The following is a 71,461-nucleotide window of genomic DNA, read 5'->3' as shown; positions in this document are numbered from 1 at the left end:
TCAAGACGCCATCGACTTCAATATCTGAAGATTTGGTAAATCTTTTTGGTTAAACGTAGAGTACATGGTAAAATTTCAGTAAATTATACTTTATGTCTTAAGGAATACGGTTTAAGTTTCCTAATAGTTATTGGGATGAATGTATGGAGTTATTCGGTAGCTGAAGATATGTGATTGCGTTATGATAGGATCTGAAGTCATTCAAGCGTTGTCTCTATAGGGAAGCCGAATGCCGCGCTTCAGAAACGACTGTTCTATAAGTGTAGTCATATTTTTGAACCCTCACATAGTTTCATGCGACTTAAAGACGGATAATAGTAATTTACTTCTATATTTTTTCCAATATGGATAAAAATAATAAGACTGAAAAACTACCTACGTCATTTCTTCACTGTCACACGACAAACAAATCCACGAAACTTCGTTATCTTCTGAATCTGTCTATAAGTATTCTTCATAGTGCCCTATGTAACTAAAATATTTAAGGACAAGTAGTTCATAGTCCTAAATAACTATAACTTTGGCTATAATATATGAAACAGTTAAAAAATATGATGAGATAAGACGAGGGTAAATCTATTAACTGTCCATTGGCATGAACCGTTTAATCTGATGGTATATTTTAATTTTGCTGGACAATTTAAAAGCGTTGAACAACCTGTAAAATACGCAAATCTGATAAAAATATCAAAAGTTTTATCGAACTCTACTAACTCAATATGATATCTGTAAGCTCTTTGGAGTCATGATTATTGAGGAGTATAATGAAGTAGAACGGCGTCATCCCCAGCAATAGTGATTACTAGGGATGTAGTCGGTACAGTTGTCCGGAACGATGTACCACAGGTTCAAAATATACCGCGATTGATACTTTCTACTTTTACTTTTATTTGAAAATACATTTATAAATTAGTCAAATAAACAAATAACATAACTAAATTTAACATTTCACTCAGCTCACTACACCTCCTCACCAACAGACTCGGTGCCTACCCTAAGATGATTTGGCCATAGACAAATTTTAACATTTACTACTTTTGATTTGAACTTAAAATGTAAAGTCGAAAGTTTCACTTTTTTATTCATTTTTCGAAACTCAGTAATGGATTTCTGTTTCCTACACCACCATCTAAAGGTTATCTTTTATTTTACTATCAATATTTAATTGACTACAATAGTCGATGTAGCCTAGTGATGTTACAACCTGCGTTTACATGGATTATCTAACTTTGCAAAAGTACCAAGATGTCTATTATTAAAATTAAATAAAACTTAATATCGATTTTCATAATACCAACTTATTAATTTAGCCATTCAAGAATCATATTTCTGTGTAGTGACTTGTTGACCATAGCAGTGTATAATTACGAACGTCAACAATAAATACGAGCTTACGTTTAAATACAATGCCATACGTAATTTAAAGACTGAATTCCCTTGTTCGTGGAAAAACGAATGGGTATTGTAAAATGAAACGTTGTCGGCCACTTTAAACATTGTAAATGTAGAAAAATCACATAACGATAATGTAAAAAATGTATATATTCGAATATGGTTTATCATTCGGATGGTACAAACGTAATTTACAGTTTAATTAAATTTTCCACAAATCCTTCTGCATCTAAGCCGCTCGTAATAACCGTCTTTGACGATCAATCCTTTCCAATTTCTTAAGGAGCCGGCCCCGATTTCCGTTTCGCTCGGCCGCCTTAAGTCCGAGTGGGATTATATTTTTACAATACAACACAAACATGATCGTGACTAATCGGATCTCGTCAAATGGCCGGTCATTTATCTGAACGATCGCCAGTCCGGGAATGTCTCGGCATCTCCTATCTAAAGTATTGAGATAATGTGTGCAGGGCAGGGGCTCGATGCAGGCTCGGCCACCGTCGGCCGGGGGCAGCGGATAATGTAAGTGTCCGGGGCGACATTTGCGCCGAACTGCCCACGACCTCTGCCTCTTACTTATGCGGTTTTTAATATTTTTATTGTAATAGGTTCGGTCGAATCGGCACAGGAGTGGTGTGGAGAAATTTACTATATAATTTTTAGAATTTTCTTAAAGTAGTTAGAAAAAATTAAGAACCGGTGGTTAATCTCATGTGGTAGGTTTTTAGGACTTTAAGTGCTTCAATGAAATGTTTGTTCGTAACTTTCGATTTCTCTGGTGTATGTTAGTGGCGAAGATCTATTAACATTAAGCAAAAGGCAACTCGGTCACTCGAAGAACTCGATTAACTCGAAAATGCTACAACAATGACGTAGCAGTAGTCAACCAATGGTGGTAAAAAGTAAACCAATAAATAAAATTAATGAATGTCTCAGCTTTAGTTCTATTTCTATGTGAGGTTCACAATTCCTACACTTTGAGGTAAAAGCTATAAGAAAGCGTGTAAAAAACAGCTGCGGCGCGGCGGCCGACACCCTCGCGGTCAAGATACGTGTCGCCGGGCAGCAGACGCCATAAAACTCTCCATAAACCACCGGCAACTATACCTTCATACCTATCGCTGGGCATTTATTAAAACCATATTCACCTACTCGCATGTCAATTGTTATCATAGAAGTGCAATGCTTTACAAACTCGAATTAGCGGATTTTTTTATGCTACGGACTACGGTACTTATGTTACGGTACTTTTACAAAAGACCTTTATGGCCGGTTATAATCAGAAAGGCATATTTAATCAAAGTCTAATTGTGTCTAATCACAGAAAACATGTCTATTCTGAACAGAGATACAAGAATAGTGTGTCTGAAATTGGAAAAGAACAAAAACGGAAATGTCATATCGTGAATTTTAATCTCGCAGCATTAATAAAAATCCCACGTGCACGACTGAATGTAATATATGAGCTGAAATAAAATCTGTCAGTGACCATTTACGGGAAGGAGTCCTGTTATTAAAATGTAGCAATACGGGGTCAGGGGGTGGCTGCAAAGAGTGCGGGGGGCGCGGGGGGTGCGGGTCTCAAGGCGACTGAGCGCCGGCTGCGGCCGCGCCGCGAACTGATTTATGTCCCGACCAGCAGTATTTTATTCGACGGGCGCCTCAAGAAAACTATAAGTTTCCGTTCGGCAGGACAGGGGAGTAGCCCAGTAAATATTGTCTCCGCTCGCTGCATCAATACGTATCGACAGATATCTATATTTATTGCGATGCTTTGCGAAGATAATTTGGTAATGGATTGGAGTCATTACAGTCTTGTTCTAGAAATTTATTGATTTCTTTACAACGGATATAATATTAACAATTGAATGAGAAATAAATTTCAGTAAGTTTAATGCAATAGCATAGAAAACGAAGGCAATTTGTCCGTCAACAAAACGCTCTAGGGTTGTCAGATGTCAAATGTTCAACACCCCTGTCAGGAGATAATACCAGTGGTATTATCGTTTGACTATTTAAATCGGACTATTGTTTTAATCGCCTTTTTTGTTTTTTTTCTAAGAACAAATAATGCAGGCAAAAATAAACTTTGCCTACCTATTAAACTTGTAGATACGATTAGTGTTGTGCTACAAACACACTGTACGTAATCATTTGTTTGTCATTAGCTAGGGAAGTAATAATATCCTTTTGCCATTTCAATTCAGTTTTAATTAAGCTCTAATTTGCTTAAAGAATTTTAAACTAACAAAGACAAAAACAAAGAGATCAAGAACAATTAAATAGACTTGTTTAACACGTGCACAAATCGTTCATCTCGTTGTTCCGACGACGCCCCAATATAACAATTTAACACTAATGAGTCGTCACTGTCACCAACCGTCCGCCCCATTGGGCAAAATGATGATCCGGATGAACACCGACCCCGGGTCTCGTACGCTTTCTGATATACATACTGCTTGTTATACTACGAGCTACGAGTAGTTACAATAATAAATAGTCAATAGCTAATTAAAATGTACTTACTAACTGGTAGGTTGAAAAGCTCTTTAATATAGACAAGAAAGAAGGTAGGCCCCAATACAGTGCTCGCTGGACAATGCAGATAATAGTTAAGGATTTCCTGGCTTCAAATCTTAGCCGAGATTCGCAATTGTTTCAAAAGTGATTTTAGTTCACTTGGTAAATTCATACCAAATGCCAAGTATCATAGATTATGTAAATTATTAATACGTCACTTCAATTTAAATAGATTATTTTCCGAAGGTGTTACATAGTAGGATGTCATAATTACACAACGGGCGTGAAAGTAGAAGCCGGCCGAGTTAAGCTTGAAGTCATTACCCGGCCGATGAATAAAGTAAGTCCAATTACGTGATTGGATTAGCTGTCAATGTTGCCTCTACTATGTCACGGAGCTGAAGCGTAAGCGTGGACACGACTCCAACTCAATACGACTTTGGTATAGCATCAAAGTTATATTGACTATACAAGAGAACTATTCTTGCTACAAAAACTAGTGTTCACAATTGAACAAATTCATACAGAAATTTTAAAATATTGTTAGAAAAAAGCTATATTTAATTTTGTTAAACTACTGCGCATTACAAATATTCAATAATACAAATTTGTTAACCTAAATAATATTTATTGAACAGCAAAAATAAATACGTTTTGATGCAAAAGTTGAATGACCGCTAGGACAGATTTACCTACTTAGCAATTTAAAATGTTGCAATGGCGATTAAAATATTTTATTTTTTCATATGATGTTGAGAAATCGTTGCAATAAAAATTTAGCTGACTTAGGAAGTTTCAGTAAAGCGAAAACAATCACGTGCGTCACTGTTCGAGAAAATTTTATAACTCACGAAGGCTATTTTATTTATTAAGTATTGACAGTATATAAATTCATTTTATTTTAAATACTTATTATCTATCTATACTAGTGGTCATCCATTGGTTAAAATCTGACCGGAATTCAATATCGAAGAATTGCTTTTTATTTTTAATTAAAAATAACTTACTTGACTTCCTCTATATTATCTTTAACTATCTCAAATTGGTGCAATTTCTTAAAAGAGCAATGTTTTCGTTGTACAACTTACTATGTAGACTATTTATAATATATTCCATGTAAACGCTACTCTCTGTTGCCATTCAAAATCTTAATAAATAATTAAGCATGTAGTAAATTTTTATCTACTTTCCGATTAAATTACTCACCCCCGTGATATAGTTTGCGGGATGGCATTACCGGCAGGGGCAGCGGGAGGGGGAGGTCATTAGAGGCCGATTGTTTTGCGTCCCGCGCACCTTGCCCTGCGATTACCGACAGCCGACAGCTACTCGCACAAGCAGTCTGACCGCGCGCTAATTCCTCGCTTGTTTCACACTCATTAATCAACCAACAGTTACCAACCTTTGATTGCTTTAAATCACTCTCAATTGGTTTACAACCCATAGATAAAAATATCCTACAATACCTTAACTGTATAAAATGCGTAAATTTCTTAAACTTTTCATGACAATCTGAAAGATTATCTTAAGTGATGAAAATTCATACTCAAAATCTAAATATTGTTAAATTAAAGTTGTGGTTTAGTTACGAATTTTAACAACAGATGACCACTTCGTAAGTACTAAAGGTGGGCTTTGGTAGGTATAATAAGATTCCAATGGCGTCAGTGTTATGAAACGATCACCTTGAGCGGTGCGAGGTGATCGCGTATTCTATTGTTTTTGTTAATACGATCCCACGACGAGCTTCAGCACTGCCGGCCACCGTGCGACCCACATTGTTGCTATCTTATATTGCTACACAATGTTACACCTAACTATCTTACTACAGTACGTACTAATGTATTTAAGCAATCCCTTAGTACAGATTTCGATAACTAAATATATGCAAATGGTCTTCCATAATGATTAACGGCTAAGAAATCTTTCTTTGATTTATGAAAATATTTTAGCATTTTAAATGTACTTAATTTCTATGTAGGACAATGATTCAGTTAACATTAGTGGCTAAACGAGTCTTTTAAAGAATCCTGTGAGTTTTAAGAAAAATATCAACATAGCTCGGATCAAAATTCAGAAAGAAAGGTGTAAAAGCTTGGACAGTGGGTAGGTGATGTTTATTATCTCTTACAACTCAACTATGTTATTCTTTGTTATTACTTCTAAAAGAATTTCTAAGAAGCTTTTGTTGACATAAATCTATTCCCGACCTGCCTCATTATCTAGGTTAAGATATAATCTACATGTGACGTAATAGTTTCTATTGAATTCGTCTCAAATTATATACATATCTAGTCTGATATGTGTTCATAGATTGTTTTTACTCTTTTAAAAATAATATTGTTCTTTTTTAACATAACTCAAAATATCCAATGTTAACAAAAGTATAACTAAATATTGTAGGTTCTACGTTGTTTCACTATTTCTTCAGTAACGGGAACAATTTAATTCTGGAAGAAATGTTTTCTTTCTTTTTTAATGTTAGTCGATTTATATTCATTTACCAATATTTCTTGTACTACGAAGTTCTAGTAGTAGAAGTAGTCGAATGGCGGGATTCGAATCCTAGACAAGGACGGATTTACGAACCCTTAAACAATAGGCTATTGGCGTTTCTGTTTACGTCCTTTTTTCAACTAAGCTTAAAATAATTTTAAATCTATAAAATCGTTTAATAAACACACGACGTTTATGTTACTATAAAAATACCACAAAATCAGCACTTTCTATCGCATTAGGTCAAGTGATGTATGAGACAAACAAAATATCTTATTGTGATTGGATTGCGCAAGCGCCGGCGCCGAGGACGACGTGCCGGAAGACGGGAGACATGATCGTCACGTTAGCACGTCATATAAGTAGGTATATTGTATATAGGATAATATATTCTGGCAGTTTAATCTCTATGCGAACTAACAACCGTTTATTTCATTGAAGTCCTACGAACAGTGGGCAAAGGTCTGCATAGATCTGGGAACGATATATACCATCGTAAAAACACTTTTTACTGACAAAAGACCGCATCCTAAAGTTTTTGTTTCTTCTTACACCAAATATCCAAACTGCTATGGGCTAACTTATTCAGTAAATGTTATTCAGTGGTGAATCAGACTAAACAAAAATAATTAAAGAGAGTATCAAATTGCAGGCGACATCCTGTTACCCACAGCCACATTACCTGGAAGGCGTGACCGGTGGCACATCGATAACACGCCGATAAACACTGAGAACGGAAAGTATGTAACTAATGTTTTGATTGTCGTATTTTAATTTACAATTACATCATACATTGTTATCGTCGATAGCCGAAAGTGAAATTAAACATACTAAACTAGTCAAGCAATGTAAACGATACCGTAACTTTTAAATATCTCTCACAGGACATGTTTCATCAAAGTGACATCTCTCACTGTATGTGCATTGCAAATCTTTGTGGCGGTCTTTGCCGAAGATCTAAGCTTAATAGTCTTTTCACTAGGTAATGATAACATAACAAAGTAAACTAATTTGTTTACTAATGGCCTGTATTAATGTATGGATCTGGAGAAAAACAATTGAAACATCAAGATTTAGGTCTTTCAAAATGAATTATGCTTGGGGTTATCTTTTTTTTTGAAATCAAAATAAATGTGATTGTGATAGACAGAATAAGAGTTATAGCGGGAAAGGGAATATAAATGAGGATGTTTGACGTGAAGCATTGAAGTCAGGTGGCGCGGTAATGGTGTGTGCCGGTTCGTTTGGTGACAATCACGTTTGCGGCGACGTGCGGCGTGCGGTGACGCCCCGCGGCGGCCCCGCAGAGCTCGCCGCTCGCTTGCATACCCAACTACCCGTGAATATGGAGTGCGAATCTATTTTATTGCTAGAAACCTGAATAGAATAGAACTGCATTTTAAAAAACACTAACGTCATAAAATAAAGCCAGACATAAATGTGTTAACACTTCGGATTGATGTTTTTTATAATTTTATACTTACATATATACTTATCTATATCTTATTATTCACTTAAGTACTTAGCTTAAGGGCAAATCTTTAAATTATTTTATTAAACATTGAGCCATAAGAAATGAGAGACAATTTAATAATAATTCGCACGTTGATTCACACGGGTTGTTTTTACTTCGCGTTAAAACGCGTTCAAATAGTACAAATGCATTTCCATGTACGGTAACGCTTTTAAAACGCCATGTCTTTTAACGCGCAGTGATGTATTTTGAGCGCAAAAATTCGTAGAATATAAAATACGATTAAGTAAATATCTAGTTTATTGTCAGCTGCAGCTTTGATGCGGCGCCGTGATGCGTCAGACAACACTTGAGGGTGCAGCGGCGGCGGCGGCGGCAGGGTGCAGCAGCAAACTCACTTCACTCGCGCCTAACTTACCTTCAAAAGACTCACCGCCAGTCAATAAGCCTCACTACATCACACGTATTCTTCCTTTATCAAGTACCAAATAAAGGGGGACATGTTTTTTCCAGGATACATTACGCACAATGCGTAATAGGTTTTGCGGTTAAAGTTTAAAACTTACTTAAAGACTTTAATAACAATTAATTGGATATAATAATTATAACAAATTGTAAAACTGCGTATTGGGTGGTCTTCTTGTACAAGGCGATCTCAGATCAAATTTCTGTGTTGTTATTGACCATTGGAGAGTAGACGAGTACATCACTATAATGCATATACATACATTCAACATGATTTCATATTACAAAACAACTTGCGTCTAGAACGTATTTTAATTAAGTAACAATTTTTAGTTTGGTTAACAAAAGATTAAATTTCTACAACATTTTGGAAAACAACTACTCACTTTAATCACTGAGCCATCGGTCCTTTTAGTCAAACAATACACAGAAACCAATGACAATACATAAAATATAAGTTATTGTCATACGAATCGTAGGGGCACGGGTATTATCCTAAAATCCCGCAAATAAAATTCCAATAATATGGGAAAAGAGCGACTTTCTCGGTTTGCACAAATCCTTAAAACGTCATCCAGATATCCATTACATGTCTATTAAATCTTGCGACATATATTTGCGGGGCTCAGGCGCGGCTCCCCTCGCAAACAGCGCGCCGATTACGGGCCCGGCCGACTGTACTAAACGAATATAAAACACATGCGGGAAGACGAATGCAAAATCCACTCGTCAACATTTTGCATAGGTAAACACTAAGCTCAGCCCTCAGCCCCAACGACGCGATACGTTCGTAATTTGCAAAAGTGGGACATCGAGGACGTTTTTCAAGATATTCTAATTCTGTACAAATACGCGACATCTGGAGAGATTTATCTGCCGATATGGTAATGTTGCTGACGTGTTGATAAGTCTGCTGTTTCAAATAATTACTATAAGCGATTAATTACTTGGTGTTTTATACGCTTATTTTATAAGTTTTTACTAGTTTACTTATAATTATCATAGTAAAACACATTATTTTCATAATATTGTAATTTTAATGGTAATATTAAGTCGTTAGGTAAAGCCTTTTTCATAGCACTTTAGTATGGAGAAGACTTATTAAGTTTACAGACGTGTGTGCTTTATCATTTCTAAGAACAACTTATCTTGGAGTAATACAGAGGTTAGCTTCAATACTATAGATAGCGATGGCATTTCTCATTTTAATTGTAACAAAAACATAGTAAGACTGTTTATTAAAACAATCTATAATGAGAACTAAATACATATGACGTAAGTTGACATATAATATCATGAATATGATTAGGATTAAGTTTTATAAAATGAATATAAACCTAAACGAGACGCAGTTTCTGACTACTGAGATAAGTAAATTTAAAAAATGGAATAACAAGGACGGGAAGCGTAGGTCAACAATGTTCTATACGGACTAATTAGATAGTAACGTAAGTAATAAGTGACCAATTAGCGTTGTTTGTTAAGAAATATATACTTGACAAATTCCTCAGGTGGTCGTAGTGGCGTGGCTCTGAAACATACAACCACGTGGTGCCAATTCTAGTGAAAACCTGACCTACAAAGCTAATTTGAAGGACATCGAGAAAAGGAGAGTAACCTGACGTAGCGTGTAAAGTGATGAGTGGCGCGTGTCCGGTGCGGCGGGAGACGGCGGGCGGTGACGGGCGGCGGCGGGCGGCGGCGGCGGCGAGCGACGCAGCGCTCAAGTAACGACCTATCGATTGGCAATAGTGCCTAGTTAGCAATCTGCGCCCCGCCCGTCGCCCGCCGCCCGCCGTCGCCTGCGACACGCACCCACCACTAGTCAACTCCTTGCCACTTACTCCTCCTTTATACCGTTGTATATTTTATAATTATAATTTCAATTTTAATAAATATTTTTCATTCGTTTATCAACTCCAATTATTAACTAAAGTTGGCTGGATCCCACCAGATGACAAATAGAGAAATGAGCAAATGAACATCTTCATCTCGAAGCAAAATCTAGAACCGGCCATAGAAAGTGAAGAGCAAGTTTTGAATATATCTCGTTAGAATTCCTCGTTTGAGAAATGAAGTTTATGACTTGGAGTTAGGTAACTACTAATTATGTGACAACCGACTAAATACCGCAAATATTTTGGGTACCACCTTACAAATATTGTTTTGTAAAATTAGGGCGAAAAGATGTGTAAGTAAGGTATGACCTCGACGTAACAACTAGTAAGTAACGCATATTGTAGGGACTATCCCTTAGTACTTTTGGACGGTAAACTGATGCCTTGAATTTACAGCATACGACATACTTAGTTTTTGATACTAAATATACGTTGTAAACTTTCGGGATTCATGAAAATTCCAAAACTTTTATCAGCTATATGTGCCTTTTCCTGCAATAGTTTTTTTTAATGCAGGTAAGGTATTAAGGGCGCAGACGCTAATATTCCACTACAAACTGACAGCAGCCGTGTTATTTAATAGTATTACCGCATCAAAGGTGTTAAGTCGCTTTTCTGAAGCCCATTCACTACTAATCGTATCAATTCGCAGAAAGAATTCACGGTATGCTTTATATCTCTATACTGAATATCAATTGTAAACAGTTATTTATTTAAATTGGTTTATTTCGTTTGATCTGTTTATTTTGGTTAAATATCTTACTTATATTATAAATGCTAATGTTTATGGATTGATGGATGTTTGTTTGAAGATTGGTAGAGCCCGCTTTAACATCTTCGCACGAATTGGCCCGGCTCGCCCGGTGTAATACCACGACCACACATAAGACAGGCGTGAAGTGGAAGCAATTCCGCGTTTCGTCTGATGAGTGTGCGTCCAGGAGGCCTAGTTTAGTCGTCCTTCCCTTCCCACCTTTTTTCTTATGATATAAAAAAAAGATATCTTCAAAACGGCTGGACGGATCTCGCTAAAATTTAGCATACATATAGAACATAGCCTAGAAGAATACGTAGGCTACAAATTGTTTTTTTTAATTCGCGAGCAACCGCTTGTAGTAATATAAATTACACCCGTTTCCTATTGTAATGATGAGGATAATATTATGTGAAAAACGTTTTAATTTTTTTATGTAATTTTCATAAATCCATTAATTATCACATCTTCTCGTATATTGTCCAAGAATCGTCCACATTTTAAAAGTATTAAGAAAAATATAAATAAATATCTAGTAACGTACGGAAGTTATAAAGTTTATAGTTTGGTTAAGTTTGACATAAGCAGTTTTCTGCTCTAAAGTTTTCCGCTGACTAGAAAAAGTTTGTTAGACTTACAGAATTGTAAATATTTTGTATTGCCTTTGCCAATTATACCTGTAAAAGTATCTCGTAATACCTTAAGGTATAATGCCATGAATGGTACTTGATATTAAAAAGTAACACTGAACCATAAAAAACTAGAAAATAAGTAATTTTACCAAATAACACCGATTCCATCACTATCCTAAAAATATAACCTGCCCAAAATCTAGATATCTTTCGTCTAAAAATAGTAAAATTTGTATTATTATAATTTTCTTCAAAATAACTAAGGAATTATTAGAAAGCCAACAATTAAGTTACAACATGAAAACAAAAACGAAAAGCCGCCGTCGGTAAAGCTTTGTTGCGACGAAATTAATCAATTTCCTTAGATTTATTCTTCTTATACTAATTTTAAAGCTATAGTTATTCAACAAAAACTGATAATGATTTTAATCAATTAAATTAAAAAAAAAACAATAATAAAAATATTGTAAATAACTTAGGCATTTTTAACCAGGAACAAACGGATCAAAATAGTTTTTTTTTCACAAATTTCATCTTTTTAAGAACTTATTCAAGTTATATATAAAAGTAATTTCAGAATTATCAAAAAATATATTTATTAAGGTAAAAAAATTACTATTCTTACCAAGTACAAAGAAATATGAAGTTAAAATTGGGTTACTTGGAGTACAGTAGGAACAAACTCGGTAGAGAGCGGGTATCGACCCCGCGACCCTGTTAGCCGGCGGGCGGCATATCGCTGGCTCAGCTGTAGTTCGCAGACTACGCCATCAGCCCTTCTTCTACGACCGACTTCACAGGTGTACGAAAAGTCACGAGTAATATTGTTTGATTTCTTAACAAATCTTTAACATTTTCAGCAACAACTAGTTACATGATAGGCATTAAAATAGTTCTCTACTATAAACATATTCCTATGATTAAAAATAGACCACCTTTCGACCAAATCTCCACTAACACCAGGTGGTCAAGCGCTGGCTAATCAAACGTAAAAAAATAAAAACACCAGTATATTTCTTGTTAATTAAAAATAAGTATTGATTGAAATCTAGAACATTCTGCATGTGACTAAAAACTTATTGGAAACTGGAGTTTGAAATTGGATCATAAGAATAGTACTTACGGAGTAGCCTGAAAACAAGAAGAGTAACTATACAACGGTTGTGCACTCTTTATATAAAAATATATGTAGCAAATCGGTACAACCGAACTGACACTACAAGTAATAATCACATTTAATTTATAGTTTTAATGAGTCTTTATTTAAATGATTTTTACGATGCCTTTTGTAACACCTTATTAAAAAATATCAAGTAATGATGACGGTTGTCTGAAAATGGAAAGTAGAGCTATGTGGTGACGTCAGAGCCCGACCTTGCCACTGGAAAAATGTGCCGCGTCCGCCCGCCCGAGCGCCCGACGCCCGAGCAGCGCTGGCTCATCACAACGCGACCGCCGCCCGCCGCCCGACGCCGCACTGCCGACCACAGCATTCCACCACCAACTGTAGCTTATGTTGTCTTATTTCAGACCTCATGTTTACAATCGTTAAAATGTACAAAAAGAATTGGTATTCATTTTGTACCTTAAAATCTTACATACAAACCAAATGTAGATAATACATTTGATTGTTGTCAATATTATAATATAAAGATTTTTCCTTGTTTGTTTAAATTGAATAGTCTCTAAAACTACTAAACTGATTTGACATATAGGCTGTATTAATTACTGGGTTTTTCTTTTTCTGCGCGTACCAAGTCGATGGCCACGGCTAGTTTTAAATAAATTTACAGCCTCTGTTGAACCTATTTTAAAACCTTTTAAGCAATAAAGCACTAACATTTTATTTCTATACCTGAAGCAAAGCTTTGTTTTATCTGTATATTTACACAAAGAACAACATCAAAAACTGTAATATTTAAATTTAATTGTATGAGCTAATGAAAATCCTCGTAAATAACTATTTCAGTAAAATTCATTTTGACCTCGCAGAGTTATATATGTATGTAGATAATATAAATAAATCTAGCATTCATTATAATGATGTACGCCTACAGAATGGGCCATTATGCTGCCGGACCCGCAATAACAATGCCCATAATTCTCGTCGGCTTCATTAACAGGCCACCATTTGCATGACAGGTCTACACATCTACAGCTTACAGCGCCGCGAGAGGAACACGAACGCTGTGCTCTTCATTCACAAACCAATATTCGAAAAGAGAAACGTCTACTAAACGAATATAGACCTTATATGGTTCATGCCAAGGTGCCGGTGGTAGATTTGAAGGGAAAATGTAGCATGTTTCAAGTTTGTCGGTAGGCGGCGCTGCGTTCGTGGGGCGTGGCGTTCTAGGACACGCCCCTCAGCAAACAGCCTTCCGCGATACCGCTCGCTGCACGTTATGAATTCAACATACCATTGTTACTATTACATCTATTCTTTGTCTCTGGAACTATAAATGCTGTGAACATATTGTATTAACATTTTACTCAAATCTTCTTCTATACTATTTAATGTTCGATAGGGATTTTGCTACATATAAGCAGATGTTATTATTGTGTGTTTTGAAATATTTTTTAAATAATGCTGCTACTCTACCTAAAGTAAGAGAAATCTAAAATGATATCAATAGTGAAAAAAAATATGCAGAGAGAAAATATGGTTATGCGAACATAGATCTTCGGATGTTTCCCGTCGGGTCGAGTCGATTAGCATTAGGCCGGTTAATTCGATAGAATCAATCGGCTCTATGATATTTTGTTTCCATTGGGTCAATTCATCGGTCCAAAGGAAAACGAATAAAATTACGTTGTAATATTATATGTCGTAAAGGTGCAAATTGTGATGTAGTAAAGAATGTACTATGCTTAGAATACATCGCCACGAAAAACCAATACAAAAAAGCCTTTTTTTGGTTTTGCGTTTCTTCCGATGGTCTCTGCTAGCCAGCTACTTTACTACACCGTTAAACTCATCAAGGCTAACAATGAATGAAATTTAGTTTAAGGGTAATCGCTAGCGCGTTCGCCATTGTCCATTTTCTTCAGGAAAACCAAGAACTACCACTTATAAAAACTACAGTTATGAAAGGCTTATGTTTCCTTCAAGCAGATAAAAACATTGCAAGCACTTAATTTAGCAATAATCATTAAAAAATTTAAGAATGCAATAGCGTAATAGCTATAAAACATATTGTTTTATGAAGGTACAACTAGCCGTCGCCCACGCCTCCGTAGTTCGGGATTTTAAAAAAAGTTAATTAGTACCCTATGTGTTCCTCCAAACTATGTTCTAAATCTATGCCAAATTTCAGCAAAATCTATGCAGCCATTCTGGAGATAACTTCAAACAAAGATCCATCCATCCTAACATTCGCTTTTATAATATTAGTAAGATTATTGCACTTTAAATCTCCCTTTTGTTAAAATATATTCTCATGTAATTTAATTTAAAAAAAATCCTCAACCAATTTTAGGATTTCTTGATTTTTTACCGATTTGAACAAGTCAAAGGCTCGGGATTCATTCAATGTGCGTTCGTCCCTGGAGCTTAGCTTATTGATTTTTTAAAATAACAATTAACTAAGTAAAGTACAGATTTTAATGTGTATATATCAACCCTAGCACAACCAGGTAGAGGTGATATTTTAATGTACTTATTGGAAAAAGTTTTACACAATAATTGAATGTTGAAAGAAGCCCACTAGACCCAGATGTGTGCAATAAAACCATTTCTTAATCTGCAATAGATAAAGCGTAAAAATATTAACATCTTCTCAAGTAGAAAATTTTAATTTGTTTAAACTTATCAAATTTTATTCAGTACTAGCTGTTACCCGCGGCTCCGTCCACGCGGCATTAAAAAAACATTATTGGTAGCCTATATGTTCATCCCAAATATGTTCTATATGTATGCCAAATTTCATCGAGATCCGTTCAGGCGTTCTGGAAATACCTTCAAAAAAAACAAACAACCAATCATCCATCTAAACATTCGCATTTATAATATTAGTAAGTTTTGGATTATAAATGGATTTAAATAGATGTATATATGACAGTTATTCATCACTATCACGTAACCTAACGGTCAAAGTAATTGTAATAACAATTAAGTGGGTATCAGATTACGATGATTGCTTGAGCGCGCGCCGCCGGGTGACGACTGCGTGCAACAACGTAACGCTTTCCTGTTTACGTACCTAACACACATGCACATTGATACATTATGTACTTTATGGCACTATATATGTATGTAGTACATTACCGACATTACTAGATTGCCTTTAAGGTGTTAGATTTCATAGATTAAATTTCTCATTTTACCTAAATATCATAACTTTTAAATAACCAACGGAATACCTTAATAACATTTTAAAAATGGAATCGTTAAAACACAAAATTAAAATATCATAGTTTTCTATCTATTAATTAGGGGTTCGTGTTGTTGTACCGTGACTGAATACTAGCAAACTCGATGTATAGGTACTGCAATATTTCAATTATTAAATTTTGGCGGTAAAACGGTAATCAAAGTAATCAAATCTTCGAACTTAGTAGTATAATAGTTAAAAAAGATATTCGCAAATCGTTACCCCATACCCAGCTCGACTTTAATATGCTCGCTTTACAAACCTAATATGTGAGAATACTGATAAACTTACTGATTTAAATTCTTAGAAGAAATAATCAATGCATCAATTCCGCTATGACCAAAAGCACAATGACAAAATATTGTGACGGTGGTACTGACCCGTTATTTACGAGTCCATTGCGAGCGATATTGATAATTTAATTATACTAAAAATACGACAAGTAACAAAGCAGGCGACCAAGTTATCAAAGTCGTCGAGCCAGATATCTCAGATAGGGTAGATCATAAATTAATCTTAGACTACAGATAGGGTCCAGAAGCTTGGGGAGCTTTCCTTCCAGATAGAGACCGCAGAGAGTACAAGGATGCAAAGGACCGTCCACAGACCTAAGTCCAGTAGCGGACTGGCGCAAGCTTTTACGTAACATAAATAAATATGAAAATATAACGCAAAAATTTAACATCAACAAGGCACCCTTTTGTTAACAAAACTCTTTCTACCTTCGACCTCGATTCGAAGTAATTGTTGGGCAATTGCCGACACGTTGCAAATTTTGTCGCGTTGCACAATCAATCGAGTCATTGGACTCGATTCGAAGATTCTACATGATACGATTTATGGCATTTGGAAAATTACTAAGAATTTAATATTTTGTAATGAAAACAATCATAAAATTAAGTGATGTTAGGAAGTGGAAAATTTTAAGAAATCATAATAGTATTTTTTACTTTTGCTATTGAAATATTATAAGCACGATAATGTAGGAATGTTTTACTATGTAAACACTATTTGAAAGGATTATTATTATATTAAAGAACTGTATTTTAAGTTGAGTTTAGATGAGATTTTTTAAGCGACCTTTGGAATGCTGGCATTTTTATGATAAATAAAAGAATATTTATTCTTGGGAATATTTTATTAGTAAAACAAAAGTCCTATCTGTATTATTCGTTTATTACATTAACTATATACAATTATTTGAATAATCAGTTGTTTTCGATTCGTTATAACTTATGTGTAATTTTAGTAATACATTTTTGTTTTATAACGAAGCTATGCATATATTACGACACAACCATACATTTAACACGGTGACGCGTCGGCTACCCTCACCGGGAGCCGCGGCGTAATTGTTCCACCAATAATTAGAAAACTATGAAACTGGAACTGATGAATTATAAAATTTGAAACTTAACAAAAGCACGAACAGTTCGATGGGCCTTGCGGGAGCGCCGCGGCGGCTCAGTAGCGCTGCCAGGCGCAGGCGGAGGCAGAGGCGGAGGCACCGGCGCGCGGCGCCGCGCCCTGCCGTCACAGCTCCGAGAAGAACTCCGGCGAGGAGTGCGGCGTGGGCGGCGCATGCTGGGGCACTGTATGCTCGCGGCCCATCAGCGAGAGCCGTTGCTTAAGTACGTCGCGCTCATGCGTCACGCGCGCCACCTGCAGCTGCAGTAGTTGCAGCTCGTCCTGCAGTGACCGGTTAGTCAGTTCCAGCTCCTGGCGTTGCTGCAGCCGCTTGCTGCGGCAGTTCTGTGCGTAACCGCGGTTCTTTAGCGTGCGCCTCTTCTGTTTAAGGCGCGTTACATCCTCGCGGGGAAATCCGTGTAGGCGTTTGTTGAGCTCACGTACACTCAGGGTCATGAGAAGGTCGTCACTTATTAGGTCGTCCCCGCAAGAGGATGTCTGATATCCCTGATGCTGGCCGCCGGTACGGGGAGACAGTGCCGAACAGGAGCTCGCCGGTCGGAGCGCGACTTGCTGCATGTGGTGATCCTGCTCCCTCCACTCCCGTCGATCCCACTCTTCGAAATTGCCACAGGGAACGGTGCGCATGTCCAAAGGTTCTCTCATGTGCGGCAACCACAGAACGTCATCGACGAGCGCCGCGCGGCAGGGGCTCCGGCCGATGGGCACCGGTGGCGTTTCTGGCGGTGTGCTCGGGTCGACAGCGATAGCGACGTGGGGCTGCGGGTATGGTCCAGCGTCGGGCCAGGCACGACAGACGCGGGCGCAGGCGGAGGGCGGCTCAACTAATTCATTCCATCCGGTCCGCAGAGGCTCTCGTTTCACGAGGTTATGATCCTCGAGGTGATCGAGTTCGAAATTTTGAACGTACTCATCGGCGAGTTGGTCGTCGTCCTCGCGATGTGGCTGTGGCGGCAGGGTTTGCATGGCGCTCGCCTGGGAGCAGTCCACGAGTGCGTGTTCCACCATGGAGCGTGCGGGGCGCGCGCCGGCCGGAAGCGAACTGCCGGCGCGGCGCAGGGCGGCCCCATGCTCCGCCCTCCCACCCAATGACGTACCGCGACGCGCGCATATATGTATGTAGAAGCCTTTATTTTCGCAATCATAAGTTCACCAACATAACGATATGAAAACATAAACACTACACAACACATGTACATAAAATGCTTCATGCAAATTTGTACGTTGTACATGGCCTTAAGTGCATTTATATTGTAACACCAAGGCTTTTAATTTAAAGTTGTGACGGTGTACAAGGTATTTAAAGATATAATATTTTTCGTGTCCAGATAATTAGCTTCGGTTACATCTCAAAATGTGACTACTGATTGAGATTTAATTTTCGTATCTTGTAACTGTTAAGGTGACTCAAATGAAACTAAACAATTTTTTAATAAATTATCCCATAAATGTATTAAATTTTTAAAATATTAAAATAAATGTTATAGGTATATAAATCATCAATAATCGTTTTAGATTTTGTGAAACTATTTAAAGTACTTAAATTACAGAGACTTGCCGACACTTTTCTCGTAGCGCCGCCTACGACTGTAGAGTGTAGACGTTATCCTGCTACGAAAATAACTACAATCTTTTACTTTCACACGCGATTTTATTGACATTTTTACTGACTGCCGGTCTGCGTATTATAATAATTAATCAAGATCTTACCGTGTTATGATCCTATTTCAACATACATAATGTAAACATGAACATGCTTTTGTTCCACGCCGAGCGACATGTGATCTACAGCTCCCATATTAGGGGCGGACCACACAGGTCATATCGATAAATAGATGTATTCCATTGTACTTGCCTATTTATTATCGATACATACGTTTATATTACTAGATGGATTCCATTCAAACAATCGTGGTTCATGCGTGCCTCAAGACAGGTTTCGTTTGATATTTCTTCTTTCTACATTTAAACCTGTAATCGATTTGATTTCTGTTGCCCGAAATATTACTCAGATCTTTTTTAGAAACATAGCGGTTTGTTTCTGAGGAGACGGATTACTGCGGAGTAATTCAGATTGCTGTATTCTGAAGATAAGGTGTTGATTAATTTCGTTAATTAATTCGAAATAAATGCAAAGCCTTTTTGTGACAAAAATATCGTAAGTAAGATTTCACATGTACCGATGTTTGTAATCAAATATTGCAAATTTAATTTGATACACTTCCTCGTTACTTATTGAGCTGAAATTTTGCATACATGTGTAAATCGCGTGATAATGCAATATTATGATGACGTGGTGCTGATCTGATCATGCAGCTGGATGAACAAGAACTTCGTAATGAAACGATACAACCTCATCGAGTTTGAGCTCCTTTGAATCGTCTTGTCACGTAGTTTGATTTTTTTATTTGTAGTTCTCCGCTTTTAGTTGTTTGCCTGTCATCAAAACTAGTACCTAAGTAAAAATGGAATTAATAGAATTAAAACCATAAAAGCTTCCTTATTTTATTTTAGTGTACAGTTTCGTCTGTTTTTAATAATCATAATTTCAGTTATTACATTGAATATCCAAATGGCGCGTCGGCTACATGACTAACTGTTGAACAAAGTGATTTCACGCGTCAGAGAGCGCGGAGGGTTCGACACGTCAGCATTATCCCGAGCCACGAGCCCGAGCTATACAATCTACGACCTGCGCCCAAACATTTAACCCTTTCTTATTAACCCTCTTAATTGAAACGATGCGCTTGTTATCGTTAAAATAATGAGCAATAATTGAAGATATGCATGAACTAACATTTCAACTTCGCAAACATAAGTTCTGGAACCATACATTAAACACCAGTTTTGTATGGATATCTTGTAGTTAATAGTTAAACCTTCGTATTATTTTAAAATATTTTGAATTTAACTGCCACCTGTCGCACTGCGAATTAACTTTAATTTTGTAAATTTGAATGATAAATATACTAAAGGACTACTTAATTAATCTTCAAATAATGTTGAGCGTGCAATTAAAACCATATTTTCAGATAAAATAACCAAATAACTATGAAGTCATAATTTGTCTGTAGGAATTTGAAGTGATAGGGTAAGGATAATATTGTACGGAAGCATCGGGGATGCGACGCGATGCGGCACCGGCGTGGAGCGGTTCGGGATCGGGCGTGTGCTGACTCCATCGCCGTTGTTTGCTTACCACGGTCAACATTGTTAGCAAGCCGCTCGCGCCGCAAACGTTATTACATGATTACTCTCCGACAACACCTATACCTATCTGTTCGGTTCATTTCTATTTGCCTTTTGTTAATTGCACAATATTTAGTTAATAATCATCATTATTTTGCATATTTAAACATGAAATTGTTATTGTTAATTAGAAATATACTCACTCATTCATTTTACTATTGCTTATTTTATTTAATTCATTTGTCATTTTTTGTTTGATTTTGTTCAATACGCATGTCCCTTATAAGTTACGAAGTTTTTTGTTGTAAATGAGCTAGAATGGAATTAATCTATTTTGCATCTATTCTTGTTTCTGTCTTTAAAATAGTTATTTCCATAATTTAAACATAGATATCTCAACCTTCATAATTTTATATCAATTTTAACTACTTGAATAATCTCAAATATTATGCGGTTGCTCAATGAACAATAGGTCGGGAGCGCTTCCGGGGCAGAGACAGGTCCCAGGGGCGGACACGTACGCCTCGCTATCGGACGCTCTTCATCAATCGATTTTCTACGATTCCACTTTTCATTCCTGCTTTATGCCTGAGAGTCGATACTTCAAACTTGTCACTTTTTTATGAAAAAAAAAATTGTCTATTGTTGTTAGTTTTTTTTTATCCACACCAGGTTATACTTTTTACCTAATTGTTATGCATATTTATATTGTGTATTTGTCGATGTTTAACATTTTTTAGAAAAAAACTATTTACGTATAGAACTATAGTTTCATCAGATCGAAAAGTCGAGTTAATCAAGAATAGAGAAGTATAGAATTATTATATGAAATAGGTGATTATTGATAATTTTATAATATTCTTGTATGCGTATATAAGCGACCTTCAGGGATATATGATAATCGTTCGTTGATCCAAGCACAATCTGCACATGTCAATTTGTCGAGTCAGAGGTTGCACGATCTTATAATTATCTATTATGTAAATGTGCATTCGTCATCTTTACATATTATAAAACAAAGTTTCCCCGAGGTTTATTAGTTGTAGCATAAAAACTAAACCGCGCAATCAAATTGACATTCTTGAGACATTATACACCTTTTTGAGACTTTTTTTTGACAATGGCTTTCCGAAAATACTTTGGAATTTTATATTTGAGATTTATTGCGTTGTTTTAATTAAATCAAAAAAGGTTATAGCAATAAAATAAAATATGAAAAATCATGATTTATTATCAACCCAAAAAAGTATAAAATTATATAAAAGATAATAATTATTATTGCTCATTATTCACTCAAAATTTTATAGAACATTAGTTTATAAATAAGTAGTAAATATTTAGGTTCTTTTTGGCATAGAAATTCAATTAAAATAAGATATAAAATGATTGCAATTACTAATTACAAATTTCATGACAAGCTATAATAAATAAATCCATTTCAAGAAAATATTTAAATTAAATAACATTTGCACTATGGGAATCATTACTTCTATACCCAAATGGCCCCCGTAATATTAATATGTTAAATTAAGCTATAACATTAAAATATATATTGAATTACATAAAAATAACATATTTTTATTACGAAATATTACATTATTATTGGCATAAGGCATTTGAATATTTTTTGAGTAGTTCTTATTTCATTTTTAATTAAAAAAATCGTACCACATTAAAAATAGAAACCATGCTTATCACGAATTGCGTTAATTCATTATTATTTTTATATGTAAAATTATTTAAAAAATTATAATCGTTTTTTTATAAATGCGAATTATATATTATATAATATAAAAATACAAATGTAAAAATATATCCAACAATTTTTATTCATAAAACAGTTAAAGGGAAAACCCTGATGTATTTTGTACGCTCAGTCTTATCTTTTACTTAAATGCTATACAATAAGAATATTTTTAATAAATATTTTCTGTTAAATGTTTTTATAAAAATGCGTATATAAATTTGTATAATGTGCATATAAACTGTACGTAAAATATATTTTGTTCATTTAATTTATAATTATTTACTATAAATGTTAATACTCTAGCAAAGAAGAACATTTTCTTAGCTATTGACAATGTTACTAATAACTACGAGCAAATAATGTATTAGTTTCTTAGTAGAAAAGAGTATTTTCGAGACATAGATGATAAAAGTTAATTCTAAAGCAACAAATTCAAGTAGACACGAACTATTGCACCATTTGCAAAAACTTTCAACATTTATTTCCAAATACTCCTATGGAACATTAAATTTGGAAAAAATTGAATGTCGTGCTCTTGCAAATAAATTTTAAACTTATATCTAAAAAAAATTACCAACAAAATATAAAATTAAAAACTGTATGCTTGGTTTAATTTCTTAATATCTGAGCTAAGTAATATTTTGTAAGCAGTTAACAGTGGTTGACGCCAATAATAATCTGTTATACGAATGTGTCTGCTCGTCAGGTACAACGACCACACAGAAGCCTAATGGGTGTGCATTCCGGAGAAATAAATTGGTCCTCTTCCCTTCCCTCCCTTTATCCTCCCTCCCTTATATGTATATAAGGAACAGATGTTAAGAAGAATTGGATATGATGGATGGGATGCATAAGAAGGGTAATCTTTCTGTGCGTCTCCTACTAGGTCGATTAAAGGCAACGCATCTGCGATTGTGGATGTCTATGAGCAGCGGTTGTTTCGCCATTTCGACGAATTCAGGTGACAGCTTGCTCCTTTCCAATCTTTTATAGAAAAAGATTATATAACTGTTGGTGTTTTAAGTGTGTGAGTGAGTGCATAGTCGTGGTAGTACATCATGATGGCGAGAGGCTGGCCGATTATGAGCGAGCTCCACACAATGATGTTGCCCCAGCGCGGGCCGAGCCGCACCTCCGCGAACCGAGATATAATGGACAGAGGCGGCTGCGCCATCATGCCCAAGAACGCCCAGATTCTGAACATCTGGAGAGGTACACTCACCTGAAATCAATCAAACGAGGCATACAACAATCAGAAAAGGTTGAACATTTAAAAATGAAATATTGCAATCTGAACAGCGCCATCTTCCGCTAGACATATTTCTTCTAGCCTCAGTTGTGAAAGATGGCGCTATTAACGTTTAGTGTTGTTCTAAGTATGCCTAAGTCATCCAGATGGCGCTGTTATGATAAGGAGTTACCCGCGACTTCATCGTAAAAATTATAGCATACGTCACCCTAGTGGTAGTGATAGATAGTGTACCTTTCCGTTAGAGAAATAATTTTTCAAACCGATTCAGTAGTTTCAGACCCTACTCAATGATAAGCAAACACACAATACTATCTTTCTTCTTTATAATATATCTCAATGAATAATAACTTATTGATGGTAAGTAATCAAATGTCTAACTTACCAAATACTCATGGAAGAATGCTGATAAAAAGAAGACAACAATACTGGCATTGGATTTGCCGTAGCCCCGGTCTGTGATAGGAATGTAGACATGTCGCAACGCCCACAAATGCACAGGTCGGTTCCACGAGCTCCAGAATGTCGCGATGTTATTTGCATTCCACCAGTCATTGTAGAAGTTGCGGTCAGCGAAGTGCAACAGTTCACCCATCAAGTTCAAAAATGAATGGAACGTAAGATAGAAGAAACACAACCATATCAAATGGTTTGGAACCTAAAATAAAGCACGATTTTTTTAACAGACAGCAGCACAGGGTTAGGAAGAAAATCCGACACTGCCGGTGTATCGGCGCAACACTAGACTTATAAAAATATCAACGGTTATGTCCCGTCACTAATCATTCAGACACTGGACTTGGTAACGAAAGCGCGCCATTCGCGCCAAAGGATTCTCACTAATAGTCTAAAAATAGTTATTGTACATTTTTCTGTTTTTAGGGTTCCGTACCTAATAGGAAAAAAACGAAACCTTTATAGGATCACTATATTGTCCGTCCGTCTGTCTGTCAAGACCCTTTTTTTGTTTATACTATTTAATTATACTTCTTTGATTTAACAATCATTTATAAATTATACTTACAGCCAGTTTTAGCAACCGTTCCGCCATTTTAATCATATTCATTTCAGAAAACTGATGTACACTGTTCGTAACAGTGGGTATCATCCATTGTTGGAATAATGCCATTATTAGATTGACACCGAAAACAACCTCAACGATCCTTTTAATAAGAAATCGTTTTCTGATTCTGAAAAATTAGAAAAAAGGTTCACACACTTATCGATTCAGTATATGTTTTCTTATAAAGATATCTTTAGTGGCAACTTTCTAATTTTATTTATAAAATATTGCAAAAAAAGAGGTTATAAATATCTTACCGTGTGGTACGCGGGAAATTCAACTCATAGCATAATGTTGGTGCAAACAAAAAGTATAATAAATCTTTGAGGTTCAGATTATCCGGGTACTGCACGAGGCCCACAGCAGCAAGCTCACTTTTCTCATCGTCTAAGCTTTCTATAAATAATACCAAAAGTAAATTTGCTAGAAATAACATCTTACTGTCCTTATTCTTACCATACAGTCAGACAGAAGAGAGACTTAAAGACAGAGGGATGATTGATAAGTTTGTTAAAACAAAAAAAACACGCGCATATAAAGCATTATTTGACATTTAAAATGCTCTGTACTATTCTTTAAAAGCAAGAAAGCCAAATAATTTTGTTAAATTAAAAAAGAAATACTTTCTTCAACGGATAGGAGTTTGTGTATTAAATTAAGCAATAATTAAATATTTTACAAATTTATATTGGAATATTTAATAATTTTTTCAATGTAATTTGAAATAATCTACTAAATTATTGGATAAACAAAAACGCCTTTAATTGATAATTAATATACATAAGATTGTGCAAAATATTTTTTTGTGATTTGTGTAAAAATCCTGTGTATGTGTAAATTTTATATATATTTAAAGTTGCCAAAAAACACCAAATCCTTATTACCACGAAGAAAAGCTTTAAAAAGCAAACCACACCTATTTATAGGATTTTAATAGCATTTGTGCATCATGTTACAAATTTATTAAGAAAGTTATATTAAGATTTACACACATTTAAAAAATTGCTTCATGAAACTGAAAATGTATCGCTAATATCTATAATTATTATTTATACAATTAATTTTAATAAAACTTTCTTGTTATTAGGTTGGCAACACGATGTCATGTTAGTGCTTTGCAAACACATTTATTTAACTTACGCTCATGTTCCGCGTTCATGAGTTCATCTGCAAATAGTATTTTGTTAAATACATTATCCGTATGACGCAACATACTACAATTAAGTAACTACTAATGAAAAAAACTAAATAAAACATAAATTAGTTTTTAATTTAGTGATTAACCCAAAATATTTGTGAAATTAAAAATTACTGCAATAGTAATAAAATAATAACATTTATTAAGATACATATCTAATACAATTAGCAAGAAAAGAAACTATACTAAAAGTGTATAAAATACTTGCTACAACATGGACTATACACATTTTACTTTAAATATTTTCTTACTAAACTTACTAAAATTTTAAATATAAATGTTTCAATGGATGTATGTATGTATTTTTGTTTGAAGGTATCTACATACTCGATGAACTTTGGCTTACAAATAGGCTACTAATTATGTTTTTCTTTAATTCCACTCAGACGGAATCGCGAGAGCCAACTAGTAGTAATATACATACTTATTATAGCATGTTTCGTTAAATTAACAGGAAGTTCTACCTTGCCATTAATACATGTTTATCAATGTCATATTGATTAATTATGTGTAATTTATGGTTTTTATATGAAGAAAAATAGTTGCATTATTACACATACCCTATTGTGACCTCTTTATAAGAAAATACTAAAAAAAGTCTTAGCCACTATTGACTAAATTAAATACATGTGGTATTTAAAATGTGAGTCATTATTATCTAGAGTTAAAGTACAAATTCCATATAAAGTATAAATATTACTTTAGTCAGATAAAGTTCTAGTATTAAAATTAAACTTGTTTTTAATAAAACTTACTGTAATTTGGTGCTGAAAGACTTTGCCTCCGCAGTTTGGTCTTCTTAGGCTTGGCTCTAAGACTACTCCGACACCAGTAGTTTGTATGGCAGTAGCTCCATAATTTTAAAAACAAAATCAGGTATATCATACAAACAGTTGTTATTCCCACTGTAATAAAAAAAATTGGAAATTATTGACAAGAAAATATGATAATTGTGGTGACTATTTAAATCATGTTTGGACAATTAAAAATTAACTAAAAATAATCTTAATAACTTCCGTCACATACAAAAAAGCCAGTCTACCTACAGATAATTGTTTTCATATAATTTTATTCAAAGATATATGAAATAGTATAACAATTTCTAATTAGAAAGCATTTATCTTTTGTTCTAAAACAAACACCATTAAGTATTTTTTCTTCTTCATAATGATAGTACTGATAAGAAGTCATTGAGCTCAGATAAGATTCTATTTAAAGATCAATATTTGAGCTTAAACTTCATGTTAAAAAAAAATTGATTAAACTACATTTCATTACACGACTGCCACACATAGTTGAGAAATTGTTATGTAAACAGCCCTATTATATCGTTTTCTCATACTACATGTTTGATTATGGATTTTCATTTATTATCTCACTATTTAGTGAAATTAAACTCATAACTTATCTATCATTAATAACGCTTACCAAAACTAAAATCCTGACTCCTAAAATGCAGCACAACAACAGGCAAGCTTATCAGGAATACAATATTTGAAATCTGCAGGCTGATACCTATTTTATCACTAAGTATATCCTATAAAATATACACATACATTAATTATTTTTAAACTATTTTTATACATACCAATTTTCTTAAGATACTTACAACTGAAATAGCTCTCTCGATAATCAAACTAAAAACAACTGGCACCACACTAACTGAAAATTGCATAAAGTAACATTAGTTACACTATAAATATCCATAGTTTTAATGTTATATCTCCAATAAATAAGATTTTACTAGCAAAAATAAATCAAACAGTACAAAAAAATTACTGGCTGCTAATTTTTATTTAAAATTCTACAAATACTCACATATAAGTAAAATGATAGAGGGATACTGCTGTGTGCGTCCTTCATTATAACCAGTTAATACAATGATCCATTCCAGAGGATTAACTAGTATTCCATATCTAAAATGTTATAGTAAGTAAATATTTATAATAAATAGTAATATCTTTAGTTAACAAATTCAAGGTAAATATTATCTGATAAATTAGTGTTTAATAAAAACACTTTAATACATACTTCAAAAAGTTTTCAAGGCACAGTCGTACGCCACCAATAGTTAGCATCAAAAATCCCCAGTTGACAAGACCAGTGAAGTTTGTGAACTCCGAACTCCATGAGAATAGAGAATCTCTTGGTTTGTGGCATCTAGTATGAAAGAAATAACAGATATATAATTAATAATAATTAATTTTCACAAATTAATTTAGAAATTCAAAACTGGAGACTAAAATTAATAATTTGACTATAAATATTTGACTAATTGAATATTTGCATGAAAATCAATCAATTTTTTACAATTTATAGCATTTTTTTAAGATAAGCATATTGGTGTGAGAAATTCCAATCGTATTACTACAAAACCATTTGACGATTATTGAACAGAATGACTACATATTTTTTCTTGGAAGACCTTCCTCTCAAATACATGACAAGGACTTTTATCTTATTAAACTTTTACTTTCATATTATTAAACTAATTAAGATAACATTATATAAAATGCATAATTATGAATTATGTAGTTTTTTATTTATGTGTATACATTTGCTACATACGGTTTATCTACTTGCAGTCTTCTAGCTTTCTTCTCCTTTTCTGTTATTTCTTCAGCCCTAGTTACACTTTGAGCCCTTCTGTAACGAAGAGCTTTCTCTTCAGCTTCTGTAGTCATTTTTCTAAATTCAAACACTACACTGAAACTTCAACTGCAACTTAATGATAAGAAATAATTGTATCGCGTTATCTTCATATGCGGGTGTTATCAAACACAGACAAAAAACGAAATACCTATATTCGTGAAGAAATATACTATCGCTAACCTAATTAGGGTATTTCATAATTCTACAGTTTTTTAATCGAAATGGAATAAAAATAATTCAATGAAAGAAACAAATGACAGCGACAAACTTTGTTTTGCGATTGTTTCATTACGCGATAATAATATGTACGTGACCACCGACTAAGCGAGCAAGCAACTATAGCAAACCCGACGAGAAACGAGAATGAAATTAAAAGAATGATGCTGATGCTGAAAACGAGGAAAATAAACTGACAGATCACATCATCATAATGACAAATTGAAAAACGTTATTTACTTTATTAAAAATTATTATTGCAGCTTAGATAGCGTCCTTCACACATACAAGCGATGATGAATTACGTCATAATTGTATTTTTCAGATTTCACCAACGAATTTCAAGATTTAAACTGTCTTCCTTATACAGTATAGCCCCCGTATAAGAAATACTATTGTTATCTTTGCTTTTTTCAAAGAGGGGGACGGCAATATTGTTGTACACATGTTTCAACAGTAAAAACAGGAATAAACACAATACGATCTTTGCGCAGTGTTTTTGTCACCTAAAATATTAGGAATACTTAAGTATACAACCTGGGCTTGACTTGAAGATTTTGAGTTTACATGGTACCTAGATATTCGGGCTATGGCTGTAATATTGATATCTCCGGATAATCAAGCTTCTACATCTACATCAGTTATATATCTACGCACGGCATGGACTGGGAATGAAGCGAGATGAATGATAATAGTCGACCTTGGAGATTTATGCCAATTTATACACGAGAATTGTGTGACGTTGTAAAGCAAATATTTAAAATTAGTGGTGGGCCACCATTTCAACCGCGTAGAATTAAAAATAAAGAATATGCATCAGCTACTTTCCGCTCAAAGTCCCGTCAAATTTATCCAGCTGTTTCGGAGATTACCTAGACACACACGGCCTGGCGGACAGTCATACAGACAGACAAAAAAACAACTAATTGTTTGGTGAAATTAAGAGGCTCGTTTGTCATCTATTTCTATATAAAAAAAAATTTAAACTCGTTCTTTTCAAAATTCTTTTAGAATTTTATCTCTCATGTCAACTATATGTGTTTTGTCTAAATTATATACCCTATGACAAAAAGGTTAATATGTACCCAATTTGAATTATTGAGCCTAATTGTGGTCTGTCAGTACTGATTCCAACCGCATTACGGAGAGAACAATAACACAAACGAGTCATTGGTACAGAACTAAGAATCAAACTTGGGACCTTGATCACATCACATGTCTTCGTATAAACGTTAACTATGTACATAAAAACATCGTAGCTGGGAAGATGAGACTCCATGAAGAAGAAGAAATGGTTAAGAATTTTGGCAACATAATATCATGATGAAATTTTATTTCGAGTGTTAAAAGACTTTAAAGTACCAGCGCCAACGCGTGTGCACGTGACGTCATGTAGGACAAAGTCCACAGGTCGCACAAAACAGCACAGTCACAGGTGTGTAGTTACAAATAATTAAGTCTGATAAATGAGTTTATTTTACGTTGTTCTTTATCACATTTTTGTGACACATTGAAATTATTTTGCGTAGTATTTGTAGAATATAAAAGAATATACTGAAATACAATTAATTGTCAATTATAATACAAAATACAATTATTAATAATCAAAATGTCCCAAAATGTCCTGAAGAATATTTAAATGTTCTTATGGAACGATAATCTTGAACAATAGAATCTTTATATTTCATAGTTGTATTTTACACAGTAGTCTAGATTAAAAGCGTCATATATTTTTATTCTACAATACAACTACACAGTATGTATGTAAAATCTAGAGGGAATAATTACAAAGTATTATGCCACGAAGGTTTTTCAGTTTATTACATATTTTGATCGTTTAGTTTGATGGCCTCTATTTTAGTTGGTCAATAGCATTCATACTTTAAATTACCTTCAATGCGCCGCCCGTTTCCTCACAATATGGTAGGTATATATTCTTTGCTTTTATGTATTTTATATCTATTGCGAATCTACATACAGATTCAAAAAATCCTATCTTCGACAAAATACAACCGAATACCTACTTAGAATCTTCTCTGATGTCTGTTTTTATTATAAAGTTGTATTGCTAATTTATTCACGTTAAAGTGTGGGTTGATTATTGATATTTCAGCTAACTTAATTAGTAATAATAAGCATATAGAATAATAGCTGTTTTAAAGAAGTTTTATTTTCCTCCTAAACGTATAACAGCTCTATGAACAACAGTTGCTTTTAACCTTTTTACCTTCTTTTTGAAGGTCAAGGTTATATAAACGTAAAAGTTTTCAAGGTTTCCTAGTTAAATAACCATCCTATGTACACACTACGTACCTAACATTTGAAATTTTCTTACGAAAATTTACATAGTTAATCATCTCCTTTCACCTTTTTTAGACATGCTACATATTTACTGATAACTGCTGATAACGACTTTGACGCAAGATAAAGGTTGGTTAATATTTTGACTTCTATTTTTCCATTCAATAATCTGTGCCAAAAATATGAAACAATTGTTGCCAGATTTAATTTTCCCTAGAATAATAGAAAAAAATATTTTGAAACTAGGATACAATTTTTATGATCAAATATTGATTCGCTTTACGCGTTATAGTTCTGTGGTGTCGTAGTACTACATTGATATTTTTTAATAACCAGAAAAAAAATCAGGTCATGTTACACTACCTGAATTTATATATAAGGTCTAGAATATTATGTTGACATTTTTTTACTCAACTCAATAAAGTTAATAGCAAATTCATTTTTTACAAAATCTTGTAAAACTTTGGATTCTTTTAAAAAATACTACGACTCATTTCATTAATAAAAAGCATTAGCAGTAACAGGGAGAGTAAATGGGCGGAGGAGTAGAAAAATGTTATGCGGCTTTTGTTGAATAAAATGTGCGAAAAGATATTTACAAGCTATAGCTATAGCTATATCTTCGTGTGTGCGCATGTGACATATATTTATTGAATGGAGTAATAATTAGATTTTTATAGAACAGATTCTCGATTTTGATTTGCATATTTTAAAATTCTTATTGTTATTTCTTTTTCTTATTTTTATATGATCAGTACCGTCAATAGATTACGCTACATTTTAGTGTTTACAAGACAGCCGTGTATATTTAACTTAATACGCCTATTATTTGTAAAAGTATTATGTATTAAGATTATTAACATTAAACACACCAATTTCAACCAGTTTTAAAGTCGATCGATAATATTACATGGAATTTTTGAAAGATTTACATGGTAACACCATTAATTGCTTGTCTTTGTCTATCCTGTCGCGAGAGGGCCTTTTCCTCTTTAATCAGATGGAGACGAGTTAATGTTGTTGGTTAAACGTAATGTAATTATGAATTTAGAAAACCTCTAACTCCTTAGTTTAAATATAATTCACGTACATTTTACGAATTCTATAAATATGAAGATTTGGACTTCAGAACACACATTCAAGTATGTAGTGACGCAACAAGGAGGTAGTGATAAATACAAGTGGAAATTTTTGTGATAATGACATAAAAATTATTTTAATTCTAGTCACCCTTGGGAAACAGTTGCTCAGGCAGCATGGCGTAAGTATCCCAATCCTATGAACCCTGCAGTCATAGGAACCGATGTGGTTGAGAGAAAAGTGGTCGACGGAGTATTGCATACGCACAGGCTTGTTAGTTCGAAATGGTTTTTTCCTAGATGGGCTCAAGCGGTAAGTCATGCATTATTATAAATTTGTAACTTTTCCTTATTAATATAAAAAAATTACCAGTAAAATACTGAAAGAAATTGGTTACCATTAGCTTGCAGCTAGCAATTAGTGTTTTAATTGTTTTTTAATGTATACTAATTGTATACTAATTGATTAAACTATTTACTTTAAATCTTCATACTATGTCTAAGAAAACAAAATTAAATTCTGTTGATTTTATCTTGTAAGTCCTGTTAGCAGGTACTTATGTTTAAAAAGACAATTTTCTAAATATTCTCCAATATTTTACCTTAGGATGCAAATACCTAGAGTTGTATCTGTCTTATAGCCTCAGAAACATTTAAAAATACTTCATATAGAGTGCTTTTGTTCTTTCTGCAATACAAAAGCAGGAGAAATTACTTTTTTCTCAGTTATTACTTTACTATTTAAACGATAATTGTTACTATTTCAGCTAATTGGAACCGCAAAAATATGCTATGCTAGCGAAAAATCTGAAGTAAATCCAATTGAGAGACAAATGACTCTAAAAACAACAAACTTGACATTCTGCCGATACATAGCTGTCGATGAAACTGTTACTTACACACCAGATCCCAAGGATACTTCCAAAACTTTGCTGAAACAAGAAGCTGTGGTAACTGTTCAAGTAAGTTATTTATTATTATCTTATTTTTGTATGTCATATTAAAGTACCACCTTATACAAAAAAAAAACTCATTGTTTTTAACCAATTTACAAAAGAGTGTTGAAATAACCAAAGGATGATTTGTGAAATAGGATATAAACTATTTTAAAAAAAATTGTTGAAAACAACAAAACTTAGCAAAAATGTCAAAAATAATTTTCATAATGAAAGCATTCGATGTCCATTGGCACCTAATGCCTATCTTTAATTATCTTATCAACAACAATGGATGTTTTTTTTTGTCTTATCTGAAACTGAAGTTCAAGATCAAACTTTAACCTAAATTATAATAAAACAAAGGATGAAACCAGACAATAAAACTAAATATAACTGTAAATAACATGGAATAATAATAAACTAAGTAATAAAACTTCTTGTTAAAATTCCCTATAATATTAATATGATATTATTTTTCAGGGAGTGCCCTTGAGTAGTTACATGGAGGACTTACTTACAAACAAAATATCCCTCAATGCTGGCAAAGGTCGACAAGCAATTGAATGGGTTATAGGAAAATTTGACACTGAAATAAAGGAATTAGCTACTTCCGCATGTAAAAGCACAGATGAGCTACTTTCTCAAACTAAGAAGTCTTTTGATGATATAACATCTAAAGCAAAACGATCATTGGACGATATAGAGAAATTCACGAATGCAAATGCAAACCAAAGGAGCTGAAAAGAGGAGTGATTTCATAATTAATAGTTCAAAATGTCATTTTATTTGCACAACATTAACATTATGCATTTACTACTAGCTACTTCGTTCAGGATAATGTGTGTTTTTATCTAAATGAAATGGCTATTACATGTAGTTTTGTAAATGTTAGATATATATGTGTTAGAATGTTTGTTAATCAATTTTTTCAACCTTAATAAATGTCTAAGTCAGAATACCATACAAGGGGTTTGCCTTAAATGTTGTAATTGTAACTTTTTTACATTATTTATTTTTTGCAAAGATATCAGTGTTTTCTTTAGTTCCAATTATTTAATGGTGAGTAGTAGATAATTTTTTTTAAAGTAAAATCGATTCCATTTCTAGTGGCGTGTATAGAATTTTTATTAGAAAAAAAAGAAAATTTAAAGAAAAACTTTTGTTTTAAGAAAGTGATGTCTTTGTAGTGCTTGTGATAAGTTACCATGACATGGAATTAGTTTTTTGTTTATTCACTTAATATTGACTTCATTCAACTGCTTTTTTAAGAATGGTATGCTATTAAATGACTGTAACTTTTGTAAAAATTTCTTTTATAAACTTTTTGGTTATTCTTCACCTTTACGAAATATAGCAGATTTGTACCTAAAGGTTTTTGTTTTCTATGATCAACAATTATCTTACTAATATGATAAATGCCAGTGTTTAGATGGATGGATGGATGTTTGAAGGTATCTCCAGAACGGCTGAATAGATCCTGGAAGAACACATAGACTTCTATTTTTTTTTTAATTCCGCGCGAACGATGTCGCGGTCGACAACATGTTTACATATTTCTCAAAGGCCTGCAATGCATCTACAGTTCCTCTAGAATTGTCAATATCAATGGGTATTGATGATTTATTTTATTAAGTCCTACTCGCTGGTTGTCCCCCTAAGCAGGTAAATATAAAAGCGACTCTCAAGTGGCAGAGCCTTCTTTATGGGGAAACTATTTTAAACAATCACATCAAATTTTAAAATATTGCTATAGGTGTTTGGTTTTTTTAGTATTAAAGTTTTATGTCAATTTTATTAACATAAACAGTCATTGGCCTGCTGTTTGCTTTTGATAAGAGTACATGCACATGGTTTATCATCATTTATTTGATTAATAAAAGGCTTTAATTATTTTATGTTGTTGAAAGAAAAGAAAGTCAATTGTATTCAGTGTAATTCATTTATTATTTAACTTTAATAAGAGCTTTAGCTGTAGATATTAAAATACATAACCCAAGGAATGGTTACATGGACATGTTATTTTTTAAAATTTGTACAAGTATAATGCAAAGATTAAAAAGCATTTAAGTACTAGTTCCAGAAGAAGTCATACTGCCATTAGGAATTCCTGGTGTTGGACGATTAGCTGCAGCCAAGTGTGATGCTTTCAGTCTATCCAATTCATTGACCCAAGAGCGGACATGTTCAAGTCTGTGCCAAGCCATCTGCAAAACTTTCTGAGATGCATATCCTGACCCTTCATGTGGCTGTCCAGTAGACACTTGGGTTAAATAGTTAATCTGGTCACTCAACTTGGACTCCACTTGACTAAGAGTTCTTAAGAATTGTGATGTATTAGTCTCAGCTTGTTTTTGACTGGATTTTTCTTTGCCTAATTCCAAAAGTGCTTGTGCTGAAATAATAACATGTGATATTCAGAATTATAGTACAAGATGGAAACCGCTTCTAACTAAAGGATGATAAAATATTATAGATAGAAACATTACATCCAAAATAACATAATATATGTAACAGTGAATAAGAAAATATGCTAAGTGATCCTTGATTTAATTTGTGTACCAAAGAATTTAGGATTCTGACTCGAGTTTCACAGAATCTATAAAACCTACATGTAGCAAACGAATTCAATAAAGAAATGCTAAGACAGATTCAATTAATCTTACCAGCACATTGCAGGCAAGTTATAATGTCCTTTTCAATATCGTCCAGAACTTGGATTCTTTCCATTGGTCCTGCCATTTCTTATTGAAGAAATTAGTGCTTTAATTGAACAAAATTTCTAGCTTGATATTTTGGCCGGCTATCAATATAAAAAGTACGATGCAGATTACCACTTTAAAAACCAATTTTAAATTAATAAATAAAAGTTACAAAAGCTTTTCTCTTCTCCGATTCTCTGCAATATTTTGATTTTTGACTTACCGACTTTGACGTTTGAGTTTGACAATGATAGCCTACCCAAAGACAAAGTATGATACGAGATAAAAAAAAAATATTTTTTTATTTCTTAAGATTGAAAAAAAATAATCAATTCAAATAAAGAGCTTAGGAAATATGGTCTTCTCCTCGGTCACAAGGTAAACTAAATCTTGTAAGCCCGGTAATTTTGGCCCCTAAGCAACTTAATCCATACAGAGTAATAAGGTTCGTACATAGGCCCGTGTCGCCGATATTTTGTTGTTTAGTTCCTACGTATGTATACGGCAACGTTGTCGCCAGCTTATTATATGTCCTTTTTTTTCAGAGGGGAATGCTTTATGCATACTCCGCGCCCCGAGAGGGACGCGGTAGTTATGTGGGATTCTCCTCCATAGCGGAGGCGTACCCACTAAACCCCTCTGTTCCTCCAACGCATCGGGACGGAACCACGGGCACGCTTTCGCTCTCGTCCGCAGCCCAGCTTATTATATGACCTCAAACCTTACCGAGGGGTTCAGAGCCTACCCAGTTTAGGGATAACTAGGCCGTAGTCATCCATGCTGTCACAGAAGACAACATATGTGAGCTAAACTTATAGACCAGTTCAGAGCTGATTTATACATGGCTAGACCAAATAGATAATTCATGTCACCGATTCAACGTTGGTTGTGTGTATGAAGTAAAACACGGGCTACGAGATGCTTGTGACGGAATTATACAATATCAATTTAATTTCGAAGATTATGGTTGCATCCTGTACGTAAGGCGTACATCAGCATAATAAATCCTTATAATAATAAGTAATAATTGAATAAAAAAATGTAACATGATGTTTTTTACAAAAATATTTGTATTTATTAAAAAAAAAAAGATGTTAAGTTAAGATCTGGAAATTACACTATCATTTATTTACTCAGATAGCAAATAGTACTTTTTTGCGTGACCCATGGACTACAAATACCTGTACAATATAGTATAATCCAAAAAAAAACAAGCGGCCAAAACCCTAGTGCCTACGGCCAATATTTAAACAGTTCTGGTTGCCGTCAACCTGACAGGACACGACACTACAACTCGGCCATTATTGTTGCGACAGTGAACCGACATGGTTAGTAACTGGGTTTTAAATTGTTAATTTTCTTAATAATCTAAATTTATTTTTGTTATTCAGTAAAAGAATACTAATCGAAATATTATTTTAGTTGTGATTTGTATTATATTTAAATAATTTAGAAACTCAAATGATGATACCACTAGTTTTTAAATACGGTTAGAACCTGAATCTATGTGAAGATTTTTCTAGGGCGGACTGATGATATTGTTGATATCTAACTTAAATTAACGTAGTTTGCTAGGTATTTAAACCATAATTTATCTTTTCAGTCGCATAGAAAATTTTCGGCTCCTCGTCATGGGTCTATGGGATTCTATCCCAAGAAGAGATCCCGCCGCAGCCGCGGTAAGGTGAAGGCTTTCCCTAAAGATGATCCGAATAAACCTGTGCACCTTACCGCTTTTATCGGATATAAGGCTGGTATGACCCACGTGGTTCGTGAACCTGACCGTCCTGGATCAAGTAAGTTATTTTCTATTTAAGACTTCTATTAGTGATGTCGTTGAAAATGAATAATCACTAATATTATTTAAAAATGATTAAAGAGATCAACAAGAAGGAAATTGTGGAGGCAGTTACCATCATCGAGACTCCACCAATGGTGTGTGTCGGCGCGGTCGGTTATATTGAAACACCACATGGCCTCCGCGCATTGCTCACCGTATGGGCAGAACATATGTCCGAGGACTGTAGACGTCGCTTCTATAAGAACTGGTATGTATCTTTGTTAAAGGTGTCGTTTTATTACCTTTTATAATTTTTTTCAAATTTCATTTACTAATAATTGTAAACAGCTCTCCTCTCACTGTGATGAGGGCTTTACCTTTATGTATGCCTTGGGCATATAACAGCTATGTTATCTCCGCTCACTGAAGAGATGGCATAGCTTTTTATTGCAGCAAGTGTTAAATTTTGAATTAAATAGGTATAAATGCAAGAAGAAGGCATTTACCAAAGCCAGCAAGAAATGGCAAGATGAGCTTGGCCAGAAATCCATTGAAAAGGATTTCAAGAAAATGATCCGCTACTGCAGTGTGATCAGAGTTATTGCCCACACTCAAATGAAGTTGTTGAAACAACGCCAGAAGAAAGCTCATATTATGGAGATTCAATTGAATGGTGGAACTATTGAAGACAAAGTAAAATGGGCTCGGGAACACCTTGAAAAACCTATCCCAGTGGATTCAGTCTTTGCTCAGGATGAGATGATTGATTGCATTGGTGTTACAAAGGGCAAAGGATACAAAGGTACATAGCTTGTTAAGTTTATTATTACTATAGGATACATAGTTTTTAAATGTCATAGTCACAATATACATTTCTTTTTACAAATTGGGGCTAAAATAGGATCAAATTATACATAACAGCATAATTTATATATATCAAACTTACAGGTGTTACTTCCCGTTGGCACACTAAGAAGCTCCCACGCAAGACACACAAGGGTCTGCGTAAAGTAGCTTGTATTGGAGCTTGGCATCCTTCAAGAGTTTCATTCACTGTTGCCAGGGCTGGTCAGAAGGGCTACCATCACCGAACAGAAATGAATAAGAAAATCTACAGAATTGGACAAGGTTCGTTCACCAAATTTACTAGTATTCAGATTTTGTCATATTTGTAACTCTTTTTTCAGTAGGTAATCAATTCATTGATTTCTATTTTCAGGAATCCACACCAAGGATGGGAAAGTCATCAAAAACAATGCCTCTACTGAGTATGACCTGTCTGAGAAATCTATTACCCCCATGGGTGGGTTCCCTCACTATGGTGAAGTCAATAATGACTTCGTCATGATCAAGGGCTGTTGCATGGGTCCAAAGAAACGAGTTATTACATTGAGAAAGGTGAGGGATATATGAGTGTTTTTATGTTTTTTTTTTTAATTTATATGAGAGATCAAAGATATAACAAAGAGCCTTTCAAATATTACATTTTGATTTGTAAAAACTCAAATAGTTGATTTACCTTTCCCTTATTATGATGCTAAACACAATTCTTGTTTTCAGTCACTTCGTGTGCACACCAAGAGGGCTGCTCTTGAGAAGATCAACCTTAAGTTCATTGATACTTCATCCAAATTTGGACATGGTCGCTTCCAAACACCTGCTGATAAGGCTGCTTTCATGGGCACTCTCAAGAAGGATCGTATCCGTGAAGAGGCTGCTGCCACCACCACAACGGCTGCGCCGCAATCTTAATTATTCTTTTAAGAATAAATGATATATTAAAAACTATTCTTTATTTTGTATATTCTCCCCTAATAACATAAGAAATCACATTGTACAAGGGTGGTACAAGTGACTGACAAATCTTAATAAGCACCATAGCAATAATAACTAATAAAGTATGCTACTGCTTTCATTTTTTTTTCTTCCATTATAAAAATGCCAGTGCCAAGTGTATTTTTAGCCAAATTCATGCTTTATTATATTTCTGTAGAGCCCACTGCCAGGCCCAGGCTCAGAGTCAAACAGGCTGGCCCAGTAAGGGTTGGTTGACTTCACACATCTTTGAAATTCTTCACAGATGTGAGTCGGTGACTTATCGACTGCTAGTTCTATATAACCCTTAATTTATATAAAAGTTTCAGGAAAACTAATCTTTTCAGATTATTTTAATAGTTTTATGTGTATCAATTACAACAAAAAAAAGCTTTTTACTGCATTTTATACTTTGCCAAATTAAAGGACAAGCAATAAATTAGAGACAGTTAAGTGTCAAAACTTTTTTGTTATCTTCAAATGTATACAATAAAAACGTTATTACAATTATATTTACAATGTTATAATACAATTCAGTCTTTGGTATTATCAAAATAGTTATTTTTTACAGTATGTCTGACACATTGAAGTATTATGTTGCGTTCTTGTTCTATTTCTCTACTTAACAGTTTAACAAGCAAAGTGGAAGGCAACAGATATTTTGGTCTTTTATAATGTTTTATATTTGGTGGACTCCTCGGCCTTTTCTCTAATTTTGGTTTCAAATTATTGCTACTATTTTCTTCAACATTGTGATCAGTCGTAGATTTAGTAATAACTGTTTCTTCAGGGCCACTGTCCTCATCACTTTTACATTTATTATTTACATCTGCAGTTATAGGCAGTTTCTTCTCTATTGTTTCTTTTTTGATTTCTGTTGTGGTCTTGGTCAACTCTACCTGATGTTTTACCAAACCATTGATAGATTTATCTACAGCAGTGCTAACATCTTCATCTGAAGATCCATATTCATTCATAAGACTTGACAAAGCTCCACATACTGAAGGTTCTAATTGTGATTTTTCATTTACATTATTTATTCCCTCTTCAGCATAAACATCATCATCTTCAATCAAGGAGTTTTGAAGTGATTCGTCAATTTCTTCATCATGATTGTCTTCTATAATAATGTGTTGTATTCCAGCAAAAGGATTAAGTTTTTGTGTATTATCAGGTTTTGGTATTGTCCTGCAAACCTTTTTTGCAGCTTGTGGTTTCTTATGAAATGAGGCAGTTTCATTTTTAAATTTGTTATTTTTATGTCTTCCTTGGAATTTTTCCCTCCCTTTCGTCATGGCATGATTGTGTTGATTTCTTGAATATAATTCTGAAAGCAGACATTTAAGATGAAAACATTGTAAAGTGTAAATTTTTTGAAAGTCATTTCAGGTTTATACATATATTACCTGGTTTCCTATGTTTATGGTGCTTCTGATAATTCATGCCCATTTTTTCACCTCTTTCTATTTTTTCTTTTAATTCCGCTGCTTTCTTTTCTATGTTTTTCTTTGTTGGATACTTCAATTTTCTTTCCTCCCTCCATTTTCGGATTTCCTCAGGATTATTTAACTTTGATATTTTTTTATATAATCCTGTAGAATGTTGCATTTGGATGTGCTTTGTTATGATTTTAGGGTGGGCCACAAATTGACATCCATCTATGTTACATTTCTAAAAAAATTATATTTAATATAATGTAATGATAATATTATTATTATTATAGAAGTCGTCAAATACGTACTTGATGTTGTGATTTATGATTCTCTAAAATGTTTAGAGTCTGAAATCCTTTGTCACAAGTTTCACACCAGAATTCATAGTTATTTTGTACTTGTGGTCCTGTATATCTAAAGTGATTTGGTGTATAATTACGTCGTAAAAACTGTCCCCGTGGTCTAAACTGAGGAGACCAATGTCTAAATCGAGGATTATTCTGATACATTTTTCACTTATTTAATTATAAGCAAATGTCGTTACAGGATAAGTTCTGGCGCAAGACAAAACTTGATTTCTTTTCTCTTAAACAAAATAAAAGATATACAGTAATATGATGAAAGCATCGGCAAAACAATTTATAATTTTTGTTAACTATATATATTGTAGGCACAATTTTAGGTTAGGTTAATTGTCCATAAACAAAACCATACATGTCATTTGTAAACGAAATGTTGCCAGTGCCAATTACGTAAGAACCTAAAAATCTTTAGGTTTCGCTTAAAGGTATCAATTTATTGAAATTAATTTTATATAAAAGAACGTGTACTTATTTTATACCTATGTGAATGCTCTTAAGTGTTAAACTGAAAATATCTAATTTTGAATTAAAAAAGCTTATCAACCTTTTGAATTTTATTTTACCAACAATTGGTTTGTGGATTACGGTTTGACAGACAAGTTGAAAACAAAAACATGTCAACATTTTTACAGTGTTATAACATCAATATTTAATAACATATCGTTAGAATACAAATCTAATGGATAATTCTGCAGCAAAGGTAGTCCGTGTGTACTTTAATTACATTTTGAACTTATTTACGTTATCAATACCTTTTTAATACTAAAGCTTGTTTAACTGAAAACAACGGTTCAATTTTTATCACTACGGACTCTTTGGCTTTCTCATGTCAATAAGTGGCTACAAATTATCGAATTCTTTATTTAAGCAGAATCTCTTATAGGTTGGCCAAATATTTACGGAAGCAGGTGCTGCGTTTAATAAGTTAGCAGAAATGACTATGTTACTGCATCCATTGGCAGAATCATCGCCCGGGTGAGCTTTTAACTCGTTAGTTTGTTACTGTTATTATGAGTATCATATTATTCAAAACACATAATAAGATAGAAACTACATGTATTCTAATTTGCTGTTTCTTTATAGTCTATGTGCTCAAACAAAAACACCAGTGAAGAGAAAAGCTACAGAAGAAAGAGTTCCAGCCAGCAATGCATCTGGGCAGGTAAATATTGTTAGTCTGTTCCATTTAACTATTTTTCCTCACATTTAGTCACATGTGTAGCTGTTGTTGTTAAGTTTATTATCTTATGTTTTCTATATAATTACTCATTGTATAACGTTACAGGTACTAAATATGCTGAAAGCACAAGATTCAGAAGACTCTAAAGTTTTAAATAGGGATATTAAAGTGGAATGTGAATTAAATGCTGAGGAAGGGGTACCGTAAAATGTTAACTATTATTCATCTAATAAAATAATTGTAACAAGTCTTAATATTTATTTATTTAATTGAGTGAAAACTTTGTATTTTTCGATTCCATTTTGATGGAGGAGATTCATATGTTTTTATAAAACCGTTCTTTGTTAAAGTATCTACAATAAATAACTCAACATTGCTTCTTATTTTCAATGATTCGTAAAGAGGGAAATTACTATCAGATTTCTTCATTCGTCTTTGAGCATTCCTATAACATTTCCATGGTTGTGGTTCTATTATTAATGAGTTTGTATAATTCTTAAAGGATTTTAAAAAATTTGAAAATTCTTCATCACCACTGTTTATATGTAGCCACATTGTAACAGAAAAACAAAACACTATGTCAAACTTTTTTTTATTATATGAATTTAAGTATTGTGCAATTATCTTTTGATCCTCTTCATTCATTATGTTTGATTTTATAAATGTAATATCACTTATGTTTGTGAGGTCTTTAGCTCTTTGTATCAGAATTGGGTCAATGTCTACACCAAGAATATGAATTGAAGATGTTGGGTAAATTTTAATTTTTAGATATTCATAAACTTCTTTTGTGAGTTCTCCTGTATTACATCCAATATCCAAACATATAATATCTTCATTAGTGTCAATATTTGGAAACATTGAAGCATGAAGACCTTCTATTCTTTGATTTGAATTGTGAAAGGAGTAATAGTTTATGAAATTCCCATACTGTACAGCTCCTGGATCTTCGCCTTGGTAAGCAAGGTTAACGTCAAGTACCATAGTAGTATTTCGAATTTTAATTAATTTAAAAGTTTATCTTATTAATTAATTATAAAAATTGAAAAATTTACCACTCTGCATAAACAAAGCACCACTTGGCGATGACGTTTGACGTTGACGTTTATTAATCTCTCAAGTTCGTTTCAACATAATTTTTCAAATTAAAATTTGCTGTTTATACACCCTGAATAATTTTAATAATTTTCATATGTCTCATGCATAACAATACTTGTAATAAACGTAATTTAATTTATATTAGAGTTATCGGCAAATTATGAGATAACCTCGACATTAGTTCCGTTTTGTACATTGCCATCTGTACTTATTTCCAACAAATCTTAGGACTCCACACGTTTAGATTTTAAGTAATGCGTTAGTTCGCCGTCAGATGGCAATTTACTGTATTAACGCAATCGGCAACGCTCGCTTAAAATCTTGCCAATATTATATTCGAATGTTTGGATATAGAGATGCACAGAATGGCGAAATAGATCTCGATGAATTTAATATGTAGACCCACAGTCTGTAAAAACACGTAGGCTATCCATGATCTCGAAAACATCTATTGTATATATTTATATTATACGTAGGATAAGTTTAGTTAACAAATTTTCTCGATAACTCTGCAACAGTTCGACATATCTTATTGAAATTTGATACAGGTATTGAACATTATAAAGGGAATAAGTTCATAGGATAGTATAGGGTGAATAGCCATTCTGAACAAAAGTGTAGAAAACATTTATTTTTTATTTTTAGTTGTTAGGTCTGCCATCTTCCTAAGCGACCTCATTACACCATATCAAAGTTCCATTAGAAATCGACCAATGGCATCCAAACGCATAGAAAACAGAGATTTTTATTTATACCAAAAAGAAATCACATATTCAGTACATTGTTAAAACATTAGTGTTATTAATTGTTGCGTGCTTACGAATGCACTTCGTTGCAACTCTTACTTTCTTTATGTGGTTGATGCAGCTATATAATTCCTCGTGTTAGCCACCGGACATCCGCTACGGCAGCTTCTACTTGCAGTTGATCGAGGCATCGGATCGAGGTGTAAGCAGTCCTCGAACTCCACGATCACGTCGTTAAAGTTTGAAATAATATTGCTACAATCCCTCCGTATGGATCGCAAGTCCGCAACCGGTCGTCCGCGAGTGAAACGTAAGCCCGAACAGTCCGCACCACACGCAAACTCATCCGTAATTTCATTTTATCACACACACATATACAAGTGCAATTGGTAATGCATACGACTTAGTTTTTGTCGGGCATTTTATCGGTGAAATTGGCTTGGAAAATGATTCTCAATCATTTTCAAGTTCAGTTACATAAGTGCGCGTGCAGGAGAATCGGTGCGGAATGGCGGATGTTCGGTGGTGCTTGGCGGTGAGGTGCGTGCCCGTTATAAACTCGCTGCCGCCACTTCACCGGTCAGTTGTCGCTGGGCTACCCTCATAAACGTATTTTTTCATATTTTTAGTGTTGTGCGCGTTAAAAATAAAAATGAGTTCCACATTTCGGATAGCTCTTGTTTCGCTTATCTGTGCGGTGGTGGTCGCCGGACGCGTCCATGGGCCGAGAAGGTCACGCAGAATGGACGCGGAGGACTACCAGAACGAAGTGGACAGCGGCAGAGCCGACGAAAGCTCGTGGTGGCAATCACCGGAGTTCTCCATGTTACAAAAAGTGTACGACGATTGCAGTGCGCATAAACATTTAACGACATGTTTGAAGGGTAAAGCTTTAACGGCACTCACAAGAGCAGTGGAACAGGTGATGGTGGTGCAGTGTTTTCGTATTGATATGTGTTTGGTGGTTGTGTATTATAATATTTTAATATGTCGCACAGGAGAACGTACAACTGGCCGATGGATTGACATTGGTGAAACAGTCCGATGCACCTCCTGCGATGGCGGAGCCTCGATTCTTCCCTGGAATGTCAGCTGAAGAAAAACTCGACACCATGTTACGCAGAAAATTCGAACAATTATTGAACACTCATTCTGTGTCACTCGATTTGTCGACGGAAGGTAGAGGAAGAGGTGCGCGCATTTTTACCAATGTCTTTCAACTTCTTATATTATTTATAAAATATTATTTGATACTTATAGATTCATTTATTGTACAGGAAAGAAGGTCCTGCCATATATGATGCTCGGTGTGCTCACCACTGTTAGCATAGTGGGCGGTATGGCTCTGAAGACCTTAGCTGTCATTGCCGGTAAGGCGCTCATTGCCAGCAAGGTCGCTTTGACAATTGCCGGTATCATTGCCCTCAGGAAACTATTCAGCCAAGAAGGACCAGCTGCTGAAACAACGTTCCAAGTCCACGCCGATGGACATCATAGGTGAAATGTTTTTATATTCGTTTAATAAACTATAAACGATATAATAATTATATAGCTTAATTGGAATGTTTTTTGCTTGTATATAATAAGTACTAAATCTTTATTTTAGTCTTTAATTCGAAGGCGGAACCTGTACGTGGTGCGGCCGGTTAAAGAGAGCGCGCTGGACCCTTACCTATACAAGGGGGAACAGCCAGCGCCAAGCGCCTAAAAGCAAGCCTTCGAACACTTTCTGAACCTCACCATTTGTTGTTCTCATGGACCCATACGTATGAAAGCCTCAAGCCAAAGCATTGACACTATAGTGACAAACTTAGAACATTCGAATATATGTCAGTGAATAATTTATTATAATTTATTGTATTGTGACAATATGACAATTGTATTTAGGTATGAAAATGTAAAATAATTTATTGAAATTATGTAAGATACAATAAAAGCTAATTTATTAAACATTCATTTTACTTCCCAGAAATTATTAATAGATTTAAATGAAACCAAAATAAAATTGCCGATTCTACAAATACACCAGTAATCCTACCTTCTTATATCAGTACCCAAACTAATTGTAAAAATAATATACCAATTTCATTTCTTATAGAATATAAGTCGCCTATGAATGATTCTAAGTTAAAGGAAAAATACGACAATGTGGTGTTTTTGTTTTTTTACAAAGCTTTAGCTATGGATCTATATTTATCTTAAGGTAACTATGGATTTCCGAGACAAAAATTCCCTTTTAAAACATATTATTATCCTTGTTTTGTCAAATATAATGACAAGGACGACGATATCGTCTAATATCTTCGTTTAAATCAGGTTTCAGAAACCAACGGTAAAAGTAGAAAGAAAAATCCATTCATAAACAATCTTTAAATCTCTTCTATTATTATGGATTGTGAAACACAAGTTTAAAATAAAACTATCTAATTTTACTGTTATTACAATATTTTTATTCTACGAATGCTTTCTTTTTTCGCTCTAGTGGATATAAGTTGAACAAATATGTCGAGATTTTCCGTTAAGAAGGCGCGGCGCGGCCAGCGCAGTTTGAAAGTGGAAAGTTGCAGTCGATTCACTGCACATGCATGCAATCAAACACTTTACATGAATAACTCATTAATCATTACATTACCCGCTTCATAAGATATCAGGGTTAAGTATTTCATTGTCAATGTTCATACCTTGCTACTGCGTGGATCATGCTACATTCCAAAGGTGGACAATGTCAAGAGTAAAGGTCTTCGTAGCCGTATCGGCTGTATGTATCGACCAGCTTGACATAAATATCGTGACATCATCCAGTCGTTTCGTCTATATTGTCTGAGATTTTACGCGCACCATTTCTGATAAGTTACTTTTACCTAACCTTTATTCATTTCTCCTGACTGGTAAATAGGATTTTATTTGTAAGTACGACATTGTCGATTTATAAACCGTAAAAAGAAGAAAAGCGCACTTTTCTCTTTGAGTTTGTGGATGCGAATTTTGTATTCTATTTTTGTATTGACCTGTAAACAAACGTATGCAAATAAGTACAATGTAAAATGGATTCGTCATCGTGTGATCAGTGCAAACGTGTCGCATCCGAGTTCCGATTTGCTAATTAGCAGCTGCACTAACGAAGTACATAATCGTGTATTTTACATGGACGGTGGTCGTGAGGCGGGCGCGGCGTTTGTTCGGCTGCGGAAGGTCAGCTCGTTGATTAGCCGGCGCCGTGTACCGAGCACCGGCCGCCGGTAAAGGCCGACCACATTGCGCGTTTGTGCTCCCGGACGCTGTTTATAATGCAGATATGTGTTTGCCCAATCGGTGCACGCTACGTTGGCTATATGGCATAGTTAATGCGGCCGGAGTCTCTTTGCATACGCAAATATAGGGCGGGCGGTCCGGCCCTGATTAAGCGGTGCAGCGGCGGCGCAGCGGCGACACACCGGGGATGACATCGGCTTCATTTCTGCTTTAGAAACCCCGGTGTAGCCTCACTTGATTACTTCTCCGGAATTTTTACATGGTTCATTTCATGTACAAATACGGCAAATTTTATGTTGGATTTTCTATTTTACAAATATTCATTCAAGATAAAAAATAAATCAATAAAAAATACGAACACAGCATACAATATTTTCACAAGTACTTTTTCTTTGTACTTATTTAAACTAAAACGATATGTAGAAATACCAAGAGGATACAATTTAATGCTGCTTTAAAATTTAATCACTCTTACATAAGTGCATCTTAACTTAGACATAACATGAATAATAATCTTCGTGGTCGGTGACAAGAGCGGCGAGGTCCTGAGGGAGTGACGTGTGTCCGGTGCATTAGCTAATATTATCACCTTACGGCAGCACTAAGCCCAGATGTCTGACTGACTGTCGAGTAAGCGAGGTCTTCAATACTTGATGTACTTACACCTAGAAATAGGACAAGCGCGATATGCTTGCTTTTAGTACACGTACATTGATAAATAAATCTTACTAATATTATAAATGCAAATATTTGAGTGGATGTTTGTTTAAAGGTATCATCAGAAAGGCTCCATAAATCTCTCTGGAATGTGGCATAGATGAAGAACATAATCTGGAATAACAAAGGATACTAGTTAAATTTATCCTGATTGCGCGCTGATGGTGTCGCGGCGACAGCTACCCTATAATAAATTACTATTTTTTTTTACTTGTAAGCGTTTGTTCTATTAATATTATTTTAGTTTAGAAGTTCTGTAATTAAATGCTGACAAAAAGTGTCTTGGTTTTAGTTTTCTTTACTGTTTTATATTAAATATTTTCTTTAGGTTCACCATTACAAATATACAAGTAAATATAAAAGTTATACGTACATATAAGACAATTTAAGTATATAGATATCCGTAAGAGATGAATATAATATAACGACCCTGGGAGCGTCACTTCTACAGCGAAGTTACTTTACGGACGAATGGTCAAAGTATCCGACATAAACCTATTTTGTTCTCTTCTTATATTGGATGTACGTTCCCTTCTTCGCAGCGTCGCTGTCCGCTGTCCTTTCTAACAGGGTTGCCTGTTAAATAATAAATACTTTTCTAAAATTGAAAACAAAAAGGACTCGACTAATATTTCACGCGGTAAAAAGGGAACAATTTTTTTACCTTTTTTCAACGTACGTCTAGGAGAGAGGAAAATAAATGATGTGTTGTCTGTGTAAACAATTTTGTAATGCTTACTTAACATTTATCATTTTTACCGTACTATAACTTATTGCGTATGTAATAGTAATATAAAGACGTAATAACATTCGGAAAACAGAACAAAAGCCTAGAAAAAGTTACCTGGACCAAATATTTTCTCAATAATTCGAATAATAGAATAGCTATATATTTTATCAATAGCCTTATATGCTTAATATTTTACATAATGTTTAATTAGAAAGATAATATTTAATTAAAAAATCAACGCGTAAGATGTTTCAACCCTGGTTTTGGGCGGTGCGCTGCGAGGAAGTTTTGTTGGGAATTATGTTGGTACGTGCCAAAGCCATTATTGCTGCGAGAAAAGTTCATCAATTTCATTTCTAGCTTCGCACACGTCCGTTGTTCTTATTCTGCGCTTTGTGCCGTGCTGAATACTGGATCTTTATTACACTGCATCTATTTTTAGACAGATATATGAACTGCTTACTACATGTATTGTATATCCAGTTTATATTGTGTTTAATTTATCAATATTATGTAACTGTGTCTTCATAACAGTTTAATAAAAAAAAGTAAGCGATTTCTTTAAAACGCAATATACGTTAAAGAAAATTTTTCCTTGCATGGAAAAAGAAATAGGAGAAAGTGGTTGTCGTGCACGCGGCTTCTAATGGAATTACTGTAACAGAATTGCGTTTCAATTGGAATAATAAGTAGTGCATTACTTTCCAATTTTCACTTAGTGTTTATAACAAGGAATATTTCGTTCATAGAACGCTATTGCAATAGTAAATTAATAAATTTGTATACATAGTTTTTATTGCTAATCGATGTTTTGAAACTTTACATAAAATATCGTTAGTAATAGTTATAAACTAATATAGTTAACATAAATTCATTTTAACATCACAGCAGTCTCAATTAGGAGTGGCCGGGGTGGTCAGGTGGCCGTCTGCGATCACGACTGCCTCATGCAAGACTGTTTTGGGAGGATAACCAACAGAGCTTGACTGATGTTTTCACCCGCATTCACCTTAGTACCTAAAAATAAAGTTCAAAATTGCCTGTTACAATGGTAAAGTTTATGTTGGTTAGTGTTACTCCCCCTGGACGTTAGCCCGGCCGTCATTATGTGTCATTAGTTTTGCGACACTGACCAAATGACTGGTCTGTGATATCGGATGACTCATTTCGTTCGTGAATTGGTCTCGTCGATTTTCTAAATGCAAGGACTTAATTTATTTTATTTATATATTTACAAGTTTCCTTGAAGCGTAGTTAAATCAGATATTTAAAAAATACGCAGGTTGTCATCGACTATGACAAGATAATTTCATGGTTGGGGTTTTGACGTTTTACTAATAATATAAATGCGAATATTTAGATGGTTGAATGGAAGTTTGTTAAAGGTATACCTCTAGAACTGCATGAATCTAATAGAAATTTGACATAAGTGTAGAACATATTGTCTGGAAAAACGCATAAGCTACTAGTTAAGTTTTTTTTAATTCCGCGCCGACGGAGTCGCGGGCGTCAGTTACAATTTTTATGAACTTGATCTGTTGCTATAACAGATGACAAACTTTTGGTAATTACAGATTCGTTAAATATAACGTCAGTTCGTAATCAATATTAATTACAATCAGTATGTTAGGATGTAGCGAGGGTAAGTTTGAAAAGTATAATGTTATTGACTCTAGCGAATTTACGAGTTGTCCGTGTGCTCATCGAACGTTATCCGCCTTAATTATACCATAAATTTTAGTTAGCGACATTACTGTATGTTCTTTGAAATTCCTTATTACTCTCGCTCTATCCTAATCAAAGTAGTGAAGACAATACTTCGATTAGTTTGATGGTGGACAATATATTTGTCAGCAAAAAAGTTTAGCGCTTTAATTTAATTGCAATAATAAATTATTTTGGAAGTAACAATTATGTTAATTAGCTGACGTATTTGGGTTGACTTTGGCAAATAATATGCTGATTTTAAGTGTTAAACAGACATTTCTATACAGTTGCCTCAAGAGTAAAGACAGTAATTGTACTCGTTTGCGGTAAATTGCTGCTTCACTATTACTAGTGTAATAATTATTAATAATCAATCCATATCACGCAAACCATGACTATGTAACTATTTGAAATCAAAAGTGCCATTGGAAAACATGTATTAATGTAAAATTATTATGACTTGTTGCCTTCCTATCGTACTAAGTTTTCTAGCCTAGAAAGACGTTAATAACATGCCAACAAGATGGTAGAATTTCCTTGACTATATACTTTTATTAATTATCAGTTTTATTCTTGTACAATATTTAATATACATGATAAGCTGAACATCTAACGATCACGATATTTGGAATAAACAAAGTACCTACTCTTCCTAGTCTCATAACGTACACGTAAAGGTAAACGTACTGAAAACAAATTAAACTTATGCAGTTTCAATTCGTGTGTAATGATGTCTTTTCGACGAACAATGTAAAGTGTATCCGAAGGAAAACGCTTCATTCCCGCCGGAATATAATCGTCCGGTCGTAATTTATATTGTCTGCTGCAGAGGCGAGTCCCGCTGCACATTCATTTATTTTATGTGCCATTTACAATTGTCGGTCGATGGTCAAGGGAGCGGGTGAGGGTTGAGCGGGGCGGCGGAGCGGCGGGGAGGAGCGGGGACGCCGGACGACGCTGCCTTCGCATTATAAAACCGTGCGGTCATCTGCGAACTACGTAATGGTATTTGTAATAGAAGCGCACCGCATGAATTGTGATGACCACCACCGACCGCCGACCGGCGAGCTTCTTTATTTATAAGGGATACCCTCGATCGTTTTATAAATGGTTTTCCTTTATTATCACTGAAAAATGTTGGAAACATCAATAGAATTCTAGTATGAAACTGTTTTTTGAAAATGTATACGAAGATAAAGATGTAACCTAAAATGAGTTATGTATTTACTGCATTTGAAGTTTGTTAGTTTGAAAACATACGGTTAGCCATTTTATGTATTCTGTAATTTCATAATCTTAAACGTTATTTAGTCTATGCTATAAGTCAATAACACTTTTGTTTATTTAAAATAACAACATTAATTATTAGTATTACGATCCAATAGATTATTTAAACATTCTCCAATTTAAAATAGAAGTATTCAACTCATCATGTTAATAATCTGATAGTATTTCATTATCATAAATTAAAAGTATTCTAATTGCTCGTCTGAATGACGGCCATGTTTTCGACATTAAAGTAATCGTGAATACAATGTAAGAGCGGTGTTTTTAAAAAAGTTGTTACTTACAATTCTAAAAGAAATATATGAGTTAAAGAGTTGAAGTATGTTTTATTAAAAAGTGTTCTCCGACTGTGACTGCCATAACACATAAAGAATATTTCAAAATTGCGGACGATCGGCGAGTCAGAGAGTGACATCGTGCTCCTAAGCTATGTTCTTTAATTGATTTACCTTTGAATCGTATGTCGGTATTGCCGGCGAAATTATATAGCAACATCGACGAGGCCGATAAATAGTTTTAAAAGTGAACTATACGAATTAGAAAAAGTATTTTTTTAAATTGAGATCAGAATGGGTCATGGAAATTTTCCAGCAAGTTTCCTAAGAAACATAATTACTATTTAGTTTCTTTATCTATCGCACTGGACATAAAATGTTGTAATGTATTTAAACAAAACTTTAATGTTAACTGCCCATCATAACAATGAAATTGTTTCTTTTATTTACATCCCCTTAAAGTCGATGCACTTCTCGCCGGAGTTAGAGCAAGCGGCAGCGGCAGCAGCCAAGAGGCTGAGTGGCTCTGTACTGTATTCTTTTGTTTTTTAATTATAACGCCGGCGAACATGGGGTGCCCCCTTTCTAACACCCCCCGGTCCCGAGTCCCGACTGAGGTGGTTTCTTGTTAAGCGCGGCGGGCGCTCGCCTCCTACGTGCCTCGGCCGTTCATTTCGTGGAAACTTATAACCTGACCCGCGTACTTATGAGCGTCGCCAATAAATATAGCAATGACCGGAGGCGAGCGCGGCGCTGGGGCGGCGGAGCGAGCGGGACAGCGAGGCATTGTTAGCTAAACATCTAGGTGGTCAGCTGGGCGGCGGGCGGCGGGCCGGGCGGGGGTCGAAGGGAGTGCGGGGGGCGGGCGAAGACGGGCGGGCGGGCGGCGGACGTGCCCGGCCAGGCGCCGGCCGATGTATTGAGCGCGTATTGCAGACGCGGTCACGCGCTGCAATATTGCGTTCGCTGTGCGATATTGCCCCTCACTAACTCAATTTGATAAATTGTGCAAAGTTCGCCTGTTCGGTATTGCCGCCGGTTACATCGATGCGCTATCCGTAATGAAACTTGCTTTGGATTCAACTAGGATGCACAGTAGAGTTTGCTTAATATGTGGTCGAATACAGTCTTGTTATGCTTGAACAAAGAAAAGTTAGAATTTATTTTAACTTTCAAGAATTAAACAAAAAACAATTAATCTCAGGAGTTAATGCGGCATGATAGATGAACGGTAGATTCAACAATGTTTTTAAAAATATTGTTTTATAGGTAGACTTACGAAGTCCTAAGCTGCTTTTATATAATGGCGATTATAAAATGAAATTATTTATTATTTGCTAGCCTTCTAAGCACAACCATTTTTTTTTCTGCTTTAAGATAAAACTCCATAGTTTAGTATTGCCTTTTAATCGAAATAAACAACAATTGTTTAGAAATACTTTTCTACAAAGATGCGAAAAATTCAGCCTGAAATACTGCGGAAATGGTGCGGTGGTGTGTGGTCGCCGCTTTAACGTCGGGAAAATGATTTATATTGTTTGTGTAGCGGCGGGCGCAGGGCGGGCGCGGGGCGTTCGGGGGGCGCGCGGGGGGCTTCAGCCGGCCGCTTTCTCAAGCAGATCCAGTCCACTGCAGATATGGCCGAGTATTATTATTGATCCGGCTCGGGTGGTCGGCGGTTGGCATTTCCTACCGTTCATACTCGAGCGGGTGGCGGCTGTTCCCGACATGTTTTATCGAGGGAAGGGTACCGCGATACGTATGCACCTACAGCTTATTATAAGTAACGCGAACGTCGGTGCACTAACCTTTAATGAGCTGGGGGCCGCTCGGCGAGTTTCCATTCACCCTCGCCCAATCCGGACTTGTTATGATATTATATCATGTTATAGCAGCCAATGGCGAGTCGTTATGATATTGTAGGCGGGCGGCGGCGAATGCAAGCTACAGTGCTCGTGGGCGGGCGGCCTTATGATATTCGGTTATGATATAATCATCATCATAGGGTGCGATGATAGCTGGGGTTATGTCTTTGGAGAGGCGTGATCCAATCATAACTTAAGATGTTTGTCCTGTTCAAGATTTAAGCGTATGTATATTAACGTTTCATAGGTACCTTACCTCTTTAATTATCTTACTATGTTTTATGTGTGCATAATGAATACTTAGCATTAATACAGACGCATGCATTTTTCGATTATGGCAAGTTATATTTAAAAAAAAAACAGTATGACTGTGGATATTATAGTAAATTTACTGTACCCTGTTTATATTTAAAATGATATCATGTTTTGATTAATTTAAATAACATTTGATTAGCAGTATAAAAGCGTATTATATATTGAATTAAACGTCGTCCTTGTTCGATGAACGTGCGGATAATAAAACGATAATAAACAAGCGCCTTTGTAACAAACTATAACAGATCGGTAATTGCTTCCACGATACCTTCTCGCGTTATTACGGCTTTTACGACGCCGTATGGGGTGAATAAAACATTTTTACGAGCGGCCATGGCTGTTATTATACATATATATACGGATATACTACATATATATGCTCCAACCGGTAATAAAAAGTATGGGCGTGTATTTCGCTCATTCGAATTAGGTCTCGTGTCTTAATTTAATTGAACAATTGTTAATTGAATATAAAATTAACACGTCGTAGTTGTATACATAAAACAAATTTTATTTTTTAATCATCTGTCTATTGGTCAGATTTTAAGAGTGGATTTCAGGTAATAGATGTTCTTTTAGCTATTTCCTTCTCAAAAAGTTGGTGTCAGATAATATGGTTTAAAGTTTTATGAAAATAGATAATATCACGTATAAGTTTAAAAAGTTTTATTTCTTTTTAAATTGTATATCATTTCAAATGAACGAGAACGATTTTCAAATCATAGAGTGCTTGTAGAGGTAAGTGTATTGAGATCAATACACTTTGAACTTGTGATGTATTTCCGAAGTTGTATCACAGCTGTATAATTCAATACATCTCGTAAGAAGTATCGTATATATCCCTGGGCACCGCGCGGCTATACAGACGGACAGGGCGCGGGCAACGGGCACGCCGGTGCCGGGTCACTCAAATAGATTGCGTCATAGCGTAATGCCGTCCCACAGCGCAAAACAATTATACCGGCCAAATGAATAAAGTATAAAGCGTCTCGTCTCAGCTCGCGCGTCTCGCCCCAGACGGCTTTTCCTTTGTCATCGACCGTATGCACGTTACATTCGTGAACGAATGAAGATACAATATATATTTATTTTTTATTTTTTACTCTGGGGACACTTTTTCGACCCTCGTCCGAGCGGCCTCTTTGAAAAGTGGACATCGGAACGCGGGGGAAGGAGCCCCCGAGGACACCGAACAGAAAATGCGTTGTAAACATTGCGACTACATTCAATTTCCCGTCATTTTTCAAACTGATAAATAATTCTGTCATCGAACGCTCGGACAGGGGTCGCTATGAAGTGATTGTCGGCGGACGGCGCGTAAAAAATATCGGCCGATGAGGCCCGGCCTCGACTTCTCGCTTCCACTTCCATGTGTGCGATAAATTTCTTTTTTATTATCAGATATCGAGGGACTACGGAATCGAATAAAGCGCTCATATTTAATTCATAAGATACCGGCCATACAGTACTACGCTACGCTATTTTATTTAAGATGTAGGAAGATTACGGCCGCTGCGTGCCTCGCTAAAATTTCACTATTCTCGCAACTGCGTATAAAATGCTTTAGTTAAACGTAGCTACATATGACTCACACTTCTACCGTCATTTGCAATAACAAGAACACAGTGACACTTTCTACTCTATAATAAACATATAACTTAAAACTTTCATGGTTTTGACTAATAAGTTCGTAAGAACCTCGTTTCTTACGAATATACTTAACATGTTTCCTACTAAAGTAAGGTAAAAGACGTGTCACTACTTCCATTGATCAATGCTGTGTTGATGTTGATTTAAATTTGTATTAAAAAAATCTCGTCAATATTTGCCAATGTCATAAATTAAATTAATTTCAGTCATTTATACGTTAGCGGCACAAATGTCCGGCAGATGCGTCCAATACATTTACTGTGTCCGCAGTAAGAATAGGCAATTGGGGGGTCACTTGTATTAAATAACTCTGGGACAGCTAAATGATTGGGGGAATCTCGTAACAACGATGTTTCTGTTTCAAACTATTCCAAGAACACAATAAAATATATAAATACGTACTAGATTGCTGATTGATCTTTTGTTTATGTGAAGAACAATTATCGTGTTGCGTGTAGCGTAAAAATAAGTCATAATACAAGGAGATTTAATGACATGTTAGTCAAACATGATCAAAATAAAAAGACGTTTTTTACATCTTTGCTAAACAAAACAGTCTTCTAGAAGAAACTCGCGAGATCACTTTCTAGACTTTTCTTTTTAATAGATAGCTGAACAATAACACGACAACTTTATTCGCGCCCTAAAAGAGGCTTTACATAAAAAGAAAAACTAACAAGGGATTTCACCTAAATCTATGCGGCGATTGCATCGAACACGTCTGATAGGAACTCAGTTTATATTTTATTCATACATTGTATTGTTGGAATATCAATTGCCTCGCCCGGCGGTAGGTAAAGGGTACATTTCCAATCCGCACGGGATTCACTTAGATTTGAAGGAAAATAGATTTCGATTTCCAAAGCTGCGACAAAGCAATCCGATATATTTTTCAGACAGATATTGCTAGCGATTTCTTTTGAACTTTGAAATATAAGGGAGAAAATCTAAGTTATCGTGTATTTATTTTCCTGCTATAACATTTATACTTTGTATTCATAAATCTCTTCCATAACATTTAAATTGATAAAAAAATACTTATTATTTTTGCTAATGCAATGATAAGGAATCATATAAACTACAATGATTTTATGTTTTTTAATTTGAGGTTAAGCCGAAGAATTGCAGTTAATATTACACATAATTTATAAAATTCATAAAATTGCAATATCTGTTTATATTATAACAACGGAAAACGAATCGTATTTACAGTATTTGCTTTACTTATAATGAACATCCGATTAAAAAAAAACTATGTCTATTTGTCTGTCTGTCTGCTTGTCTTGCTGAAATACCGCATTTTTTCCGGGTATTAAACAATAATCTTTTAAAGATTTTTCGCTGTTAAATAGTTCGGAGTCTTGTAATTTGCTTGTTACGCAATTGACTTATATAAAAATGAATATGTTTGTTTGTAAGTTTGTTTCGTCTGTGGAAACTCACTGTTATATAATATTAATGTAAATCTGTCTATAAACATTTAACAAGTTAAGAATTTGTTTTGTTTATTTTTAAAGGAAAAATTTGGAAGACGAAAGTCAATGTCGCCGCCAACCCGAGGTTTTTCCTCTTTTTAATTTTGCCAGCAGACAATGCATTAAAGGAAAACGTTAAAGGGGGAACAGCGACCCCTTTACGAAGTGATTAATTTATTATGCTCTTTGTTTCTATTTTGATTTTGGCTAAACAGAAACAATGAAATATAGTGCAATTTATATATAGGGTGTTCCTTGTCTGACGACGCTGATATAATGGGTTGGGATTATAATTATAAGCATTGTTTCATTATCAAAAGAACCTAATTTTTATAAATTCCTTTTCGATTTTTTTCATTAAAACTTCCTGACACCAAAATACATAACAGAAAATTGAATTAGCGAAATTGGTTCAATAGAATGAATGAATGGAAATAGGAATTCAAAAGTTAAGTCACAGATATAACATAGACACAGATGTATCTATGCCATAGATATACACATGCCCAATTTTGAAATGTACTATACATTGATTAAATCAATCTACTACTTGGTTTTAGTATCGTAAAATAAGCGTAGGCAAATAACATTAATATTAGCGTACACAATTATTACAGTGAAATAGATGTCCTTTATTCTTTATAAAAATAATGTTTCATTAACCGAATGAACGTTTTATAATGAGCTGGATAGTACGCTGATCGCAGCGATATGTAGGTCGGGGTCGTCAACCTTCGTTTTGTCGCAAGAACTTTTCAATTGAAGATTGTCGTTAGTGAAACACTTTTTTGTATTTTCTCTGTCCTACTATGTTTTTGTGTTGTTGTATTCTGTGTTAACTAAGAATACTTGTATACTTTCGAATCTAGCATAAGTTATGTATCGTACTCGTAAAAGTATCACTCGTGCAATATAAAAGTTAACGACACAAGAAAACGCGTTTTCCACAACATTAAAGATAACAACAATACGGGGGCGAGCGAGTGTAGAGCCTCCCGCGAGGGTGGCGTGCGGGGGGTTGAGAAAAATTCAATATTAATATGAAGGAGGTGCGAGTGAGAAGGTCGCCGGTCTCGCTCGCGCGGCCAATGGCGAGCCCCGCGCGCGCTGCGATATGATGAATTTATGGATGTAATAAAAGCGAGGTGCGCGATTGGAGGAGCGGTCAGGGAGAGCTTATTTTCTTTATTTTCATATTTAGAATATCGTCCTTAAGTCGTCTCATATAACTCAGAAGAACGTCAGACATTTTTATCCTGATTTATTTTTTATGTAACTTAACTTAGCGAGTAACTTAGTTAACAAATAAAAATTGTAAGAGAACTTTTATAATTAATAAAATAAAAAATAAACTTCTACGTTTAGATTAATCTTGAAATCAGATGGCCGATACATTTACTTAAATGTTGCGGTGAGGTATTCTTACTAACGTCGGAGGGAATCCGCCGTACAAAGGTCCACAACTGGCAGTTGATTGAGGCGTGAACGTCGCTCGACCGCCGTCTTGAGTTTCTTTCTTGATTTGCTCCTCGAGTGGACGAAAACGACACTTGTATTTGCATGAACTGTTTTAGGGATTTCGTTTTACATTCCCGTGTTCAACATTTATTTTGACCACATTTCGCTTGAGAGTCTCTCGTTTTATTTGCATACAATATCCAAGTGGTTGCGGTTTCGTTAGCGTCTAATTTACAAGTGTTCTTGATGCATTAACGCTTTCTTTATTCTACTCATACTAATTATAATCTAAATATTAAAGGTAAAAATCATTTTTTGTTTTTAGTCAATACTTTTAATTAGAAGTTTTTTTTTAATAAATAAATCTTGTCGAGAATCTTTTCATTTTCCTACAGCTATACCTCGTTTAAAACGACTGACAACTCAATCCTCCTCCTCATTTGAAACGACTTTTGCATACAATAATTAACAATAATAGAAATAATACTTCTTTAAAATGAAATCAATACCAGAATAAACGTGGTACATAGTGGTGCCTTATTCCAGGATTGATAACGCAGCAGTAGTAAGTAATGCTTGTGATAGAAAAGCGTTCAAAAGGCGGCCCTGACAGCGGCAAAGACAACGCAGACAAAATAAATAGGAGGGCGGAGTGCGGCGTGCGGCGACCGCTGAGGCGGAAGTATTGGGGATCTGCGAGTGAGCAGTTTTGAAGTCCAATTATATAGCAGGTGGCGCGGATACAGCCCGCGGCTCTAACATAAGTCGAGACGTCGCAAAACTAATGCCGTTCACTACACCTGGAAACGGTGACGAGAAGAAAAATATTTATTTTTTATACGAGTTTAAGCCCACACTTTGGATGCAAAGAAATAAGTATTTTAACATTTAAATGTGTGGTTTTTCCAAACCTTTAGAAAAAAATCATATTTAATGCAAGATCGGTATTATGATCCAAATTTATAGTTTTTTGGAATATTGTAATAATACAACAGTGCGCATTTAAGGGTTGAAAGTGGTATAATGTCGTTATATTAAACTTTCAATAATTATATTTTAGAACAGCTCATATTTTTTTAAATTAATTCATTGTATAATATTACAGAACCTAAAAATACGTACAGATTCTGTACTCCATTTAAATAGAATGGTATTTTTAAAAATAATTTAGGTTTTTCTGGTTACGGAAAATATAAAGTAGTACATTTACGCAACGTACGAGTACTTGGAGGAGAACAAAAGTGGAAGTTTTTCCGCAACGAGATTCCTTTTTCTTTGTTTGGTGTATTTATTGTAAATCTACTCATAGCGGCCGCGCCCGCCCGCGCCCTCTCTCGAAGTATTCCGACATAACTTTCAAACGCGCCGCGTACCGGTGGCCGACGTTCTCCTCAAATTATTGCTATGTGTTTACATAATGTACCTTATTGTTTCCTTTATTTTCCAAATTCTATGCTTTTTTAAATGACTTGTATAAGTTTTATTCATATACATGTAAAGTCAAATAAGGATGTCTTCTACTAGAGAATGAAATCTCTAGCGGTCTAACCTATTAATTACTGAATTATTATTAATATCTGTTTTTGAATATTATTAATAACTCAAATGTGTAGTGTAGTAGGACATTAAACTGTATAAGCAAACAAAAAGTAGATTTTGAATCGTCAATGAATTGACAGTCGATTTCGGAGTTGGACAATTTTAACGAGTAGTCGAAATTGGCAGTGGGATAGCGAAGTGAGCGAAGCGAGGCAGATGCGAGCGAGCGCTGCCTCTGCTCGTTAATATGATTTGCCTCGACGCAGCGCCGCTCGTCTGCCGCTGCTCCTGACGTTTTAACCAACTTAATAAACCGGTGTACCCGTGCACTTGTTTCAACTACTGCTAGACTTATATCGTACTAGTGAATTGAATTTTCATGACTCCGTAACAGGTTTAGCAGATTGTCGTATGATAATACTTGATTACTTTAAACCAAACCTATTTATAAATAAGTTGGAAAAATACAGTTGCGAATAACATGGTATTTGTGTAAATTTTCGTTGATAATATATGAGACGATTATATGGAAATTCAGATCATAAATATAATTATTTTCAACATCTCATTAAATACTTATTCCCGACGACAATCACATAAATATTTTCCCCTCCAATTGCACATAACAAATGCAATGAACTTTATTCAATAATAATCAATCCTCATAAAGTACGTGAAGAGCCATTACAACGCGATGTGGCTACGAGAAGTGCCGCAGAAGATGTGTAGTGGGCAGGGGGCGGTGGAGGTCCAGTCTTGAAGATATTCGCAGGGGGTCAGGCCCCCTCGCGCCTGCTCCCCGCCTCGCCCCTCTCGGCCCCAACGGCGACTTGCTTATTCTATCAAGCGTGGTCACACACGCGCACACGGCGTCCGGACACGACGCACACATGCGCGGGGCATTATACGGCCGGCCACCACTCCACTATGTCAATACAATACGCTCGTTTCAGCTGGACTTAGATTATTTAGAAAGCACTTGTAACGTTCATATAAGAAGCGCCGCGGAAGACGTATTCGACGTCACAATGGCCGGTACGTGTCGGCCGGGGCTAAGACGGGATACGCTGGAAAAGATTACGATCCTAAAAAAATAGCGTCCAGTAGTATAAACATCTTATATTCCTTTTCAGATTAAATTGATTTTGTTTAAAAGTGGTATAAGATTTCAAGAGTTATTGCATACACACGTTTTAGTAAGATTTTGGGGTTACAATGTCGCATGTATATAGGAAATTATTGATAAGCATAATTTTTTAGTTCAAATTAAAGTAAGTTAAAGATAAACAGAAATATTATTCTCTATTGCTTTTATGTATGTATCAGATTTGTTAGATGCATTAAACATAACAGGGAAAGAGCATCAGGTTCATATGCTACGACAATAGGCGTGAGAGTGCGCCGTTGGACGAGGATTATCCTCTACGCGGCTACACCGTAGCCCTTGGAGCTACGCTCGTAGCATTATTGCGCAAATAATATTTTGACTACTACGATAACAAAATAAATATAGGGGTATATTTTACATAAAAAAGTATATAAGTAGTAATCTTACAATATACTAGTTCAAGGAGTTTAATTGAAGTAAATATAGGATTAGTTTACTCGACGCTCTAAAATTAATGTTCCATTAAATTAATAAGTGTCAAAGTGGAGCGGAAATAAAGCCAGGCTGTGTGGGTGCTTTCATGTGCTGTACTTCTTACCCTTTGTGTGTATGTGAGCGCGGAGACACCGGCTCATGTGTGTGTACTTTCATAAATCTGTCGGGAGATATATGAGAGCGCAATTTCCGGTATCCGGCCATTAGCGCCGAGCTTTTATAAGCTTAAAGCTTAGGTTAAAGATTTTCTGGGTAGTTTAATGTGAATCTTGTAATAGATACGATAAATTTTCAATAAAGTATGTGATTGCTTATTAGGGCTCCGTGCGGAACTTCTTAATGTGTGTAAGATAGCGTAATGATTGTTTGCTTTTCCGTGGTTTTGGTGTAGACAAAACTTATAGATTACGTTTAAGTGAATCCATAAATTTTAATTGAAAGCGAGGGGAAAAGCCTTTTTTTAATTGGATGAAGTCGAGCAGCAGTGTAATTGCGATCGAATAAAGAATTGTTAAGCAATTACGGATGAAATAAAAAATACGAGCCGGGATGAGAAGAGTGACACGACTTATTTTTATGGGACGTGAACAATTTTTACTGCAGTTTTAATGCTACAATTTAAGTGTTGACATAATTATCGGGATAATATCTTCCGATATTTCAATGAAACATTATACCGTTACATTTCAAATGTTGGTAACTAAAAATAAGCTTCATAATATGGTCTGAATTTAATTGCGACTACGTCACTTTTTTCGATTTGTGCAATTGAGTTCATTCCTGTTTATGCATTCAAACAAAAAAGTTGACATTTGTTCTGGCTGTCGACGTCAAGTGCAACAGTGACGACTGACGGCGCAGTCAGCTAGCTGCCTGCAGCTGCTGCACCCCTGCGCGCCCCTTCGCGCACCGCCTCGCCCCGCTGCGCTGCGTGCACTGTCACGGCTTCTCAATAATGCAACAATGCAAACCCATTGTTCCCCTCATTGCTACACCTCGCATGCAACAATGAAAAAGCGTAACAATTTATAATACTTACAGGAATTACATTTTTGACTTAATTTGATTTGTACCATTTCCTTACTTTCACATATTATCTATGTGAAAACATTGCACCTTTTTTAAGGAAATTGCGCAAACAGATGAACACAAATATGGTTAATGTGCAGCGAAATTACACATAAAGCTATTTTAATCATAAAGAAAGTAATTATTTTAAATTATGATCCAATTTCGACCAATGGGCGAACACTAGCAAAAGTATAATTACTCGGATATTTAACCAATAGTAACAAAATCAAAATAATTAGCACGATTAAATTCGCTAAAGTTAAAGTTTATTTTCTATACTACGATTAAGTAAGCAATGTTTGAAAATATTTCACCGTCTTTTTTTCTCAATTAAAGCAACAATCTTCATAAATCAATTTCCCCTGAATTGAATGTCAATAAGTAGGGACGGTTGTTAAACGACGCGCTGTAAAATAAAACTTTCCGGAGGGCGGAAAGTTCCGAATAAAAAAAGAATATTTACATTAATTCTCTTCATTATGTTTTGAAGAATAATCATGGGCAGCGTTTCCTATCCCGCTTTCCCGATTGAGTTTTTTATTTGAATATTTTTTGCACTCCCCCGAGTTCGTCTCTGTGTAACAAAAGGAAGTTTTTATTAGCATCTTAATGATTTTACGGCGAGTCCCCAGTTACAACAGCCTTTATGTCGTCAGATTTTCTTAAGCATTTTTGTCGACTTTTTTGCATCTTACATTATTAAAGTTTTCATTCCGTCGCTTAATGAAGCTCATTTCTTCTGTTCGTCCGAGCCTTGATTGCCTTTGTTTTGCATAAATGCAAGATTTCTATAGGTCTGCCCTGGATAATCGACTAAGTTCAAAGACTAGAAATTTGTTTCGGAATAAGGCAATCAATCCTTACCTTTCTGCTTACGAGAAATACTTTGTTGTTTTTCTGGAAATACGTATCCTGGCAATTGCTGTTAATTAAGTCCCTGTGGCTATTTTCTTCGTTAAAGTGTAGTTACAAAATGTTATTTTAACGATATTTTTTCTATTAGTTATATTAGTAGGTACATAATTTTAACATAAACCTAAACTACAATTAAGCTACATAAAGTTTGTAAAGTGCCATCGACGTACGCTTTGTAACTTTCCGCGTTCGTCTCACGCACCACAAAATAATAATTGTGCGGAAAATCGGAGAAGCTGTATGTAATGTTATGAGAGGGAGGTCTGTCGTTTTTCTTGAGACGCAATCGCGTCCGAGGCTCGCCGTCCGATTTCTTTTTAATTTCCCTGCGGCCTCCTAATGAGATCCGTGCGGCGTCGGGCGGCGGCGGCTGCGGAGCGCCGTTATCTATGATATTCCGGAGGTTGATGTTTATTGTGCGTGTCACTGATGACTTCCCTTTTTATTATCCTCTCGAACACAATTCAGCGGTCGCCCAAATGACTTCTTCTCATTTGCTTCGCTCTCTTTATTTCTCTTGGCGGCTGTTTGTCTTTTGTCAGACTTAATTACTTTTAATTTTATTACAATGAGATTACAGAACTACTTGTTTTTTTTTGGAAAAGTAGGTTCGGACTTTTTAAATGTTTTTTACATTAAGCCCATTAGGATGTTAACTTATTTATATGATGTTTGTTGTTTTAACACAAAGTCATAAATGAACCTTTTTGAGTTTTGAATATTCCGGAACTTTCTAGCTTGGATAAATTCTAAAGTAGAATTGTTCGTCTCTATAGTAACTCTTCATTATAAAATATTTTTTTTGTAAATGTGTAGATCACAGTAAAATATGCCGATCGCTATGGTATAAACAAAAGATATCTACCCTTCACGACAAAAACTCATCCGACCCTTGCAACAAATCACTCGACTCCGCCTCCACTTATCTATTAAAATGAGAGATTATTGTCGGCTCAAACGTTACACCCAATAGTCCGGTGTTATTTTCACTGGATTGTCCAATATTGTCACAATCTCAATGGTAGGGCAATTAGAGACGTGTCGCGCGTGGCGGGCACGTGTCGCGCGGTGCCGTACACCGTACTAGCCGCCGCTCGCCCGCCAGCCCGCCAGCCAGCCCGCCCTTACTACCGACAATATTTATACTACGCACGACACCGGCTTACTGTCCGTTAGCGATATATTTCGTTTATATTATTCACAATAATCCTTGCTACAACATTGATCTTGCTAATAACAACATTTTTTTTTCAATGTGAAATATCTTGAAGTCGTAATTTATTTTACTTACAAAGGCAGTTGTTTAGACTTTCGACCATCCAAATTAATAAATCGATTTGCAAGCCGACAAATCTGCGTGTCAAGTAATCCCCCATCAAGGAATTCACTTCATTTAAATATCGCATTTTTCTCGAAGATTATACCTTACGACAGCTATAAAAGAAAACAGGAGTCCCGCCCCTCGATAATGCGACGGGCGTGAGGAATTTTTATTTCATTCAAATCTCTCCTGACATAGGTATATTTTTGCAAGATCGCCTGGAGATTTTAATACCCGATTTTATTTAAATTCGTTTAGGCGGCGCGGGTGACTGCGCCCCTAGACATTTATCGCGAGGGCGTGATTGTATTTATAAGTAGAAGGATTTTCCTTGCTTATAATAAGGAGATATTTCAAGGAGAAAATAAAATTAGGAATGGTTTGATTTAATCAAAAAAAATAGTACAAATTAAGCAAATTAACAATTATATTTTTTTAAAAGTTAAAATTTCAACTTTCGCATTATTATTTATTTAAAACAATTATAAGATAATATAGAATTTCAAATGTTATATGACAAAAATATATTTTTATGTTTGATGAAATGTGATTTAAATATCTATAGTCTACGTATTATGTCAAATGAATCAGTCTTGTGTAAATGCATTTTTTTCGTATAATAAGGTTCCATGCGCACCCTAAAATGTTTCAACCTGAAGGTCCATGTCGTCATCATTCACTTAGTAAAATGTGTCATGTATAAGTTTTCGTAGTTTTTATAACAAGGGTGCAAGTTAGCATTTTGTGTGGTGATCATTCTTTATTTGTTGGATACATATTGACAATTTGATTGATGTATTTTTTGACGTAGAGAGTTTTAACATTGTCCAGTTAGTCGTTAGTTCTTTTAGTCGTTCTTACTTACCTATATCTAAGAAAAATAATAAAAACGTAAAATTATCAATGTTGTGTTTGTTTTACTAGACATCGTAATATTAATGAAATTAATATAAAAATGAGTACAATAAATAGGTTCGTTTGGTTACTTGCGTCCCTACCGACAAATTTTTCCTCACCATTTGTTTCCAACGTACAACATCTTTTCGTATGAGGCGAGTTCCCTGTTAATATATGTGCCCGGAATACCGTGGTCATATATTACGCCGACCTCTGCCGGACCGGACATAACAATCCTCGATTTGCTATAATATCAGGTCGCGTGTCCCTGTCGGGCGGGCGGGCCGGTGCCCGGAGTGAGGGAGACGACTTGGGCGCGCGCGGGCCTGGGCGGGCGGGGAGTACGTGCCGCGTATAATAAGCATTTCATGCACGGGGGAGGGTGCGGGATGCGGGCGCGGGGTCCGGAGGTTACGTAGGTACCATTTCCCGTAAGTCGTGTACCTAACCGGACCGTACATTATGAGGCGAGGGTCAGCGCGTCTCTTGCTCCGTCCCTGTCGCTCGCAGTACACCGCCTGAGTATAATTTCGCGTGATATATCGCGGCCGCTCTGACCGTTCTGATGGACCTCTACGTGAAACATTACGTAAATATAAATTTTGTAAACCGTTTTGTATTTACGTGAAATATAAACTTTGATGGTCTATGTAGTTTGTATTTATTTTTGTATGTAAATCCCTGTGGTTGTTATACATGTTACGCACACATTAGACTCAAGTATCTATGACGATCTATACGACGTATAGATAGTAGGATCTATTACTGGTAAAAAACAATTGAGGTCACCGAACTCATCTTCTATCTCTGCGATTTATGCGCGAAGAGGCCGTAAAACGGAACAATAAAAACCCAAAACAGTAATAAATTTCCAGCAATAGACGAAAAGGTTCGAGCGCTTCTTATCAATTCCCACAAAGCAAGTGATTTCATTACAATATAGACTAACATATGACAACGTATTTTATCAGTAAATGAGCCGCTTCATAGTTTGAGGATATTAAGCTTTATCAAATAAGAATTCGTCGAAAGTAAACAGGTAAAGAGGAGACTGTGTTTACAAGCAATCAACACTTACCGGACAATTGTGGAGGGTCACAAGCAGGTAGAACAAATAGAGGCCGCGTCCAGCGCCTCCATAGAGGGAGGGTCTTCTTAAAGGACAGGGAAATGCCTGTTGTGGTCACCGCAAGGTGTTCTTTATGCATTACTAATGTCCCCTAATTGAAAACGAATTAAAGTTTGAGCCGCTTTCCTTAGTTAACTATTAAAGATCTTGCAAAATCAACCATCATTTCACAATGACATGACGTAATAGTAATTCATTGTTTCCAGACCTCTGTTAGTTGATTAACTTTTTTGTTGAAATCCTTCATTGATTCGATTGCAACAGATTTTAGTTGTACGTCATTTTAAAAGCAATACTATTATATACATATAATAGTATAAACGTATTATATACCTAGTAGTTAGTATAAAATAATAGAAGAGAATGCTCGGATGGTTTTAACACAGACTTAAATAATGCGTTATTAAGAGTAGCATGTTCTTAATAATTCGTGAGCTCGTTCCAGCGCATTCGCAGTAACGATTCATTATCGTTACAGTCCCGCCGCGCCGCCGCGACGGAGATATACGATACAGCGCACTGATTGACCCCGCATTAAAATTACACACAAACAGATAGAGAAAATGGAAAACACTCACGGACCAACAGGATTTCTTTGTTCCGACTCGTACTCGGAATATCAAAAATTTATAGCACTGTAAATCGATAGCAATCATGGCTGGCGTTTATAACGACGGCCAGCGATTGCACGTAAATGTGGTTAGGAAACATTTAATAGCTCCTTTAATTCGTTAGGTTAATTTGGAAGGGGCGGGAGGCGAAGGAGCGTCGCCGCGGTCGCCGGAGGGTCGAATAAATATGTCCCAAAGAGTTAAGTAGTGGAGAAGTGCGGTGCGGAGACCGCGTCCGACGTTTGCTCTTCTCTCGGCGTTGTTGCACCACTTATTACACACAAAGTTCTGCTGAAGTTTTGCCCGACACTCGAGCGCGAGTTTAATTTACTCGATAGTGTAAATAAAGCGGGCGAAGTGGGAAGTTTCGCGGCGAGACGGGCCCGGCTCGGTGTCGAGCGTCGTACGCTGCGGTCCGGCGACAATAACCCACGCGCCGCCGGGGCTTCCTTATTAATCGAGAACGACAAATTTTAACGACAAGAATTAATGAATCTCGTTACATGGGTTAATCCCCTGGTCGTAAAGTGCGCGCGGCGGTAGTTAAGGTGTGTGTGGCCGCCCGCCCCACACCAATACCTGACACTAAAATCTTTATCACGAAGACCTTTATTTTTCAAATTGTGATAAACTGGGAATTTGTCACATTTTCTGTTTTTACGTAAATAAGCAAATTTCAACGTACCTACCGCAAAGTGTATTAGGCAAGATTGGGATTTTTTTTTTCTTCATCAGAATTACTTGAAATTTGAAAACGCGAATTAAGCGAAAAACAAGGGATTTTCAAAAATTTCTCCCCGAAAAGTTGTATGTCAGTCGAACTTTATGTTTATGGAATTGAATTTGTAATATCATATTGATAGTCGATTAAATGGCCGTATTTAAGTTTTTTGATAAAAAGTAATTGAATGTTGTGTCTCAGATTATTTGCAGGCGGTAAGATGAAACGAGTGGAATGGCAACTTGAGTGAGGGGCTCCGAGATATATCGCCCAGTTAACGAGCATGTGTGAATGGAACTTTATTGTAATTGCCTTTTGTAAGATCGGGACAGGGTCATTACGATCCGTTCTCATAGCCTGACCTCCATTTGGCGGAACTTAGTTTTGGATGTTTTGTCACAAATCATTCTATAAACATGCGAAACTTCGCAACAAATAGCATTGGCAAAGTAAGAAATGGGTACATTATAAAATACACAATTTCAATTATGTTTAAATGAGTCGGTGTTATTGAATTCTATCAGCGGATAGAGGTAATGCGTGAGTATTCATCAGAGGAAGCGGCGCGCGGCACATTAGGGGGCGCCGGCGGCCTCAAAGCCAGAAGACTGATTGTGTCTATCCGCAATTTCTCTCCTGCCCTATTCTCGCGAGCTAAAACTAGCGAGTTTTCCACCGCGGTATTAAGCGGTCGCTTCTACATTTGTCGTTATAATGGAAACGCGTTACTAATTAATTTCAAGCCAGACTCATTTATGTCGAAATGTGTGCCGATTAAGTGATGATGAGAGGAAGGCTTTATAGACGCACCCTATTGGGGATAGTAATTGTTTTTAGACAAATTGTGACAGCGGAGATGCGTCTGTCTCGTATATTTATTGAACGCGAAAATTATACGTGGTCCGGTTACAACCTCACCCCATTAAGTAGAAGCGAGCTCATTCTCGGTAAGACTAATCAAATAACAGTCTCCCCATCGGTCGCCCCTCAGGCGTGCCCCCCGCGTGACCCCCCTCCGCCCCGCCGTGCGGCCACTGGTCATCTCTCTTATCGATTGTGGTGGAATTCGTGTAGGGAATGCGATATTTCTCAGGAATCGCCACAAAAGACAGGACCAGAAAAGTTTATAAAAATATACATTACTGCTACAAAATTAGTTTGGGCTTTTAGACGATTTAATTGTTTTCTATTTTCAAGTAGTAAATTATAGGTGTGTTATATATTTTGTATATATGTTGACTTTGTTGGGCTTACGTAAGCTAGCGCCTGGTGAAATAATTACCGCATATTTTCTATTACTAAAAATATGTCTATTTTTATTTAGGACTTTGTTTATTTCTCTTATTAAATAAAAATAAAATATTTTTATGTATTTTATACCTCCTGGAATGATTAGGTTATTTTCGTACACCTACCACTGTGTTAGAAATAAATCAAACAGAAAATTCTTTCTATCTCCGTTAAATCAGTAATTTAAAAAATTGTTACATATAAGTGAATAATTAAAGGACTTAGTTTTGTCCCTGGGAGTAATATGTTATTGAGTAAGTATAATATACATGTAACTGGAAGAGAGACAGCGGTGGCGCAGTTTCTGGACGGGGGTCCGTGCTGCGACCGCTTTGTTCCGCCATGTAATTCTAATGAGTATTAGTGTCGTACGTCTAGCTCACGTCCACTCCGCACTACGAATGCCTTGTTACAATAAAATATATACTTTGTTCTCTATCATCGTTTAAAAAAAAATGCTTTAAAAAATATAACTGCGTAAATTCTATCGTTTTCAGATCACTTGTGTCGATTTTTGTTACTATTTCGAATTATTTCAGTAAAACTAAATAAAAAACTTAGGTCAGGCAATCGATTTGATAGATCGTAAAATAGTAGATCGTAGTCAGGACACTATTCTGACGATGTGATATTATAAGTAAGATGAACTTGAGGTAAACATCTTAATGATGTTAGAAAAATATACCTTTTTGTAACTTTTTCAAGTACTACTTCTCCTACAAACTATGGATTAAAATTTTGTAAGTATCAATCTGATGTAGAATTTATCCATTTAGAATAAAAATTTACGATATTTGACTAGCAGGCTAACTACTTTGTAAGTATTTAAAAATGCAGTTTAAGTTGAGAAGATAAAACGATCACGAACAATAAGCGGAACTGAAATATAACTCGCGGGCCGTCCGTGCCTATGTTTACAAACTTTTTACAACTAATTAGATGACAATATCGGGAACTGCACAGATATGACAAAAAGAGATCAGACATATATCCTTTGCCACCTGAGCGAAGTCGATGCGGGTTTATAGTGAACAATAATACAAACAACACTTAGACAAATGTTTGTGTGGCTTTAATTAAGGTCGATGGATATTGCGTTGAATTTAGGCCGTTTGATTTAATACCACAAGCCGAATAACTGTTTTGCAATAGACAGTGATTAGGCGGCGCAGTGCGCTTCTCTCTACATACGCCGCCGCCGCTTCACTGGACTGTGAAAATGATTTTGATTTGACCCTTTGCAGGGCGCTTCTACCGCAAAATTACATTTCCATTTCTGAATCCCCTTTGAAACGTGCATCACACTCTGTTACCAATCTATGTGTGCCTTCAATTCATTACTAAAGTTGTTTGGTTAGTCTGCTCTAATCGTAAATGGTTTTATGTTCAATATAATAATTAAGAGAAAAATATACTTGAATTGTAGTTTGACAAATCATCAAAATGCACAACTTAA

The 71,461-nt window shown here is 35.3% G+C and overlaps 9 protein-coding genes across 12 annotated transcripts; 4 read left to right on the top strand and 5 right to left on the bottom strand.

The window, feature by feature from the left end:
- Positions 1-17,496: 17,496 nt before the first annotated feature.
- On the bottom strand, positions 17,497-18,458 carry LOC106127561 (neural retina-specific leucine zipper protein). The gene has a single exon (XM_013325666.1). The coding sequence runs from the start codon at positions 18,438-18,440 to the stop codon at positions 17,538-17,540; it is 903 nt and encodes a 300-aa protein (XP_013181120.1). The 5' UTR covers positions 18,441-18,458; the 3' UTR covers positions 17,497-17,537.
- A 4,844-nt stretch (positions 18,459-23,302) lies between these two features.
- Positions 23,303-29,186, bottom strand: mdy (diacylglycerol O-acyltransferase). 2 transcript variants are annotated; one of them, XM_013325981.1, is made up of 12 exons: positions 28,679-29,186; positions 28,447-28,596; positions 27,910-28,038; positions 27,697-27,794; positions 27,488-27,540; positions 27,307-27,415; positions 26,634-26,783; positions 25,821-25,847; positions 24,938-25,076; positions 24,642-24,807; positions 24,003-24,275; positions 23,303-23,590 (listed from the first exon to the last, which is right to left on the bottom strand). In XM_013325981.1, exons 2-12 carry the CDS (start codon positions 28,560-28,562, stop codon positions 23,369-23,371), a joined length of 1,482 nt encoding a protein of 493 aa, XP_013181435.1. In that variant the 5' UTR covers positions 28,563-28,596; positions 28,679-29,186; the 3' UTR covers positions 23,303-23,368. The 2 variants fall into 2 exon arrangements, with proteins under 2 accessions (XP_013181435.1, XP_013181436.1); XM_013325982.1 differs by lacking the exon at positions 25,821-25,847 and having other exon boundaries at positions 28,447-29,185.
- Positions 29,187-32,045: 2,859 nt separating this feature from the next.
- On the top strand, positions 32,046-34,394 carry slmo (PRELI domain containing slowmo). Its single transcript, NM_001312305.1, is given in 4 exon segments — positions 32,046-32,189; positions 32,274-32,439; positions 32,894-33,088; positions 33,545-34,394. Coding segments are annotated over 4 exon segments (654 nt in total). The 5' UTR covers positions 32,046-32,157; the 3' UTR covers positions 33,806-34,394.
- Positions 34,395-34,995: 601 nt separating this feature from the next.
- Positions 34,996-36,601, bottom strand: MED11 (mediator complex subunit 11). 2 transcript variants are annotated; one of them, XM_013325626.1, is made up of 3 exons: positions 36,490-36,601; positions 35,728-35,864; positions 34,996-35,456 (listed from the first exon to the last, which is right to left on the bottom strand). In XM_013325626.1, exons 2-3 carry the CDS (start codon positions 35,801-35,803, stop codon positions 35,128-35,130), a joined length of 405 nt encoding a protein of 134 aa, XP_013181080.1. In that variant the 5' UTR covers positions 35,804-35,864; positions 36,490-36,601; the 3' UTR covers positions 34,996-35,127. The 2 variants fall into 2 exon arrangements, with proteins under 2 accessions (XP_013181080.1, XP_013181079.1); XM_013325625.1 differs by lacking the exon at positions 36,490-36,601 and adding an exon at positions 35,987-36,047.
- A 472-nt stretch (positions 36,602-37,073) lies between these two features.
- RpL3 (ribosomal protein L3) lies at positions 37,074-39,331 on the top strand. Its single transcript, NM_001312190.1, is given in 7 exon segments — positions 37,074-37,091; positions 37,367-37,559; positions 37,643-37,811; positions 38,023-38,345; positions 38,492-38,671; positions 38,763-38,941; positions 39,104-39,331. Coding segments are annotated over 7 exon segments (1,239 nt in total). The 5' UTR covers positions 37,074-37,088; the 3' UTR covers positions 39,296-39,331.
- Positions 39,332-39,864: 533 nt separating this feature from the next.
- Nufip (nuclear FMR1 interacting protein 1) lies at positions 39,865-41,479 on the bottom strand. Its single transcript, XM_013325589.1, has 3 exons — positions 41,100-41,479; positions 40,765-41,029; positions 39,865-40,685 (listed from the first exon to the last, which is right to left on the bottom strand). The coding sequence occupies exons 1-3, from the start codon at positions 41,298-41,300 to the stop codon at positions 39,892-39,894; spliced, it is 1,260 nt and encodes a 419-aa protein (XP_013181043.1). The 5' UTR covers positions 41,301-41,479; the 3' UTR covers positions 39,865-39,891.
- Positions 41,480-41,738: 259 nt separating this feature from the next.
- Positions 41,739-42,582, top strand: LOC106127528 (uncharacterized). The gene is made up of 4 exons (XM_013325616.1): positions 41,739-41,853; positions 42,037-42,128; positions 42,237-42,315; positions 42,439-42,582. The coding sequence occupies exons 1-4, from the start codon at positions 41,833-41,835 to the stop codon at positions 42,538-42,540; spliced, it is 294 nt and encodes a 97-aa protein (XP_013181070.1). The 5' UTR covers positions 41,739-41,832; the 3' UTR covers positions 42,541-42,582.
- On the bottom strand, positions 42,569-43,382 carry LOC106127527 (probable RNA methyltransferase CG11342). Its single transcript, XM_013325615.1, has one exon. The coding sequence runs from the start codon at positions 43,315-43,317 to the stop codon at positions 42,595-42,597; it is 723 nt and encodes a 240-aa protein (XP_013181069.1). The 5' UTR covers positions 43,318-43,382; the 3' UTR covers positions 42,569-42,594.
- Positions 43,383-44,083: 701 nt separating this feature from the next.
- On the top strand, positions 44,084-46,108 carry Osi21 (osiris 21). 2 transcript variants are annotated; one of them, XM_013325648.1, is made up of 4 exons: positions 44,084-45,099; positions 45,176-45,368; positions 45,455-45,674; positions 45,798-46,108. In XM_013325648.1, exons 1-4 carry the CDS (start codon positions 44,830-44,832, stop codon positions 45,883-45,885), a joined length of 771 nt encoding a protein of 256 aa, XP_013181102.1. In that variant the 5' UTR covers positions 44,084-44,829; the 3' UTR covers positions 45,886-46,108. The 2 variants fall into 2 exon arrangements, with proteins under 2 accessions (XP_013181102.1, XP_013181103.1); XM_013325649.1 differs by having other exon boundaries at positions 44,088-45,099; positions 45,784-45,880.
- The last annotated feature ends 25,353 nt before the right edge of the window (positions 46,109-71,461 follow it).

Source organism: Papilio xuthus, unplaced genomic scaffold (assembly GCF_000836235.2).
Source record: "Papilio xuthus unplaced genomic scaffold, Pxut_1.1 DF824655.1, whole genome shotgun sequence".
Lineage (NCBI taxonomy): Eukaryota > Metazoa > Arthropoda > Insecta > Lepidoptera > Papilionidae > Papilio > Papilio xuthus.
Note: the sequence above shows the minus strand (reverse complement) of the source record. Positions and strands in the feature narration are given on the sequence as shown.

Bases quoted from the DNA above. Each gene is read 5' to 3' on its own strand.
- Osi21 (XM_013325648.1), top strand. From the start codon at position 44,830: ATGAGTTCCACATTTCGGATAGCTCTTGTTTCGCTTATCTGTGCGGTG. The intron at 45,100-45,175 runs GTGATGGTGGTG...TATGTCGCACAG, and splicing joins TCACAAGAGCAGTGGAACAG to GAGAACGTACAACTGGCCGA. The intron at 45,369-45,454 runs GTGCGCGCATTT...TTTATTGTACAG, and splicing joins GACGGAAGGTAGAGGAAGAG to GAAAGAAGGTCCTGCCATAT.
- LOC106127528 (XM_013325616.1), top strand. From the start codon at position 41,833: ATGGATAATTCTGCAGCAAAG. The intron at 42,129-42,236 runs GTGAGCTTTTAA...GTTTCTTTATAG, and splicing joins TTGGCAGAATCATCGCCCGG to TCTATGTGCTCAAACAAAAA. The intron at 42,316-42,438 runs GTAAATATTGTT...ATAACGTTACAG, and splicing joins CCAGCAATGCATCTGGGCAG to GTACTAAATATGCTGAAAGC.
- mdy (XM_013325981.1), bottom strand. From the start codon at position 28,562: ATGACTACAGAAGCTGAAGAGAAAGCTCTTCGTTACAGAAGGGCTCAA. The intron at 24,276-24,641 runs GTAAGTATAATT...GCTTTATTTTAG, and splicing joins AACGGTTGCTAAAACTGGCT to GTTCCAAACCATTTGATATG. The intron at 23,591-24,002 runs GTAAGTTAGACA...GATTGATTTCAG, and splicing joins CATTCTTCCATGAGTATTTG to GTGAGTGTACCTCTCCAGAT.
- MED11 (XM_013325626.1), bottom strand. From the start codon at position 35,803: ATGGCAGGACCAATGGAAAGAATCCAAGTTCTGGACGATATTGAAAAG. The intron at 35,457-35,727 runs GTAAGATTAATT...TTATTATTTCAG, and splicing joins AACTTGCCTGCAATGTGCTG to CACAAGCACTTTTGGAATTA.
- LOC106127527 (XM_013325615.1), bottom strand. From the start codon at position 43,317: ATGGTACTTGACGTTAACCTTGCTTACCAAGGCGAAGATCCAGGAGCT.
- Nufip (XM_013325589.1), bottom strand. From the start codon at position 41,300: ATGTATCAGAATAATCCTCGATTTAGACATTGGTCTCCTCAGTTTAGA. The intron at 41,030-41,099 runs GTACGTATTTGA...TAATTTTTTTAG, and splicing joins ATCATAAATCACAACATCAA to AAATGTAACATAGATGGATG. The intron at 40,686-40,764 runs GTAATATATGTA...GTCTGCTTTCAG, and splicing joins CCATAAACATAGGAAACCAG to AATTATATTCAAGAAATCAA.
- LOC106127561 (XM_013325666.1), bottom strand. From the start codon at position 18,440: ATGGTGGAACACGCACTCGTGGACTGCTCCCAGGCGAGCGCCATGCAA.